Source organism: Ascaphus truei, chromosome 20, assembly GCF_040206685.1.
Source record: "Ascaphus truei isolate aAscTru1 chromosome 20, aAscTru1.hap1, whole genome shotgun sequence".
NCBI classification, from domain to species: Eukaryota; Metazoa; Chordata; class Amphibia; order Anura; family Ascaphidae; genus Ascaphus; species Ascaphus truei.
In genome coordinates, this window is record NC_134502.1 from 7,461,616 (window position 1) to 7,533,704 (window position 72,089).

General features: G+C 44.8%; 3 protein-coding genes across 3 annotated transcripts in view; all 3 read left to right on the forward strand.

Annotated features, from left to right (window-relative positions):
- The window catches only part of LOC142471467 (extracellular calcium-sensing receptor-like), a 64,080-nt gene extending 43,504 nt beyond the window's left edge, over positions 1–20,576 (forward strand). The window contains exons 6-9 of the mRNA XM_075578265.1: positions 15,626–16,442; positions 16,588–16,815; positions 19,462–19,585; positions 19,660–20,576. Coding sequence (XP_075434380.1) covers positions 15,626–16,442; positions 16,588–16,815; positions 19,462–19,585; positions 19,660–20,576 — 2,086 coding nt within the window. The remainder of the gene's footprint in view (positions 1–15,625; positions 16,443–16,587; positions 16,816–19,461; positions 19,586–19,659) is intronic.
- Positions 20,577–41,012: 20,436 nt separating this feature from the next.
- LOC142471468 (extracellular calcium-sensing receptor-like) lies at positions 41,013–52,632 on the forward strand. The gene is made up of 4 exons (XM_075578266.1): positions 41,013–41,092; positions 42,167–42,196; positions 47,280–47,571; positions 51,802–52,632. Exons 1-4 carry the CDS (start codon positions 41,013–41,015, stop codon positions 52,630–52,632), a joined length of 1,233 nt encoding a protein of 410 aa, XP_075434381.1.
- Positions 52,633–54,881: 2,249 nt separating this feature from the next.
- Positions 54,882–57,618, forward strand: LOC142471469 (vomeronasal type-2 receptor 26-like). Its single transcript, XM_075578267.1, has 4 exons — positions 54,882–54,971; positions 55,627–55,854; positions 56,495–56,618; positions 56,693–57,618. Exons 1-4 carry the CDS (start codon positions 54,882–54,884, stop codon positions 57,616–57,618), a joined length of 1,368 nt encoding a protein of 455 aa, XP_075434382.1.
- Positions 57,619–72,089: the final 14,471 nt, after the last annotated feature.

Here is a 72,089-nt window from a genome sequence, read left to right on the forward strand (position 1 = left end):
TTCAGGATATTTCCCCCCTCACTCTCGCTCGCAGACGAGCAGTGCTGCACATCACCAAAGAGTTAAGGGACTTAGATATACGGTACCGGTGGGCCTTTCCTTTTGCCCTGGTGGTGCTCAAAAATGGCCGCTCACACGTGTTGAAGCACCCCTCTGAAGGTACCGCCTTCCTAAAGAAGTTAGGAATAAAGGGGGCTACGGACACGGCCCACCCGGTGAGCCAGGAGACAAGCCCGTCTGGTGCGGCGCCAAGGGGGTCGGTGTCCTCCTCCCCGAAGGACAAAAGAAGGGAGAGGGTGGGGGGGGGGGAACAAAAGCTCCTAAGCCCCTAAGACGCTGAAGTTGCGGAAAGATGCCGTCAAAGTTGGTTTGAATATCTTTTACCGGTTTAGCCCCTGTTTCGCACAAGTTACAACTCCTGGCTTGGGTTGCCCTGGAACCTTTACAGCAAATACAAGCAGGTGGGAACTTTGGATACCCCTCGAGCAGCTATACCTAAATACTGGACCCTAAAATGGCCGTTCCAGGCTTACCTGGGAAAGAAGAAGCAGGAAGGGCGCGCAGAACTTCATGGCGGCATGGATTTTGGCGCGAGTAAATGCTCCAATGCCTCGGTCCGCCTTCAGATCCGCCTCCAGACCCACCCTCTCCCTTCGAGGGTCAGCCTTCGACTGAGTCCACCTCGCCCATCTGGATGACGTCACCTGGCCAGGTCTCGTGAGGACGAGAGGCGCACTTAGGACCGCGAGAGCCAGGACGGAAGCTCGCGAGACGTGGCAGACCGGAAGTAACGCGGTACTCCCTGGCGGGGGTGCGCGAACTCCGCCGCTGGGGAGACGCGTAAGGGGGGAGAGGAAGAGGCGAGGGGGGGAATATTGCTGCCCCAGAACACTGCAGGACATACACGGCGGGGTGATAAACCCGAAACTCTAGCAGGAGTTAAGTGGGCCAGGGATCCAGGCAACGGGGGGGCGGAAGTTTTAGGAGCCTCTGAAAGCTCCCGGCCAGCAGTGGCTTACTGCTCAGTGATAGGGAAGCAGACTGGAAAACGGCATAGGCCACGGGGTGCTCAGGGGACTCGAGACAGGGGCCAGAAGATAAGTTGGCTTGTTTGTTTAAGGGTAGTTTGTTTATTAGTTGGGAGCAAGGGGTTCCGTAGTTTTCAAGGGATTAGAGCTGAGTTCAATCGTAGCAGTTATAGGGGGGAGGGGAGAGGGGAGATAGCTATAGATATTTTAGTAGTAAGAGTTTGTGTTTCATTAGTTGCGGCTGCTGGCGGGGGGGGGGGCTTGTCGCCACTCTGCCCGTAGGCATGTGCTTCGGAAGCGGGGAGGTGGGCCTAGCCTGCATTCCCGGCAAAGTCCCGGGTGCTCATGGCCGGAGTCGTGGGCCATGGAGCTGGATCAGGAGGGAGGGGGGTCCAGATAGGGAGAGTCTCTCCCGGGTGATGAACCCGAGGTCCGGTGGGACCAACACGGCTCTATTTGTTCATGTTTGTTTTCTTTGTCTTTGTTTTTCCCTTGTGTTCTTTCCTTCCCCTATCCCAGTCCCCCAAGGCGATAGAAAGAAGATCTGCAGCGGCCACCAAAACAGTCAAAGAGACCTCCAACTTACTCTACACCTGGGTAAGCACGAGCTCTACTGTAAACATATCCACCCAATCCACACTAAGATATGGCGGTAACATTTCTATCCCAGAATGTCAAGCGGTTCAATAGCCCAAACAAGAGAAAAATTGCCTTTTCGGAATTTAAACGCAGGAGGGCAGGCGTGGTCTTCCTACAAGAGACCCACTTCAGCTCCCGTAACAGCCCAAAGTTCCTAGACAAGCATTTTAAGCAAGTGTACATGTCCTCGGCAGGGGGAAAAAAAAAAGGTGAAGCTATATTATTCCATAATAAATCCCTCTTTCAAGTCGAGAAGGTGAAGCGAGATCCAAAGGGGAGATATCTTATTTTGGTAGGCCTCCTAAAACAAAGTAGAATGACACTGGCCTGCTTGTACGCGCCCAGCGTGGGAGAACCCCAGTTCTTTGATGCATTTTCCAGACGCTCCAGCGCTGGGCGGACGGACTCGTAGTCCTAGCAGGGGATCTTGATAAGGTCATGGACCCTCGGGTGGATCGTTCCCCTCTCCAGCAGAATCTGAAGAGGGAAGGTAACGGCCCCTTGCTGAAAGGTCTGAGGCAAATGGGTCTCATAGACATATGGAGAGAACAACACCAGGGAGACCGTAGCTACACATTCTACTCCCATCCCCATGACAGTTACTGTAGGATTGACCACTTCTTTGTCTCTAGAAGAATGGTCCCACAGATTTCCGACACCAAAATACATGCAATTACATGGTCGGATCATGCGTCGGTAGAGCTGCGATGCATGCAAATTGGGTCTGCTAGGTCAGGAGCAAATTGGAAGCTAAATGAATCATTGATTAAAATACCAGATATCGAGAAGCTAGTTAAAGATGAAATCTCAAGATATTTTCAGACTAACCTCGGCAGTGTGGAATCCCACAATACGTTGTGGGAGGCTCACAAGGCCACGATGCGGGGGGTACTGATAGGTATAGCAGCCGGTAAGAAAAAGCAGCGGGAGGCCAAATTGACTCAGCTTTAACAGAGGTCGCAAGAACTCTCTACACTACATAGCCGTTCAGGTAGAGGGGACACATTACAGGAGTTGAAGGATGTAAGGATTGAACTTAACCTCCTCCTCACCTCCATGGCCGAGAAAGATCTAAACTGGGCACAGAGGAAGTTCTTTGAGAAGGCTAATAAACTGGACACTATGCTAGCCACCAGACTCCGCAATAGGAATCCAAATTTTAATATACACTCTATCAGGACAGCAGAGGGGCGGGTCTCCTCTAACCCCAAAGTTATAGTGGAGGAGTTTAAAAAGTTTTATTCACAGCTATACAATGGGGAGAAGGTGGTCCACAATGCTAAGACAAGCAGTAAACTGCGGAAATTCTTAGCAGACGCAGCTTTGCCACAACTGAACAGCTTGGAACGAGAGGCAATTCAATGCGACTTCTCAGGGGAAGAACTAGCAGCAGTGGTCAAAAGTTTAAAGTCATCTAAAGCCCCCGGCCCGGATGGGTTCTCTACAAAAAATTCATAGGAGTTCTAGCTCCACACATGCTCCGGATGTTTAACGGAGTACTAGCGGGAGAGACATTCGCTGAGCAGATGCTCCAGGCGTCGATTTCCTTGATTCATAAAGGGGACAAAGACCCCACAAATTGTCAAAGTTACAGGCCGATATCTTTGATTAATTCAGATGTTAAAATCTATTCCTAATTACTGGCCAACCGTTTAAGTGTCATCCTGCCGAGGCTAATCCATCCAGATCAAGTTGGCTTTGTTAGAAATAGACAAGCGGCCGACAATACCAGACGGATTGTAGACATAATAGATTTTGTAGAAGCAAGCGGGATCCAGAGCGTAGTTTTAAGCTTAGATGCGGAAAAGGCCTTCGGCCCAATTAGACTGGCGAAATTTATCCCGGGCTCTTCCCTTTCTGCCCCAGGCGGTGCGGGGAACGGGGGGACTTGGTACACATGCTGTGGTCTTGCCCGAAAATAGTACCTATCTGGGTCCAGATTAGAGATTGGCTACAGAGGATTTTTTTGGGCCTCCAAATTCAGCTTGACCCATGGCTGTTCTTGTTAAGCAAACCCACAAATGAGGTTTCAAGCTCGGGGAACAAATTAATTGCACACTTTGCAACAGCTATGAGGTGCGAGACCGCAGCATTGTGGAATCAGAACGCAATTCCTTCATTAGCAAAGATCAGGAACAGAATTTGGTTCATATGCCGAATGGAAAAGTTAACAAGCCTAGTTAACGACTCGGGCGATAAATTCCAAAAGGTCTGGTTGCCTTGGTTGGCCCAGACAGATATCCAGGGGGTGAATGATGCCACAATCTGGCTGTGATTGAAGTAAGTGAGTTCTCCTCTGATGGGTGACCTGGAGCCAGACAGGACGGGCTGACTTAGGGAGGGCCCACCCGGGAGGGCCCACCCCCCTGGGTAGAACCCCCTGGGTAGAACTAGTAGGGCAGAAGCAGTATCGCTCGTGCGGGTATGGGTGAGCCGCACCGCAGAAGTGGCTAGCGTCTGATGGACGAGGCTCAAGAATGCACAGATGGTCACTCATCGCCTGACCTTCCCCTCCCAACTTCCCCCCCCCCCCACTCTCCATTGTAGTCTTGGTTTTGTGGTCGTGTTGTCGTGTTGTCTCCCCATCACGTGTCTGTTCTGTGTTGTACAACCCAGACAGTTCTTTGTCTACTCAGGACAGTTGTCAACAGTTGTCAACATTAGGATCCGCCAGGCACTTTTTTATCCTGATGTGTAAATAAACGTTTTTTCTACACCACCACGACCTGCTGCGGGTTTTCATTCGGCTGCGCGCCGTTCCTGCCTCCTACGGGGGGGAGTGTCTTTTTGTACGCAAAAAAAAACTAATAAAGAGAAAGTTATAAAAAATAAAAATAAAAAAACCCTATGCAATCAATTACATAAATCATACCACTAGCCAAAAAATATATTTAATACCTAAAAGCAGTAACCAACACAACAATTAATTCATACAACCACTAGGCAACACATTATTAAAACCAGTAGCCACCAAAAAACATCATTAAATAAAATCGCTACCCAATCTGTAAAAAGAAAAAAAAACAAGCCATCACAATTCAAATCAATTTAATCTAAACAATAAAAAGACATTTGAAAAGAAAACAGTCAACAGAAAAAATGCATTTGCAAAAAATGCACTGGCTCCCACTGTATTCATCTGTACCCTAAACAGGCACAGATTAATACATTAGCAGTCAACGGGCAATGAAAAACATAAAAAAAAGAGTACAAACATGTAAAAAAAAGTACATACATTCAATATTTATCTTACCTTTAGAAGCGTTGGCCCTCCGAATCCTGGGGAATCAGCAAGCTCTCATACCGTGACGTCAAAAAACACAATCCAACACCATCCACCGTGACGATCAAGGACAGGCAACACAATTCTTCTTTCTTTAATCTTCCATCATCTTCTTCTTTCTTCATCTGTGATTATTTCTTGTTTTTCTTTATCTTCTGTCTTTATTTAATTTAATTCTGTCTATGATTCAAAATAGGGAAAAAGGAGACCAAAAGCGCACCAGCACAAACGGAGCAGGAAGGACCCAAAACGAAAAATAATTAAAAGGGCACTTTAATGTGACAAAAGACCCATCCAATGCGTTTCGAACATCACAGCGTTCTTTTTCAAGGAAACTTTGTTGGATTGCATTAGTATAAATATTCAGTCAACTCTACCAGTGTTTATCCCCTGATGAAATCCGCTGAGACGGAGGAAACGCGTAGGGTCACATGGTACAGGAAACTACGGTGGCCAAGCAGCTCAAACTCAAGCTCCAGAGCACAGACGTCAGTTCCTGCATCCTGCTACTTGATCGGTGGGTGATTGAATACAGCCAGAAACATCTACCTTCCCTGCAGAGGAGAAAGGTTGCACCGGCAGCATATCCCACAGCAGGGCTGATTCACAGCAGCTACATTTGTATGCAGATGGAAGACTTCTGAAACCTGGACGTCAGCGTGGTGCATGGGCTTGTCCCATAAATTGCTTATTTTAAACTGACAAAGTGTGAGTTGGCAATCGTCTGTTCATGATAATTGAAACCTTTTAAATAATCTGAATTTACACTAGGATCGGGCGCTTTTTCTTTCTTCTCTTTTTCATATATATATACATATATAAATCAGACAATTGGTTCCTGACAGCGAGGATACCCTGTGTAACTCGTAATAGCAACAGAAGAAAAGGATGTTATTTTTACACCCAATCTGTTTGTTTAATGCGAGATGGTACAATCTGTTGTCATGACTGCAGGAGTGTTATAAGCATTTGTGTGTGATCTGTGTAACTATAATAACTTCAAAAGACACTTTATAATTTTAAAACCCAACCATTCAATCATCATGATATCATGTTACAATTACTCTTGTGTATCTATTCCCTTCCAAGAATACATCCACGTTAAAAAAAAAAAACATTTTGATCAAGTTGTTGAAGAAAATATGATTTTTTGTGTATATTATGGAGGAAAATTGTTTCATGTCCTTCCCATCTCTAGTCATCATCTATATATCCCCTCCCTATAAGTCCTCCTTTTGCCCCATATAACCGCTCCCTATAATGTCTCCTATTACCCCATAAAACCGGTTCTATTACTCCTCGTATTGCTCCATATAACCCCTCCCTATAAATCCTCCTATTGCTCCATATAACTGATCCCTATAACTCCTCCTATTACCCCATATAACCACTCCCTATAACTCCTCCTATTGCTCCATATAACCCCTCCCTATAACTCCTCCTATTACACTATATAACCCCTCCCTATATAGGGTGACCAGATTTTCAAAATAAAAAACCGGGACACAATAAAAAATTATTTATAAAACAAATTAAATCACGTGACACACCCCGTTGCCATGACAACGAGACACTGACGTCAGGCGGTGACATGTTGCCATGAGAATGTGGCATCTTATGATGCCTCGGCACCATAATGCATCCCGTTGGTGGGGGCTGCAGTGTGTGTCTATGTGTATAGGAGGTGGGCCCTGCAGTGTGTTTTGTGTGTATACAGTGGCGACCAACTTTATTCGAACTTGGCTAGTTCCGCGATTTTCTGAATATCCCGGTGATGTTCGGTTTAGTGTCGTTTTCGCCCGGGATGTATTGCGTTATTTCGCGCCCGTGATTTAAACATTTTATTCCCGGTGGTTGCAATACTGCAATGCCGTGTAAAAACACATGGGGCGTTTGCGAGCTGTTATCTTTGAAGCCGAGAAATTCATGAATTGTAATGCAGTATATACTGTATATATACTGTATATATATAACAACAACCCCTATAACCCCTAACATACACATACAGTACTGTATATGCACATCAATGATACTATAGGCCGTCCCCTGGCGAGATGTGTTTGCAGCAGAGAGAGATCCGCTGCTCTCTCTGCGCAAACATCGGCACATTAAAAATTATTTAAAATACATTTTTATTCATAGTGTAGATGTGCAGGGGGTCTCCGGAGCTGAACCGCGTTGGTTTCAGGTCCGGGGACCCCCTGCTCCCCGAGATACAGCCCCCTTTATGAGGTGCCGGTATCCCTCTGCATTTTAAGGTCCCGATCACGTGACCGCGGCATGTAAACCAAGCAGAGGGATACCGGCACCCCCTAAAGGGGCCTGTATCTTAGGGAGCAGGGGGTCCCCAGACTTAAACCAAAGCGGTTCATCTCCGGAGACCCCCTGCACATCTACAGTATGCTGCTTTGTTACCATAGCACATAGCCGCAAAGGTAAGGAACGAATGTTTATTTATATACAGTATGTGTTTTATTCATATATAAATAATTGACAAATTAAAATTAAATAAAAAAAATGTAGGCATTAATTAAAATTAAGACTTTTAAAAATGTGACCTTCCTTACCTTACACTTTGCAAAATAGGGTCTCTTGCTCTCCTCGTGGTAGTCAGTGACATCACTGCCATGCAGGGCCGCAGACAGCTTTCCTGGGCCCAGAAAGAACGTTTTCACCAGGGCCCTCTACCCACGTTTCAACGGCCTTGCGAGAACCCCCCCTCCTCACTCTCACCCCACCTCACACTCCCTAGTCACCCATTCCTTCCCTCCCCTCTCTCTTACACCCCCACCTCCATGTATTTTTCTCCCCTCCCCACACTCAACCTCCCTCCCGAATATATGTGCACACACAGTGACACACACACACACAAAAAGTGACAAACACACACAGCCCCCCTCCTCATACTTCCCCCTCCTCATACCTGCCCCCTCATACTTCCCCCTCTTCATCTCCCCTCATAATTCCTCTCCTCATTCCTCTCCTCATACCTCTCCCTCCCCATCCTTTCCTCATACCTACCCTCTCCCCCCTCCTTATATCTCCCCTCCTCATACATTCCCCATCCCTTCCCCATCCCTCCTCATACCTACCCCATCCCTCCTCATACCTGCCCCATCCCTCCTCATACCTGCCCAATCCCTCCTCATACCTGCCCCAATCCTCCCCATACCTCCTCCAATCCTCCCCATACCTTCCCCTCAGCTCCTCATACCTTCCCCTAGCTCCTCATATCTCCCCCTCCTCATACCTTCCCCTCCCCTCCTCATACCTTCCCCATCCCTCCTCATAAGTGCCCCATTCCTCCCCATACCTGCCCCATCCCTCCTCCTCCCCTGCTCATACTTTCCCCTACCCTCCTCATACCTTCCCCTCCCCTCCTCATACCTTCCCCTTCCCCTCCTCATACCTTCCCCATCCCTCCTCATACCTTCCCCATACCTCCCCATACCTTCCCCATCCCTCCCCCTCCCCTCCTCATTCCTTCCCCTCAGCTCCTCATACCTTCCACTCAGCTCCTCATACCTTCCCCTCAGCTCCTCATATCCTCCCCTCCTCATATCTCCCCCTCCTCATACCTTCCCCTCAGCTCCTCAGATCTCCCTCTCCTCATATCTCCCCCTCCTCATACCTTTCCCCCAGCTCCTCATATCTCCCCCTCCTCATACCTTTCCCTCAGCTCCTCATATCTCCTCCTCCTCATACCTTCCCCTCAGCTCCTCATATCTCCCCCTCCTCATACCTTCCCCTCAGCTCCTCATATCTTCCCCTCCTCATACCTTCCCCTCAGCACCTCATATCTCCCCCTCCTCATACCTTTCCCTCAGCTCCTCATATCTTCCCCTCCTCATACCTTCCCCTCAGCACCTCATATCTCCCCCTCCTCATACCTTTCCCTCAGCTCCTCATATCTCCCCCTCCTCATAACTTTCCCTCAGCTCCTCATATCTCCCCCTCCACATACCTTCCCCCAGCTCCTCATATCTCCCCCTCCTCATACCTTCCCCCCAGCTCCTCATATCTCCCCCTCCTCATACCTTCCCCCCAGCTCCTCATATCTCCCCCACCTCATACCTTCCCCCCAGCTCCTCATATCTCCCCCTCCTCATACCTTCCCCCCAGCTCCTCATATCTCCCCCTCCTCATACCTTCCCCCAGCTCGTCATTTCTCCCCCTCCTCATACCTTTCCTTCAGCTCCTCCTATGACACACACAGACAGACAGGAGACACACACATAGACAGACAGAGCACACACACACACACACACACACACACACACACACACACACACACACACACACACACAGGATACAGACAGGACACACACACACACTACCTCTCTCTCACTGAGAAGCAGCTCACTCCATCTTATTTAGTTTCAATTAAAAATGTGTATAAAGGAAATTTGAAGTAGCTGTTTGAGAGGAGAAAGGTTGGAACACATGCTGAGTTAATATTGATATAATATAAGTTTGTACATAATGCGCAGTTTTGTTTGAAATGTTTTCTATGAAATGTAATGTTGGAAAAAAAATCACTAAAAAGAGGTCCTCCAATTCCTCCATATAACTACTCCCTATAACTCCTCCTATTACCCCATATAACCGTTCCCAATAACTTCTCTTATTGCCCATATAACCCCTCTCTATAATTCCTTCTAGAGCCCAATTTAACTCTCCCTATTACTACTCCTCTTGCCCCATATAACCGCTAGAACGTATACTTATCTGTACATAGAGATGTTGTGCTATTTATTGGTCATCAAAAATAATGATTGATTCCTCTCATTGCTAGTGCCATCACACCGGGACTTCTGTCATTTGTCCCTTGTGGGATTGGTTGAGCATGAAAAAAAAAGGGATGTATATTTGGAAGTAGCACTGATTCCCAGGGTGCTGTCATTTCCTTGATACGATAATTAAGGAGAGAGGGTGTAATTAATGGCTGCATTCTCAGGACACCTACACAACTTATAAAAACTGACAGAGGGAGTCCATCCTTTCTGTGTGTGACACTTACAGACTGAGGGAGCACCTCTAGGAGCACCTCTACCTGCGTGTGTGACACTGACAGACTGAAATAGCCCCTCTCCCTGTGTGTGTATGACAGTGACAGACTGAGCGAGCTTATGTCCTTTGTGTGTGACACTGACAGACTTAGACAGGCCCTCGCACTGTGTTAGACACTGACAGACTGAGGGTACCTCTCTCATGTGCGTGTGACACTGACAGACTGAGGGTACCTCTCTCATGTGTTTGACACTGACAGACTGAGGGAGCCCCTCTCCCTGTGTGTGTGACACTGACAGACTGAGGGAGCCCCTCTCCCTGTGTGTGTGATACTGACAGACTGAGGGAGCGCCTCTCCCTGTGTGTGTGTGACACTGACAGACTGAGGGAGCCCCTCTGTGTGTGTGACACTGACAGACTGGGAGCCCCTCTCCCTGTGTGTGTGTGTGACACTGACAGACTGAGGGAGCCCCTCTCCCTGTGAGTTAGAGATGAATCACACACATGGACAGGTCTGCTGTTTATACAGAATTGGAAGATTGCTCCTGGTTATAATGTGGGTTTTATACAAATTAGCTGTGGAAGTGTGTATGTGCTGGGAGCCAGTGCGAGGCTGTTATCTGCCTGGTAGCATCATTAATGAATATCTGAGCAGTTCTGGAGACGTTATTATAGGGGGATCTTTTCCAATTCATGTGGGCAGAAGCTACAGTGAAAACCTATTCACGAGCAAACCTGCAGATCTTAAATGTCAGACGTAAGCTTTCATTGAATGTTACTATCTTTTTTTGCTATCAGTGATTACTGTGTACAAGTGTGACACAGACAGAAAAATCCCCTTCTGTGTGTGTGTGACACTGACAGACTGAGGCAGTGCCTTTCTTTGTGTTTGGGAGACACTTGCAGATGGTGGGTGCCCCTTTCCCATATACAGTATTTGTGTGTGACACTTTGAATGAGGGTGCCACCCTCTCCGTGTGTGTTTGACACTGATAGAAATGAGCCCCTCTCCTTGTGCGTGTGTGACACTGACAGTCTGATGAATCCCTGTGTAACACTGACAGAGGTAGTATGCTCCATGTGTGACACTGACAGGCTGAGGATACACTATGTGTGACACTGACAGGCTGAGGGATCTTCTCTTGGTGTATGTGTATACTGTATGAGACCCTGGCAGACTGAGTGTTGTGACATTTATTCCTCTCCCTTCAGTTTTGAATTCCAGAGATATCAGAACATGCGAGCAATGACATTTGCAGTAGAGCAGATTAACGCAAATCCTGAGGGGACATTCGGGATGCTGTCAGGAGGACAAGGACAAGGAAGCATCCCCAATTACCGGTGCCACAAAGGGCCACCTCTAGCAGGTGTCATTGGAGACTCGGCATCCACACGATCCATCCTAATGGCCCACATGTTGGGACTGTACAGATACCCACAGGTAAGAGAGCTACGAGTGTGTTATAAATAGATGGACTTGAAATAAGACGGGCACATGAGCATTGGTTACATAAGCCCAGGAGATCACTTCTTCATGGGTAGAGGAGCAATGTAGTTGCATCTTATGATCCAAAAATTATTCAAGCCTGAGGACCCCGTCAAGGTTAACTCCAGTTTAGCAGGCACCTGTACTATATAAATAACATTTCTTATTGTTCTATGGACTAAACTTAGCCAAATATGTGACAGTGCCCAAAGGATGAAATGAATGATCATTATGCTACGAGTGATTTAGCGCAATTAATAACAGACATAAGCCACTAACATGGTTCCGTTAGCATTATGATGGGAAACTGTAAGTGTGCAAGTTCCTAAGTGAAAAATAATAATTTATTATTAAAATAATAACTACACACCCGCGTGAGGTCCTTTTTTAAAGGGAAGAAATCACATGGTACATCAACCAATAAGGTTACTTTATGTACCATGTGATTGTCTCATTTTTGCCTAAAGTGTCATTTTTAGGCAATTATGAGTGGGCATCACATCTTATGCTAGGGACCCCGGGACCGTTCTGGGGATATCTTGATCCCCATGCCCTCTTTACTTTTCCAGTTTGTGCTGAAGCAGGGAACCCTAGCGGTGAGTCGCAAGAATGTTTCCAGGGTAGGATTTTGCCAGAGCACTGTGCTTCAATGTGCCCAAAAATCTTACCTAGTTCCCGGGTATATCTTTGGGGTATGCCATAACTCGGGATCCCCACTACATAGCAACAATCTGATTGAAGTTTCTCAGCAAAACCCACCTTCAAACTCATAGCCTCGTGAGCTCCGCTGCCCAGCACCCCTGGAAAGGCAAAATACAGAAAATACTGACTTTTCGCATAATTTATCCACAGTCACCGTGATGCATACACAACATTTGGGTCCAAGAGCTGACACTCTAAGACCTTTACACATAGATCGGGGGTAACCAAGTAGGCTTAACCTTTATTATTGAGCCTGGTTACGCCATCACTGTCACAACAAGTCATTGAATCTTGTCTATGACTAGCGGACCCGTGGACTACTAAGGTGTTATTATATTATTACTATTTTATCATCTATTTCAGGTTGTTTTAGTTTATCTTGCCTAATGTATGTATCTACTGTAAGGGCCAATATATTGTATTTTTACTGTATATACATAGGAAAGACAGGGCTAACGCCATCTTGGACTAGGTTATAAAATATATATATATAGTGTATATATATATATATATATTTTATAACCTAGTCCATATATATATATATATATATATATATATATATATATATATATATATATATATATATATATATATATATATATATATATATATATATATATATATATATATATATATATATATATATATGCAAATATTTGCATATTTGCTTTCCTGTGGAGGGTTTTTGTCACTTTTTTTACTCACCATAACTTAACTCAGTATTATGTTTTATATATATATATATATAGACATATGGAGACCAGGGGATCCTGATAGCCAAAAAGAGACAGCACACTGCAGGTATGGTATCAAAACAGTGTATTCAGTAACACAAGGCTGCCAACGTTTCGGTCCTCCCAACGGGACCTTCCTCAGGGCAATGCACTATATATAAAGAAAATATATATATATATAAAGAAAAGAAGAAAGAGTGCATGCCCCATCGCGTAAAAAAGTAAATTTTCCCATTCTTTTCTCTATGGAGGATTTCACTGTTGGCTTAGGATATTGTCCTGATATTTTTAAACCATCAATAATCATGTGGCCTCTTCATAGTGTCCCTAACCTATCAGAGCTTTGTTTGTTGATTATGCATTTCATGTATATATTTGTTATATCTTTTATATAATTTACAAATGTTATTTTATTATTTTATTGTTATACCATAATATATCTAGCAGATGTGTCTAATTGGATATTTCCTTTAAGATATCTTTATCTACGTCATTAACTGTGATACCATTTCATGATACTATTTCATTGTAGAAGGTACAACCTTATGCTAAGTGTTAGCCCATTGGTTGATTGAATAAGTATGCATCCAAATACACCATTGGTTAGTAACGGGTTGCTAGGCAACCCAGTGGGTATAAACACACAGCCTGTTAGCTCCATTGCACTTCCCCCTTTGAGAAAGTCACCCTAGAGTGACGGAAAGCGTAAGGGAGCGCTGCTACACTGCACGCAGTGATATTACGTCAGGGCGCCACCGCGCATGCGCACTAATAGACCAAATCGAGTGCGGGACATTCTGCAGCTGCCAGAAACAGCATATCTGCTTTTATTGGACTTTTGTGATGATACCAGATGCCCCGGTGTTCCTCAATGTTCCGCTGTTTGCCTATACCACGGAGTGTGATTCCGGCCGTGGATTCCGGACGCAGGGCCACCTGCTGGGCGTTGATTAAATTCACAATCGCTTGTTTTAAACTTACCCTTGTGAGGGTATTTCTTTCCACCCCCCCCCCCCCTTCCCCTTCCGGCCATCATTAAATGTACTTTTTTACGCGATGGGGCGTGCGCGCTCTCTTCTTTTCTTCCTCTAGGTGCTAACTGTATGTGGTTCATCCTTTTGAGAGCTGCCAAAGATCCCCACACTTCTACCAATCATCCACTAATTATTCACCATCTGATGGACTTTCTGAAGGAATGGGTTCTATATACGTCTATTTATTTTCCTTTTTTTGCACTTACACCTATATTATTTTGTACCCATTCATTGTCTGTATATATTCCTATTTAGGATCCTTATTTTTATTTTTTCACATCACTTTGGCGCTAATATATATATATACAGCATAGTTACCAGTCCAAGAACCGGTTAGGTTGATTGAATTGGTTGATTGAATAATTATGCATCCAAATGCACCATTGGTTAGTAACGGGTTGCTAGGCAACCCAGTGGGTATAAACACACAGCCTGTTAGCTCCATTGCACGGCCCTGAGGAAGGTCTCCCTGTGGGACCGAAACGTTGGCTTGCTTATCGAATTTCCAGGACTGTCTGTATAGAGATCAATACACATTTTAAAAGTGCATTTCTAACTCTAAATGGGGTTCAGGATTGTAAAGAATAAAACTTGTCTGGTACAGGCGGGGAAAACAATATTTCATTGGGGAAACATAAGGGTATGAATGTGCACACATACACCCGCAAATCAGATACGATTTGTGGGTAAAATTATGGGACAACCGGTAATGTTGCCCCAAAACATTTTACACGCATTTAATACTTTTTGACCCCAGTATCCACTATTAGATCTCGCTCCCGAAGTCCCAGTTCTGTAATTACACCTTGTTTTTAGGGGTAACCAGCCGGGCTTCATCTTTATTATGAAGGTTGGCTACACTCACCTTTTTAAGGAAGCTTATGTGGCATATGGCTAGCATCCACCCAACAACCCTGTTGGTCCCAGCTGTGTGTCTGGACAAAACTCCATGCTAACACCCCCTAACATCCACACCGCCAAACCTTAATAGATCCAGAAATTCGGATAGACCATACAATATCCTGAGGCATACTTCACCCCCACAATGACAGCCACTTTACCTTTTGTTTAAAAATGTCCCCTTATTCCCTTTAAAATGTAAGCTCTCCATCAGGGACCTCCTTACCTTCTGTATGTGTTTACGCTTTTTTTGTCCTTTTTTATGTCATTCTGCTTATGTCTTTGATGTCACTCTGTACCCCCACTGTACAGCCCTGCAGAATATGTTGACGCTATAAAAATAAAATATAATAAAAATCGATTAAATGTCAATCATTTTCCTAGATGCATACTCCATAAAGGGAGTTGCACAAGTTCTATATATTTGTTTTTCATTCTTACAGGGCTTTGCAAACCTCATGGGTCTCTTGTTTACATGTACAGAGCTTTCCAAGCAACACATGTCTCTTCTTCCAATATATAGAGCATCCCAAACCTCACAGGTCTCTTCTACTAACGTAATAAGCATTCCAAATCTTACAGGTCTCTTTCTCATTGGTACAACCATTTCCCGACCTCACAGGTATCTCCTCCAGGTGAACAAACATTTTCAGATCTCACATGGTTTCTTCTTCACATGTAAAGAGCTTTCCAAACCCCAACGGTCTCTTTTTCAATTGTAAACCAGAGTGAATAATAAAATTGACAGCGTGAAATGTTCCTTTCTCAAAGTTATATTCATTCTCATTTGTAATGTTTCAACAGATCAGTTATTTTTCAACCAGCCTTGTCCTCAGTGACCGAAATTTGTTCCCGTCCTTCTTCCGGACCATCCCCAGTGATGAGTTTCAGTCCCAAGGTCTGGCCCAGCTGGTGTCTCACTTTGGATGGACTTGGATAGGACTCTTGGCCACTAACAATGACTACGGTCAATTTGGGATCCAGGTTGTTCAGCAGGAGATAGTCAAGGTTGGGGCTTGTGTGGCCTTTGTTGAGTACATCTTGACCAGCCAACCCAACAGGAACACTCCCCACATTGTCCGTGTCATCAGGGAGTCAACGGCCAAGGCAGTTGTGGTGTTGTCTATTGATTCTGATCTTCTACCAGTGGTGGAAGAGCTGGTGAGGCAAAACGTGACAGGGAAAATTTGGGTGGCCAGTGAATCGTGGTCAACCTCTGCTCTCCTTTCCAATATGAAGTTCCGGAGCATCCTGGTGGGCACCATCGGTTTTGCCATACATTCTGGGTCGATGCCAGGGTTCTTTGAGTACTTCCACGCCATCCACTCCTTAAAATCAACTAATGATACATTCATAAGGGAGTTCTGGGAGCAGACTTTCTCTTGTAAGTGGTGGGACCAGAAGAATCTAGATGACTGGACAGGTAACACAACAATTCCACAATGTAGCGGAATAGAGAAACTGGAGAGCTCAATGGCTGAATCAGATCTGAGAATCAGTCTCAATGTCTACACATCAGTTTATGCTTTTGCATGGGCCTTACAAAGCCTGCTCCACTGTAAGCCTGGAAGTAGACCATTCAATGATGGTGTCTGTGCCAACATCTCATCATTTCGACCTTGGCAAGTAAGGCTAAATATTTAACTTTGTTCCTACATGGGACTTACCCTTTAACCCATTAAACATGCCACTGTCATTAGGTCAATTTGATCCTATGTGAGACTGACTTTTTTTAGTCACTGGTTAAATGTCTCACATCTTCTTCTTCCAGCTTCTCCATTACATTAAGAGTGTAAACTTTGAGACCAAAGACAGGACCCAGGTGTTTTTCGATGCTAAAGGAAATCCCCCAGCCCTCTATGATATAGTGAACTGGCATCTGGGCACCAAAGGCACCTTGGAGCAGGTGAAAGTGGGAAGTTATGACTCAAGTGCCCCTGATGGAAAGATCTTGAGAGTAGACAGTGCGGCTATTATTTGGGCCAGTGGAGATACACAGGTATGTCTGGGAAAACCTTATACTATTAGCAAAAACATTGAGTAGATTGGATTAATGGCTTTTCAATGCAAGTCACTTTTTTATATCCACTTACTCAGCTTGTTGGTAAAGCACTAGGAGACAGAGAGAAAACGGAAAGAGAGATAAAGAGTTAGAGAGGGTGTGAGAAACTTTGTGTGGGAGAGTAGAGAGTGAGAGAAACATAAAGAAAGATAGGATGTACGTGAGAGAGGGGGAGAGAGAATGTTCTGAGAGGAAAAGAAAGAGGGACAACTTGTGTGAGAGTGAGTGTGTGAGTGTCACGGGAGACCAGGCAATTACACCGTTATACCGGGATCATATCACTGAGTAAAGCAAGATGATTAAATCAATTATAATTTATTTACTTAAATAGGCAAACACACAATGTTACATAAAATACAGGATAATAGCACAATTACTTGGGACTGGGGTAACAAAACTATACTCTATTAGGTGCAGGGACTTCAACATCCATAAGTTTACCCTCAGTAGTCTTGGAACTGCAAAGATTCCAGGCAGATTTTGCTGAAGCAGAGCCTTGCCTCTTTTCTTGCTGGAAAAATGTTAGAATATTGGGAAACTTAAAAACTTGGGAGAAATCTAAAATATCTGAGCTGCGTTAGGGTTTTTAAAACCTCTCAGTTTCATTCACAGAAATCTTACAGCCCAATCAAAAAGCCTGAAAATTTTCTCAGCAACCAATCAGAGCAGGTCTCACCTTGATGATGATGTCAGAGACAGGACATGTGTTGAGCCAGCTTGAAAAAAACGTGTGGGCTGGAAATATGAATCAGCCACTGGAAAATATTCCCACAAGCAGCAACTTCCCCCCAGCTAACCCCTTGCTGGCTCCACTAAGTCTGAAAAAAACCCAAATGGCTATTGAGGCCTTTTCCTCCACCCCTCCTTGCTACCAAATGGCCCCACACCTCCATATCCTGGATTCCCTTTGAAACTAGAAGGCAGGGTAGCCATCATGTCTCCTATGCAAATGCTTAACTGCATGGATTTTTATACATAGAGTATAACACCCTCTGAACCTTACTTTACTAAAGTATAAATCTTGGGGACCCTACCCACCCCTAAACAGGTCAGGGTTTCCTATACTTCAGAAGGGACACCTTGGCATTAACTGGGGTACCCTTATGTTACCTTGGGATCCCCGCAGCTACAGGAACACTTTTCATCCCTGTGCCTCATTTTACTGTGCACAAAGCATACATGTACTTAACACACTTGGTTAATAAAATATACACTTTAACAATCCTAAACCTTTCTGGTTATGGGGAAAAGAGTAAGAAACTGCACGTAATTTCTCCCTAGACATATCCCCCCTCCCCCCCCCCCCCCCACACAGACACTTTATAATCAACTTAGTACGGATTCTAAGATTCCCCTTACAACCTAAAATGATTGGAGTACCTCAGACCCCTTATACCGGTTTTGGGTGACCGGGGCATTTACTTAGTGTCCTCATTAACCTAGGGACCCTTTGACTGTTTCAGGGACACCTCACACCCTATGCCCCTTTTACCTTTCTGGTCTGTGCTGAAGCAGGGAAACCCTGTGGTGAGTCGCACAAGCGTTTTCAAGGGGAGATATTACAGGGATCATGTGTCTACATGCATCCAGGCATCCGACCTGATTCCTGGGTACATTTTTAGGGGAACAGCAACTCTGGACCCTGTCTTGATAGACACAATCTGCGAACACTTTCACAGCAAAAACTCCATTTGAAACTCATACCACAGCCACATCTGCTTACTGGCACTCCTGGAAAGGTAAAAACATATCAAATACTTTATCACCACACAATTAAAGGTTATGCATATACAACACTGGGTTCAAGAGCTGACACTCTATAAACCCAACACATGGATCAGGGGTAACCAAACGGGCTTACATCTTTATTTGAAAGCCTGGCTACCCCCTACCACCACAGTGAGAGAACAAGTTAGTCCTAGATCCGGAAAGGTCTGTTAACTCAGTGCTAATAACGAGACGTCAGCAACGGATCTCAGGTGTGGTGTCTGTGCATACTGTAGGTATCTCACCACATGTGTGTATAAACTGTGTTTAGGAAAGTACAGACGAGCCAACGAGTATTCTAAAACTGGCCTTAAACTAGCCAGGTACATGCTGGGTACATGCTGGGTACATGCTGGGTACATTTGAGTGACATTTCTGCAGAGGCTAATGGCCCATCGAATTAACACAGCAGGGGTTCCTGGCAGTCCAACTTAGTTTGAATGGGACTGCCAGGGACCCCCGCTGTTAATCCGATGGGCCATTAGTCTGTCTGCAGAAATGTGTGAAATGTTGCAGCATGTACCCAGCATGTACCCAGCATGTACCTGGGTCTTTTTGGAGATTGCCCCAGGTTTGTTTTAGAATAATCGTCGGCACCACAGTATATAAGTACATTTGGAATAAAGCATATTTTTCGATTTTAATTGTTACAATTCTTTACTAGTTTTAAAGTCAAAGATAACTCATGAAATCACTGCTCATATTATTTATTAGAGAATATTTGTCATTGTGTCCCACCCCATACCTTGTATATAGAAATGTGAAACTATTTTAAAGACAGAGCGATTCCCAACAATTCCATATAATTTCCCGTAGGTTCCTCTCTCTATGTGTAGCCCAAGTTGTCTCTCGGGGTCTAGGAAGATGGCTTTAACAGGAAAAGCTGCCTGTTGTTTTGCTTGTGTCCCATGTCCCCAAGGAGAGATGTCCAACCAAACAGGTAAGAAGGTCACAGATAGTTTGGGAAAATTCATATAATTTCTGACAAACGTTGACATCAGTGTTCCCTTCCAGATGCTGTGGAGTGTCAAAGATGTTCCTGGGACACATGGCCTAGTGTCCAACAGGACAGGTGTCTCCCAAAACCCATACAGTTCTTCTCCTACACAGAAACGTTGGGTATCAACTTAGCAGCTATTGCCCTCTCCTCTTCCATAATCCCTATTAGCATTCTGGGAGTTTTTATCTATCACAGGAAAACGCCTATTGTCCGTGCAAACAACTGGTTCCTCAGTTGTCTACTCCTGGTGTCCCTGTCCCTCTGCTTCCTTTGCTCATTGGCTTTCATCGGATACCCGCAACCTGAGAAATGTCTTCTGCGTCAGGTGGCATTTGGCATTGTCTTTGCCCTGTGTGTCTCATGTGTCTTGGTCAAAACTATTACAGTTGTCATTGCCTTCAACGCCACCAAGCCGGACAGCAGATTAAGAAAATGGACAGGGACAAAGGTGTCCTACTTTGTCATTGGCCTGAGTGTTCTCATTCAGTTGTGCGTGTGCATGATGTGGTTGTTCCTTTCCCCTCCCTTCCCAGAACATGACATCCAAACCCAACCTGGGATAATCATCATTGGGTGTAATGAGGGCTCCTCCACTGCCTTTTGGTGTATGCTAGGATATCTTGGCTTCCTGGCCAGTGTCAGCTTCATCGTTGCTTTTTTAGCCAGACGGCTTCCCGACAGCTTTAATGAGGCCAAGTTCATCACTTTCAGCATGCTGGCCTTCCTCAGTGTCTGGGTGTCCTTTATACCGGCGTCCCTCAGTGCACACGGCAAGTACACTGTGGCCATGGAGGTCTTTGCCATTCTGTCCTCCAGTTGGGCCCTGGTGGTCTGTATCTTTGTTCCCAAGTGCTTCATCATCCTCTTCAGGCCCCAGATGAACACAAAGAAGCATCTGCTAAGTATCCATGCCAGGGATGGAAAGGCGTAGACTGTTAAGTTATAGTTATTCAGTGGGTCCAATGTTAAAAGGAGGTAGCAGATGGAGAGAGAATAAGACTTGGAGGTTGTATCTCTTCACTCAGTTATGACCTACAGCCTCATCTGCTGTACACACAGCTATGTCACCTCTTCTGCTATTCCTGTACCGACTGTGATTGTACGTGTAGCCATTCTCTCAAATATTTATTTATTTATAAAATATTTTACCAGGAAGTAATACATTGAGAGTTACCTCTCGATTTCAAGTATGTCCTGGGCATAGAGTTAAGACAAATAATACATGGTTACAAATACAGTTACAAAAATGAACAGGGTATACATTATATACAAGACATTGCATGTACAGTTAAAGAAAATATATATTATGGGCGTATGAAACAGTTACAGACCAGATTAAAACGTGAGACAGCCTTAGATTTGAAAGAACTTAAACTGTTGGTGGATGTGAGAGTCTCTGGTAGGTTGTTCCAGTTTTGGGGTGTACGGTAAGAGAAGGAGGAACGGCTGGATACTTTGTTGAGCCTTGGGACCATGAACAGTCTTTTGGAGTCTGATCTCAGGTGATAGGTGCTGCATGTGGTATGTGTGAGGAGCTTGTTCAGGTAGCTGGGTAGCTTGTCCAGAAAGTATTTGAGGGTGAGACAGGAAAGGTGAACGTTGCGCCTAGACTCTAGTGATGACCAATCTAGTTCTTTGAGCATTTCGCAGTGATGTGTGTTGTAGTTGCATTGGAGAACAAAATGACAAATTGAATTGTAGAGGGTGTCAATAAAGGTTAAGCCCATTTTTGGTTACCCCTGATCCAGGTATAATGGTTTAAGAGAGTTAGCTCTTGAGCCCAGTAACATTGTATGTTTCAATTGTACTTTGCATAATAAAAGTATTGTTGTATTTTTCCCTTTACGGGCATGCAATCAAGAAGGGATTGCTAGGTTATGAATTTCAAGGGGGGATTGGCGGAGGAATTGTTGTCAGAATGTAAGTTGGGGTCCAGAGTTGTCGGTTCCCCCATAAATATACCACGGAATCATGCCTGATTCTCAGATACATGTAGACACATTGTCCCGGCAATATCTCCCCTTGAAAACACAAATGCGACTCACCACTAGGGTACCCTGCTTCAGCATACCCCAGATAGGTGAATGGGGAACAGGGATAACACATCTATAACTAAAGCTGAGGGAATCCTTAGGTTAAGGGGGGTACCACAGCTAGTGGCCAGATAACCCTGAACCAGTATAGGGTTTGTGGGTGGCCCAACCGTATATAAGGTTGAGGGGGTACTCTGAGAGCCCAGATTGACTCTAAGAGTCCACACTGAATCTAAGATAAAGTGTATAGAGAATAAGGGAGATAGAAAATAATGTACAACATTTTTCCTATTCAATCCCCTATACCCAGAGACTCAGGGAAATGTATAAAAGTATATTTTATTAATCTACTGTAATGTAATGTGTCTTCACATTCAGAACCCATGTCCAGTCAGGCTGCCCAGGCTAACCCATAGGTGCCAGTAAGTCTGCTGGACATCGGAGTTCAAAGAAACCAGAGGATGCCAAAACTGAGAAAAACATTTGGTTAGCAGGTCCGGAGAACAATGGCAGTCATCTAGGGTGCCACTTGCTCTGCCAGACTAGGAGGAGGCTGTCCCAGCGGGTGGCATTGAGATCGCCAGGGAGTGAGGTACATGTCTTCTGGCTATTTCATATTTCCCGATGACCCGACTTTTCTTACTGGCTTTGCTCTGATTGGTTGCTGGGAATTTTCCCACGCGATGATTTGCTGCTGAGTTGAAACTCAGAATACTATAAAGAACCTGTGAGCCAATCAGATTGGAGTTCTCCAGTAGTAAGAGCGCGTGCTGGCTTTTCAAAGTTGCTCTTGCGCGAATAGCAGAGCAACCGTCTTCAATTTCAAGCCAGAAAAGCGCCCGCCAGAGACTAAATCCTGACTTTCTCGGCCAAGTTCTCAAAATCGAACGTAGCGGATGCGGCTCGGATATGATGCCGATTTCAATTCCAGAGGATCGGTGGTACAGTAGCTCGCGGTCAAGAAAGTCCAAGTTCTCAGTAGAGAAGGGAGCGGTGACGTGTAGAACTTCACGCCGATTTGGGAACAAGGAGATTCTGGGAAGTCCCGGTCAGGGTAAAACACTTTTTCAGAATTCTCTGTACCTAGGAAAGTCTAGTTTTCGACCCCAGACCCCCAGTAAGTGTGTCTTTTTGTCTGTATTTTGTGTTCTATTGTGTGTAAGCGAATTTGTGCGAATAAACTTCAATTTATTTCATTACATTGTTTTGCTCAGTGAATGATCCTAGTAAAAAGGTGTAAAATTGACTGGACACCGAACATTAGTGACAAATTCAAGAATTGTACAGTATATATGACATTATAAAATATTTTGTGTGTATACTGTGTATATATATATATATATATATATATACATATATATACATATATACACACACACACAGTTGTGTGTGAAAAATAAATAAATATATATATATAATCAAAAAATAAATAGACGATACCGTTCGGCTAACACGGTACTGATACCTCTACATGTGTATATGTGTGTATATATATATATATATATATATATATATATATATATATATACACACACAGTTGTGTGAAAAAGAAAGTAAACCCTCTTTGAATTCTATGGTTTTACATATCAGGACATAATAACAATCGTCTGTTCCTTAGCAGGTCTTAAATTTAGGTAAATACAACCTCAGATGAACAACAACACATGACATATTACACCGTGTCATGATTTATATATATATACAGTTTTGTGTGTTGCCTTCGTTACTATAATAACTTGAACACACCTTATTGTTTTAAAACCAAACCACTGAAAGGCACTTCTTTCCTCTTTGGGTTACAGGGGTCTGAAACATCCCATGTTAACCTAACACACCTAATCTTGTCGCCCCTGTTACTCAAAAATGAAGGAATAGATTGTGTTAAAACTTTGCACAAATATTCACCCTGCGGATCTGAAAAACACACAATCCCAGCAAGCTCAAGAACCCCAAAACAGGAGCGCAGGATATGGGGAGCATATGGAGCCTTTTATATGGCTAAGTCTGTTTCAGCCCAGCACTGAAAGGGCTAGTGCTTTGATCCCTATGCATGGCTTGTCCCCGCCCAGCCCTGCGAGGTAGGGGTTAACTCTCTCCCCAGACATGCTTCCATGGGCTTCTTGATGTTATTCACAGGGAGCCTCAGATGGCTTCAAATAGCTTGACCCCTGTAGGACAGCCTCTTCCTGAGCCCCCTCCCCGCCATAGCTCCAGGCAGCTCCCCTCCTCATTGGCTGACTGCCGCACCACGTGACGCGTCAGAGCTGCAAATCACCAGGAGCTTGCAGCTCCGGCGGGCTGACGCGTCACAGCACGCCGTCAACCCTGTCGGAACGAGGCAGCGGGGACCAGCACACTTGAGGTAAGGGGCTGGTGGCCCGTGCGCACGCGGCCGCGCGTGCCGCCGACCTCAGCGGGGCCTCAGCCTAAGCCAGGCTGTAATGTGTAGCAGTGTGACAGCAGTATATCAGGCACCACGGGAACCAGCTATAAACACATTGTGACCCGGTGCAACAGCTCGAGATGGAAAGGTCACTGAGCACTCAGATTAAGCAAACATGCAACCAGGAGTCAATAGCTAATGAGGCTTATTATTGGGAGCAAGAGTTATACGACCGACCCCGTGTTAAGGTGTTGCTGCACTGGTAACAGGATACTGCCGAGCTGTAGCACAGCTGATTCAGACCGCCTCCTGCATTAGCGTCACCGTCGTGACACTCTGATCCCTATGCACGTTTCGTTTGTCTCTGAAAACTTCATCCCCCTGATTTACAAGCACCCCAGTGTCAGTGTAACGCGTAGCTCCCCACAAATGAGGCGTGAGCGCGGGGCTGAGTTAGGGATTGGTACAAAACGCTGACCACAACCGCGAGGGCGCGTTTAGAGTGTAGGGTAGTCTTGCAAGACGGATCAGGGTAATAGAAGACAGCGTAGTGAGGTACTTGCCGGGTCTTGGAGTATGGAGTAGCGGATCGTTGGGGTACATAGCCGGAGTCAGGATTGGAGAGCGTAGAGTAGTTGTAAAGCCAAAGCCTGGGTCAGTGCAGGAGAGAGTAGAGTAGTCATATCCAAAGGCAAAGGTCAGTGCAGGAGAGTATCACAAGGTAAGTTCCAGGCAGGGTCGGGCAGCAAGGTTCAGGCAGACAGGCTCAGAGTAGTGAGGTCAGCGTCACACAAACTGGAGTTATGCTCGGCAAAGACTGAGAGTTCTCAGAGCATATTTATAGGACCTCCCACCAAGGGAGGCGACCAGGAAGTAGCGCTGCAGTTCAGGATAGGCTGCTGGATCATGCAGGGGCATCCTAATGCACAGCCAATAGCAACCGCATTAGTGTACGCGCGCACCGCGCGCAACCCGCGCAACATGTAGGCGACCCGGTCGCGCCCCAGTACAGGGGCGGAGACCAGAGGCGGGACCCACAGGAACAGAGGCGGAACGAGGAGCATGGGTTCTCCGCGTAGTACCGACGTCAGGACGTGGGCGGGGTGGAGACTGTAGGCCGATGGAGAGACCACGCACCGCGCACGCACTGCGCGTCAAGACCTGATGAACGAGAGCGCGTTGCCTGTGTCCGGAGACAGAAGAGGCCGGCGGGGTCCACGCAGAACCCGCGCGCCGCGCGTAAGTACCACCGCCAGCTTGCCACTCCTGAGTGCCATGGGGATCAGATGACCGAGTAAGGGCCAAAGGGGCAGCAGCACCAAAACGGCGAATCCTCACACAACCGATTTGTGACCCTGTGAAATGTGAAATAATGAAAAAGTAGCAGTAATCTTACGGCCAGGGGTGTCGAAGACCTGCTTAAATTCTTTCTTGAAGCATGGGAAATCTTGGATAAGCTCTGGTCTCTGCTCCCAGATGGGGGATGCCGACGCCAAAGCGTCTCTGGCTAGTAGGGCAATAATATACGCCACTGTAGGAGGACATGTGCAGAGGTACATAATGGAGACTGTTTTAAAGTCAAATTAAAACAAGGCTTTATTGTGCCTGTCGCTTTAAACACAGCAAAAATCAACATCAGAGAAATAGTGAGCCCAATAAAACTTGCTTCACTTTGGCATATATATATCCTTCTATTTCAGCCCCTTTTAACTGGGTGGCTACCCAGGCTATTCATCAGCCCAAGTCATATAGATATATATATATATATATAGACAACAGTCATTGGAAAATAAAGTCTTATCTGTTTTCAGGGTTGCTGCCTTTTCTCCGGATTATCAGCATCCAGGTTTAGAAGTCTTATTTGTCAGCTCCAGAGATCTATGTTCTCTTGGTCAGTCTCTCCTGGGAGACTCAAGAACCTCTGCTCTGTTTCCTTGTTCAGCTCACACGTGAGCTAAGGAGTCTCTCTTCCTGTCTCAAAGGCAGGCTTTTTCTACCACCTGTAATCAGCCATGTGGTGTTAGTTAATTGCCTACCAGCAGTTAACCACCACACTGCTGGATTAGAGGCAGATTTGTGAACAGGGATAAATCCCCTGTTACAGCCACCTTAGATCTATCAGAAGAGAAGCGGGAAGGGGTTACTGCTGCGGCCACTTTTATTCTAAAACATCACCGCTTTTTTCCTGGCTTTTTTCTCGAATGCGACGCACTTCACCGGATGCATGCCGCATTCATGTTGCGTTCTCAGCCGGCGGTCATGCGCGGGTCCTGCGCGGTTGACGCGCGGTTGATGCGTTTATTGAGAATGGTTCGGATTTAATAGATTGCAATTCTTCGCGTGTCCGCCAGATGGCAGATATTCATGAATTGTAATGTGCATGCACTTCAGTAATGTGTCGACTTGCAGGTGTTTCGTTTAAAAAAGATACCACAGTGTTCTATTGTAACTTGGCCTTGAGACTGAAGGAAGAGGTTGCAATAATGTATCAATTTAGGCATTTCATATTAAAGAAAGACAAAGACCAGTTTCTGTTACAGTATTCTCCAGAGACCCGCCGCCATTAGTGTTCAATTGCAGCCCATTTTCCAAAAACCCGACAGAAGTTACGCGTATTTGATATGGGCCACGATTAATGCAACAGATGATAAGATGGCAACAGTTGTTCAAATTTATCAGTATTTTATCAAAAACTATGACTTTTACAAATTTTCGCCAGCTCCTCATGTGTGGAAGCGTGCAATAAGGAAAAGGTTATGTAGCGATCCATGTTTTTATCGTATTGAGCCACAATTTATTGGAGAGTATTGGTGTGTATCACCGGCTTTCCCCTATATCTATGATCATGCAGACGGCAAAAGGCGAAAGGTCGTGTTAAAACCAACTAAGAAACGACAGTCACTGCCAAGCAATGCACCAGCACCAGTACCGGCTTCCAATAACGGTCCCACCGTCAATGACAACCCTTGCTGTCTGTCCAGCAAGCCTGAGCCGGATTTCGCGCGCAGTTTCGATCAAGCTTGCATGTACCAAAGCGATTTCCAGCCTCATCAGCTGACTGATGTAGTAGTCCCGCTGCCAACTATCAACGTGTATGATCAAGAACACTGGACTGGCAGTGGCCCGGCACCGGCGCCAGCTGAATGTGAAATTCTATGGTGAGTATTGTTGCCGTATTATTTTCTGTTTTTTTTTTATTTTGACAATACAGTATCAATATCGGTGCGATTAAAAAGTCAAGCGATTCTCCTGTAAGCTATATCATTGGCTGAGCGGCTTCTACAGTACTGCAGATACTGAACAACTGGTGGAATGCTAGGCGCATGCGCATTGGAACCTTCTTGAAACGCATATGCGTGTCATTACATCGACGGTAGGCGCATGCGCAAGTGAACAGAAGAAGCCCCCCGAGAAAATTATTGGTGGGACTGGCTGGGAACTTCTTTAGGGTATTGACCATTACAGTAAAACTTTTCTTTTTGTTTTTTCTCAGAAAAGAAAACGGCTAAGGCCGAGTCCATAGAAGGACAGGCCGCGCTGAGCCGTGCGGACGCTCCGCGCTGAGCCCCTCCATCCTCAATGAGGAGCCTTGAGAGGGGGCTCACACCAGCGTCCGCAGGCGTGCTGAGGCACTGGATTTTTCAGCTGACAGCCAAGCTGTTTTTCAGAGCGCTGTCGGCTGAAAACATCCAATCAGCGTGGAGCAGCGTCAAGGTCATGGTGCCGCCTCCCTCAGTTTCCCCCCACCTCCGATCCCGCCCGCTGTCTTGCCTGCATGGGCATGAAATCGCGCAGATTTCAGCAGGAAAGCCTCAGCATCAGCGCGCCTCAGCCCTGCTACCCCCTCTATGGCCCCAGCCTAATGGAGGGATTTCGATGGATAATATCGCTTTGTGTAACAATGCCTGCACATTGCTGAATTGGATTTTAAAAACCATGTACCGGAGTCTACAGTTTAGTGGCCGTTGGTATTGATTAGGATAGAATACCTGAAACAGTATGCTGATGTTTTCCGACCGTACAGTATACAATACTTTTTTATATACAGTATACTGTGTAATAAACCCGAAAAAATAAAAAGTATGCATTTATTCTACATGTACAGTATTACAGTACATACAGTATGTGTCTTCTATACAGTGCCAGTACATACAGTACAGTACAGTATGTGTCTTCTATTTTTTTTAATACTCTTGTACTGAGCATGCCTACAGTATACAGTACAGTATGCCTGGACAGTAGTGTACATTCTAGAAACACTGTATTTTGTTACAGTATTAAAGGAGCCAATGGAACAATTTAAAACAAATCAACAAGTTCTTTTATTGGTGGAGTAAGTACAAAAACATTTATTTACAAATACTGTACAATGTAGAAACATTTTAAGTGCACGGCAATTCAAAACATAAACAGGTGAATGGTTTACTGCCACAGTAGTGAAAACATTTATGTATAGATAGTAAAAACATTTACAGTCGGTCAGTATGGTTTACAGTCACATGTTATAAAAACAAATTATTTATTCATAAAATATACAAAACGCAACATCTCCTTAATTAAAGAACGGCAAGTCAAAACATATACAGTGGGATGGTGTGCAAAACAGTCTGCACCACTACAGTCCTCGAGGGCGGCAAACAGGCCCGGTTTTCAGGGTAACCTTTGAAAACCGTGCCTGTTTGCGGGCCTCAGGGACTGGAATTGTGCAAGTCTTGTGTACAGTAAATACAAACATTTTTTTATTAATACAAGTTAAAACACACAACATCTCCTTTATTTAAATACAGCAGGTCAAAACATGTACAGTATCGTACAGTACAGTTCAGCACAACAGTATGGTCTTACCTATGATTAAAAAAAAACCTTTATTCATAAAATACAGTATACAAAACGCAACATCTCCTTTATTAAAGAAACATATACAGTGGGATGATGTGCAAAACAGTCAGTCAGGCCTGCACCACTACAGTCCTTGAGGGCAGTAAACAGGCTCGGTTTTCAGGACAACCTTGAAAACCGGGTCTGTTTGCGGCCCTCGGGGACTGGAATTGTGCAGGTCCTGTGTGTGTGTACAGCAAGTTAAAACATTCTGTATAAATACAAGTTAAAACACACAACAACATCTCCTTTATTTAAGTATAGCAGGCTAAAACATGTACAGTACAGTTCAGCACAACAGTATGGTCTTGCCTGTGATTAAAAAAAAATCTTTATTCATAAAATACACAAGAACAGCAAGTCAAAACATTTGCAGTGGGATGGTGTGCAGAACAGTCAGGCCTGCACCACTACAGTCCTCGAGGGCAGCAAACAGGCCCGGATTTCAGGACAACCTTGAAAACCGGGCCTGTTTGCGGCCCTCCGGGACAAGAACAAAACATTTACCAAACATTTTCAACAGTTTAACACTCACTCAAATGCGTACCCGACCAGATTGTCCTTCCATGGCCGATGCCTTGCATGGCGCAAAACGCCATTAATGCAGTCTCGAACGCCTTTCATTACAGGATATGTAATTGTATAAAAGCGCCGCAATTCCTCCAGAATGGTCTTTCTTAAATTGTCAGGAAACGCCTTTTTTACGCGATTTCCTTCGTAGTTCACTCTGAAGGCCCAGTCGCAGTACAACGAGTAGGGCACATGGTGCTTAAAAATGTACAAGGCATACTTGTGGGGTGCACCAGCACTTATCACCCTATACTTCTCCCTGAGCGCCGGTGGCAGATCGCACAGGGTGATGTTGGGCACCGTATCGATGCGAGTGAATGTAGGTCTTCTGTGAGCGGGTGTGCTTGAGGCGACGGGTGAGGGTAGGTTGTCTGGGAGGAAGCTCTCCTCCTGTCTTGGTCACCGTGTTGTCTCCTGGCGTGGTCTTGATGGGGTTGTCATGTCCTCCTCAACGGCATACATGTACACTAAATCTTCTGGTTGAGGGTGTGCGCTTGGTGATGGAAGGGGGTCGATGCTCCCATTCATCACATCCATGCCACCCTCCTGCTCCGGCATCGGGGAAACAGGGGCATGAACACCGAGCAAATGATGTATACCCGCTATGTCAGCCTCTATCTTCTCCATCCGTCGATCCATCCGTTGATCCATATGTAGCATCCATTGATCCATATTTAGCATGGTCTCCAGAAGCAGATCTATCTTTGTCAGCATAATGGAGGATATCCACACTTATCCCATTCAGCATCCGGTCTAACGAGCTGCTTCTTGTGCATGGCGTGTGGACATCTGGGTGGATGGGTGCTACGGAGGATGAGATGGGGGTTCCATGGAGAGATGCTGCAGCGTCGTCGAAGAAGGGTGGAGGAGGTGACCTGTGGATATCCGGTAGAGGAGAAGCGGCAGCGTCGTCGAAGAGGGATGGAGAAAGTGACCTCTGGATTTCCGGGCGAGAAGCAGAGTCGTCTAAGAGCAAAGGAGAAAGTGACCCGTGGATTTCAGAAGCACCAGCAGCAGCGTCGTCGGATAGAACTGGAGAAGATGGCCTGTGGGTTTTCGGGAGGGCGGCGGTAGCGTCGAGGACGAGGAGTGGAGAAGACAGGCTGAAGATTTCCGGGACAGCGGTGGCAGAGTCGTCGAAGCGTATGGGAGGAAGTGGTCTGCGGGTTCGATGGGTTGGCTGCCATTTGTTTTGCGAGGAGTGTACAGTACATCACCGTATTTCTTCTTGACATAATAAGGCTGACGTGTATTAAAACCCTTAGCCTTTGGGGTCAGCAGAAGGTTTTCTTTATTGGCCTTAGCCTGTCACTTTGGCCTTGGCGCAGAAACGGCAACAGCCTTTCGCTTTTTCTGCATGACAGGCACGGCAGAGGCGAGTGGGTTGCTGCGTCCGTAGAATCGGGGTTGATCCATGGAAGCAGATGGCACAATGCAGTATTGGACAAGGGCAAGTTCAGATAAAGATCATCGAGTGGTGGGCTACACTACCGACACGTTTTATCCGAGCACGGCTAGCACCGCAAGCCGGGGGATGCCCGGGCGTGCTAGCCGCACTCCCTCAGCGTGCCGCGCATCACCGATGCGCGGTCACGCGTCATCGGGTGCCTGCGCCCCCTGCACACGCGTCCAGGGCTCCCCGAGGGAGCCCTGGTGTCCCGCGATGTGGGGGACGGCGGCAAGGGGTTCCGGGGGACCCGGCGGACCCGGTAGCGGGAGGGAGAGCGCACCGATCGGAGGGCGCTCATCCGCTGCTTCGGCGCGTGCCCGGCACCCTCCGGCGCGCGCCAGGTTACTGCTGCGGCCGAGAACGTGCAAATGCTCGAATAAACTCGGCCGCAGCAGTATGCAAAGTGTGTAACCTTTTATGTATGGACGCGAGGTACAGGTGTTAAAAGTGGGCGTACTCTAATGTGAGTCATTACTGTATAAATACACTATCCATTTTGTGGATTCACTGCACATTGAATACACACCGACTAAACATCGAATATACATTCTTGTGTTTGTATTTCTTTCTACTCGCAGCAATGCCTGTTAAAAAGATTTCAAAGGATCTCAGCATGCGAATTAAGGAGATGTACACGAGCGGACACCGAATTGCCGCTATCCAACGCTGGTTAGCTTCTTCTGGCCTCGTTGTGACAGCAACCACCGTGAGCTATCATGCACATGGAAAAAACAGAGAACGCAAAATGGCACCAAGGGTAACTAACGCGTAAGTATATTTATATTTATATTTATGTATATATATACAACTTAAATTTAAATTCTTTTTTTTAAATAAAATATTGTACTGTAGATCTACAGTACTGTATCTAATATTTTTGTTATTTCTGTAGATTTATATCACAACAGTATATATATTTTGTATATTTATATTACAAAAGTAGATATATTTTGTATATTTATATTTATATTACAACAGTATATATATTTTGTATATTTATATTACAAGAGTATATATATTTTGTATATTTATATTACAAAAGTAGATATATTTTGTATATTTATATTTATATTACAACAGTATATATATTTTGTATATTTATATTACAAGAGTACTGTATATATATTTTGTATATTTATATTTATATTACAACAGTAATTATATTTTGTATATTTATATTTATATTACAACAGTATATATATTTTGTATATTTATATTACAACAGTATATATATTTTGTGTTTTTATATTTATATTACAACAGTATATATATTTTTTATATTGCTGCATATTGATACTGTAGAACTGTGATGTAATGCTGTGCTTGCGGCCTACAGCGCTGTACAGTAACTTACCGGATTGTTTTTCTTTACATTGTAGGGAGACAACACTTCTCGTGGACAAAATAATTGAGGAGAATGATGAGAGGAGTGCATTAAGGGTCAAATACGCTCTGCAGGAAAATCACAATCTCACTGTATCCGAGACCAGCATAAAGAAGATGAGACGCAGAATTGGATGGAAATATGGACGTGTGAGGTTAGTACTGGACAGTACAGGAGGTAAAAGAGTTGTTTAGGAAACTGTACTGTACCGCTAAAATGATTTATTCCTTGTCATTACAGAGCGTACCCCATGATAAGGGATGTAAACAAAATAAAAAGAGTGGTCCAGGCCCAGGCATGGATCGACAGTGGGGAAACTTTCCAGGATTGCATCTTCACTGACGAGTCTACTGTGTCGCTGGAGAGATTTGCAACCTTTGCATTCCACAAAAAAGGTCGCATATCTATGAAGCCGCGGCCAAAACACCCCGTGAAGCTGCATGTGTGGGGTGCCATCTCTAGGCGTGGACCAGGATGCATTGTCATCTTTGAAGGTAAAATATATTAAATATAATGTAGCCTTATGCACTGTACTGTACTAGTGTAGCCTTACTGTATGCACTGTACTGTACTATTGTGCAGTTTTTTGAGCACTTTTCTTTTCTTGCTATAGGAATCATGAATAAAGCTTTCTTCCAAGACAAAATTGTGCCTGAGATAGTGGAATACATCACACGCGAGTTCCCGGATGGTCACCGTTTCTACCAGGACAACGATCCGAAGCACACCGCGTCAACTGCGCATATCCTTGAGCGCGGTATCAACTGGGTGAAGACGCCAGCGGAGTAAGTGCGGTAACCGTGTCTCATTTTTTTCCACAGTTTTTACTATGTACTGTATCTCTTAAACTAATTGTCCTATTTTTCCAATGAAGGACCATATCCGGAAAGTGGCAAAACCCTCCAAAAAGGACGAATTGGCGAAAGACATAATGAGTTTTTGGAACGATGTACTCACAGTGGAACGCTGCAATAAATATTTAGACCATATTGCGACTATGTTGCCCATTGTGATCGCGCGTAATGGGCAAACATCAGGAAAGTAGTACTGTACTGTAGTATTGTAAGTACAGTATGATACAGGTAAGTATGGCACAGTACATACAGTACATATATACAGTAGTTCCAGTATAGACTACTGTAGTTTGACAGTACTAACTGCATGCACAATGCCATAATGCCATAATACAGTATGCACCTACAGTAGAGTACAGTAACTGCTCAATTTTTTTCTTTCCAGAGAGAGAAGCACCAGCCATCTGGTTACATACTGTACAATTTAACAGTAGTCAGAGTATACAGTAGTTCCAGTATACAGTAGACTAGTTTGTCAGTACTAACTGCCTACTAACTGCTCAATTATTTTCTTTCCAGAGAAAGCAGCACCAGCCATTTACAGTAGTACTACACATCACACAATGCCATAATACAGTACGCACATAACTGCACTAATTTTTTGTTTTCTTGTTGTTTCAGGAAAAAAGGATGGCCTGGGGGAAGGTGGGTTGTTGTGTGCAGTCTAATCTGTTGTACAGTCAAATGTACTATATATAAATAGCAGTAATGATGTACACAAAATCTCCTCTCTCAATGAACTACTGTACTGTGCACAGAATGAGGAACACGATAAAAACGGAAAAAATTATATTACTATATATATATATATATATATATATATATATATATATATATATAAAAAAACAGAAAACTACAATGAGCGCAATCACAATAAGACTAATAATGATATTTACCACATATATAGGAGGGTATACTACCTCACAATCTAACTTTCCCTGATTAAATCTGCAGCCAAAAGGTCTACCGCTCCACGGGCTGGTATAAAGGGATATCCAAACAAGAGTGACCTAGGCGCAAGTAAAAACAAGAAAAACAAACATAGGGTAATGCGTTCAAACAATTTGTCTGCTAGAGGGTACGATATGCACTTACAGCAGGTAGAATAAAATCAGGCCTTGTATCCACTCTGGGATCAGGAACAATGAATGAAGATCTGGAACAGCCAGCAGCAACTCATCTACAGGAACCGTATCGTCGTGTGAAGTATCACATATAGGAAGAGAAGTGGGACACATACATAGTGTAACACAGTTTATTATAAAATTAATAAAAAGACAATAAGTAAAATACTCACACTTTGTGAGTTTGGGTAAAAGCGTTTGAGAATTTAGAGCTTCTCACACTCATCAGGGGTAAGTATCCGTGGACTTATACACAGCTCCAGTAAACTCCTTACACAATGTACTTATAACCATATATAATGTTCTTGCCAAACTTCCAGGGGTATGGAGTCATTTATTTAGGCACTCCCAATGTTGTCCAGAGCCTCTGAGAGCGGGGTACTATTAAAGTTGTTGAAAAACCCGTAGTTAAGGGCCTTGTGTCTATGACCGTACCTAATGTGCTGGTAGTACTCACGCTACTCCAGGGGTATGGTGTGGCGTTTTTCCCCTTGATCGCTATCCGACTTGTTGGTCTGCGGATCTCCCCGCTTCACTCACTGCTCCTCTCTTCCCTGGCTGTCCGCCTGCACGCAGCGGCGTGGTGACGTCACGTCTTCTCGCGAGATTACGTCTCCAAATCTCCCGGTCACTGTGTTTGTCTGCGTCCTACACCAACTGATTAAAGACATGTACCGAGCAGGTACACCGATAAAAATCACTGCCAGACAGCTGGAAATTGCTGGCTAGTCTCCCCAATGTCCTGTGTTCACTCTCACTGCTTCAAAACCCACGCCCTACGCGTTTCTCCTTTCGGCTTCGTCAGGGGATGATCTCACTGTGTGTCCCTATTCCTGTGTAGATATACCCTCCTCCATTACGTGATTGGCTATCTGGTTGATTTAGAAATTACAAAAAGCACCTCTCAATTGAAATTGTTAATTACATTGTACAGAAAAAAGTTTTCTATTGAGGTTTTAATTTGGTTAATATTGTCATCAATTTAAATGCATTGAGGTATGTTACCAACTGAAGAATAAAGCAATTACTGCGTTAATCTATATAATTTTACTTTCATTACAATTATACATAAACATCTGAATTCGAACTTGATAAGGAGCAATAGATATTAAGTATATTTAATTAACCATTTGTGTCCTTCAATTTAGATGGACTCACTATAGTTAAGTATTTTTTAATTATACCTCCATTAGAGAGGCTATATATTTGTATACCATATTACGTTCTCATACTATATGTTGGACAATTTTGTATACGTATTTATAAATGGGATATATTATTCCTCTTATTTCCAAAATGTTACTCATAGGGGGGTAGTGTAAATTTAAACCTTGTTACGTTAATTGTAACTACTGTACATTGTAATGGCATTTCCAATAGGGTAATATAAACGTACATTCATTCATTAATTTAATACCTTTGGGTTACTTCATTTAGGCCCAATGTATTTGATTGAAACCAAACCTTAATACAACGACGTTTTTTACATATAGATTGACATAATGATGACATATGTATTGTAACAGAATCTATACATGGTTGCATATTTGCCAACTGGTGATAGGCAATTGTATTTATTACATGGCATATAAAATGGAGAAATTCTATTCAGGGCAATGCGTATATGAATATATCTTGCTATATATATATATATATATATATATATATATATATATATATATATATATATATATATTACATTATATATTATTAAATAATATTCTTATAAATGTGCATTATTCATGTTTATTCATGTTTTACAAATGTTTTCTAAATGTTTATCCAATTTCAATCTGCCAGAAGAACTTAATAAAGACTGCATTATGTATTTTTCATGATTATTTTTTTATTTGTATTTTTTGGTTCCTGATAAAATAAAATAAATATTTATTTACATTCCTGCTAATCATAATCATTGACAACCCCCCCCCTACAGTATACCAATGAATAAGAATGAATGACAAAACAACATGAATCAGTTAATGTTTTTTTTAACTCTCAATTCTCACAATGCTGTGGAAATCAGATTTACATTTCAAATTCGAGAAGGGATTTTCCAAAGCGTTATCGTAAACAAAGCCTCAAAGGGTTGGGGGTTGGGTCAAGATTCAGAAAATTAATGACTCTGTGGAAGGGGGGGGTTGGGTGAGTCATGCGCAGTAAGCAGCTAGCTCCCATCTCAAAGAGGATTACACGCAGGCGCAGTGAGGCTTTGTAGCTCGGCTATGGGCGGATTAAGAACACAATGTCAAGATTCAGAAAATTAATGACTGTGGAGGGGGGTTTGGGTGAGTCATGCACAGTAAGCAGCTAGCTCCCATCTCAAAGAGGATTAAACGCAGGCGCAGTGAGGCTTTGTAGCTCGGCTATGGACGGACTAAGAACACAATGTCAAGATTCAGAAAATTAATGACTCCGTGGAATTTCAAATCCTTGAGCTAGCCTTGTGTGTGTTCATGGGGGAGGGGGCTACAGGGTACAGCTGCATGAAGTTCAAAGATAATGACATACTGTACTATAATTTCAGTACGTACAGTAAAAAGCACACAAATCAACCATGTGCAGTCAAACACACAGGGTCGCAGTCAAAAGCTACAGTACAGATTGGATATTGTAATACAGTATCAAGATGGCTTTTGCAGGCTTGTGGAGAAAAAGGAGTTAGAATAAGAAAAAAAAAAAAATTTGGTCCCTCACTCAAGCAAGCAAGCAGTGGTGGGCGAAGTTACAGGCGCATGCGTAGTAATCACCTGCTGTCAAGCAGGAATGTGATTGAAACCAGACACACGTTCAAAGGAATGGTATGGGAGAGATGTACTGCATTGTAGAGAAGATAAGAAGTTGAAATACCCTGCAGTGCAGTTAATAATCCTAAGAGAGGGGAGAGCGCTGTATATGCCGAAATGTGACACTGTTACAGTACTGTACATGCCTATGCGTTTCAACAATTTTCAAATGAGACATACTGCACAGTACAGCACGCACTGCAAATGCATGTATACTTTAAATATGCAAATTTACAATTACTGCACGCGCACACACAGACTGTGTACTGACGTAGGTTGAACCGCGAAGGTATTAGACTTCCAAGACAACAGCTCACAAACGCCCCCCTGAGTTTTTACACGGCATTACAGTATTGCAGACATCGAGAATAAAATGCTAATATCACGAGCGCTAAAATAACGCAGTTCAGTCCGGGCAAAAAAACAAAAAACGCACCTAACAGGGATTATCTGAGAGCCGCGGATATAGCCGTTTTAGACTCAGGTCGGACGCCACTGTAACTTGAACTGTATGTCACATTGGTTGAGGAACCTCGGCATCCTTGGGATGGGGAGACGTGGGGAGACGTGGCTCTCTCTCTCGAGAGAAGCTTCAGGGGAAGGAACAGACAGAGTAGCAGACCTAACAATTCTGGATTGGGATTGATCCTCATCCCCATGTAGAGAAACTGTTGCCAGACTTTGAGTCAGGGAAGCAATCTGATTGTCCAAGTATTGGAAATGCTCAGAGATAGAAGACAGGGTAACTCGGTAAGCAGGGGGTCCCGAGGCTGAAATCAGTTCAGCTCAGGAGACCCCCTGCTCCCACAAACTGTTAATAAAAATTACAATTAAGCAGCTTCATTACAATAGCAGATAGCCGCTATTGTAATGAATTTTTAAATTATTTAAATTATTTAAATTTGTGTTTTAATACTAGTGTAGATGAGCAGGGGGTCTCCAGAGCAGAACCACGTTGGTTTCAGGTCTGGGGATCCCCAGCTTTCAGAGATCCAGGCCCCGTCATGGGGTGCGGGTTCCTCCTATGCATTTAAATGTCCCACGTCACGTGGCCGTGGGAATCAAATTCATAGGAGATACCAACACCCCATAACGGGGCCTATATCTCGGGAAGCAGGGGTCCCCGAACCTGAAACCAACGTGGTTCTGCTCCGGAGACCCCCTGCTCATCTACTCTTGTATTCAAATTGAAATGAAAAAAAATTCCTGGGTAAGGCCTTTTTGGAGGGCAGATCCTATCGCCGCCGGCTACCCGCCATTTCTGCAAATGTTACTATCACTGGAATTCGGGTCTTTCTGTATACCGTGATAGCAACCAAAAATGACAATTTAAAAATTCTGACAATTTTTTTTTGCAAATTCCTTTACTGCATGAGGCCCCAAGTTGGTTACAAAGGTTGTCGGGGGAGAATGGCAACCTACTTCGCTGCAGTCTTGCCTTGCAAGAATTTGACTTTACTATTCAACACAAGAAAGGCAGCGAGCATAGAAATGCTGATGGACTTTCCCGACAGGATATTTCCTGTGAGCCAGTACCAGGCTGGTGGAGTCAACGGATGGGGTGATTGCCACCGAGCCTTCATCTTGAGGGGGAAGGTGTGATGGTGAGATTGCGTAACCAGGCCATCAATAAAGATTTCCCGATCAGGGTAAACCTTCCAAAGAATTTTAGCCCAGATTTCACTCCAAAGCGCCACAGTAAGTGTATATATTTCCTGTATCTTGTATTTCACTGTGTGTACGTGGGTTTGGAGTCAGTGGGGAAGAGGGGAGGGAAAGATGGGGGTATGGAGAGGGAAAATCCTGCTCAGCTCGAAATAGACTTACTAGGGAGGTGCTATCAGGGTGAAACATATGCGTGTGGGAGAAAGGGGGACAAGAACCCTATGTGATGCACTCAACCCTACTAAATGAAAATAATAAATTTTTATTAAAATAATGGAATAATGCAAACATAAAAAATGTATATAAAACCTAAATTGATGTACTATATAGTTCTGATGTGAAATCACTCTAAATGACCAGGTGGTGTAATAACTGGTGTGATACACAATAGAATAGGTATACTGTTATATCTCACAACACTTGGATGACAATGAGTCAAGAGATAGACACTAAATATAATCCTGTCATGAATGAATATGGGCAGTAGTCTATCTAAGCAAGTGTTGTGATGCACAGAACGCTGGGAGCATTGGTGATATGACACTGTGTTGCAATGCTACAGTTGTACATATAGCATTGCTACATTCACAGACAGACCAGATGCAATCCCATGCAAAAGGAGACCCCTGTGATGGTGAGACCGGGGGGAGCGTTGCTGGGAGGTAAGTGCAGGTAAGTCTATCCTAGTAGCCAATCTGTTACAACAGGGCATAAGAAGACCCCAAGCTAATAGCATACACTCACGATTAGATTGTTAGCAACCGCTTCCTGTGGGGTAATCACAGCCCTTAGTGCATATGTGGTGTGCCCTAACCAGTGTGGATGCAAGACCTAATAGTCCCTGTCACTGGCTAGTGAGATCCACATCTGTGGCCCACATCAATATTGTTCTATTCTAGAGATCGAAGACAAGCTCCTGTGAGTTTGTCAGTACATCAGACGTCGCTATGACGTCATCCCGACGCGCGTTTCGTTCCTAGCAAGGGAACTTCTTCCGGGGAGGGCTTTCTCCCACACGTGTACGTGGGTTTACCTGAATAAATCTAATTTTATTCAACTACTGTGTTTTGTCTAATGAATAATCCTGGTATAAATTTGTTAAAATTTCTGGTCATCCGTGACAAGTACCTCTCCTATGAAGGGCCAGTGGGTGCCTCATTGGCTGCTTCCAGTGTCTTTTCTTCCATGATTCCCATTTCAATCAAGGGTCTTTCCATGAGTTACAAGACTGCTCCCATTGTGAGAGCCAACAACTACTCTCTAAGTTGTCTTCTCCTAGTGTCCCTCTTCTGACTCCTCGGCTCTTTTTCTTTGATTGATTATCTGAGAAAAGTCTTCAGTGCCAGGCTGCATTCGGTGTGGTCTTTGCCCTCTATGTCTCCTGCATTTTGGTTAAACCCATCATGGTGGCCTGTGCCTTCAAGGCTACCAAATCGGGCAGCCGTCTGCAAAGCCCTAAAGTGCCCTAAATGATCATTGTGCTCTGCTCCCTTTTCTATCTCTTCTATTCATTTCCCATAATGCAACATACTTTAAAAAAATCATGTTAATCAAGTGGTTGCAGAAAATATGTTTTTTTGTGTATATTATGGTGCAAATTTGGATATAACTTGTTACATGCCCTTCCCATCTATCCTCATCCCCCATGTAACTCTGCTCTATAACTCCTCTAATTTCTCCATACATTTTTCTTATAACACCTCTGATTTCTCCATATAACCGATCCCTATAACTCTTCCAATTATTTAATATAAACAGTCACTATAGCTCCCCTTATTGCTCCATATAACCTATCCCTATCAGTCCTCCTATTACCCCATATACCTGCCCCCTATAACTCCTCCTATTACCCCATGTAACTGCACTGCTCCTTATAACTCCTCCTATTTATTCCATATTACCTCTCTCTATAATGCGACAGTGAGGGCGTAACCAGGGTCACCATAAAGGTTAAGCCCACTTGGTTACCCCTGATCCATGTATTGGGGTTCAGGAGTGTCAGCTCTTGAGCCCAGTGTTGTCAAAGCATTGTGTAAAAATAATGTGACAATAGAGAATGTTCTGTGTTTTACCTTTCCCGGAGTGCCAGCAGAGATTGTTTGGCTATGAGTTTCAGGGTGGGTTTTGCGGAGAAAGCCTTGCCAGATTGAGACTAGGTAGTCCTGGTCCAGATTTGCTGGATACCCCAAAAATGTACCCGGGAATCAAGTCGGAATCCAGGATACATACTGTATAGCACAATGGTCTGGTCAAAATCTTGCTCTGAAAACTCTTGCGCGACTCACCGTTTGAACTTCCTGCTTCTGCACAGCCCAGAAAGGTAAATGGGGCATGGGGGTGCAAGCTATCCCTGAAACAGTAAAGGGGTCCCAAGTATAAGGGGGGATGCCCAGTTAATGCCCTGATCACCCAGAACCTGGTATAGAGGTTCTGGGGGTGCTCCAGCTATACATAAGGCTGTGAGGACTTTAAAAGTCTAAGTCAGGTTTGCAGTGTGTGGGGGATATGGCTAGTGGGAATAAAAGTACAGATTCTCATTCTATCCCTCATAATCAAAAGACTTAGACAGTATAAAAGTGTAAAGCATATTTGATTAAAAAGGTATTTTTAAAGTGTATAACACTTGTGCACAGTACAGTATATGAGCTGGGGACTTCCAGGTCCACGGTTCCGAGAGACCATGTGGCTACCAAGCTTGGTGCCAAAAAGTCTACTCTGGTCCCGGACATGAAAGCCTCAGAGGTTGCCAAGGTGTGAAAGCCATTTGGGTACCGGAGTTAGGCTCAAGTACTCACATCCTGGGATGAATGGAAGTCATTGGACCACCATTTGCCCCAGACCAGACTGGGAGGAGCCTAATACAGCGGGTGGCTTCTGACTGACAAGTGGAAGAGGTGCCAGGTTGGCGCATGCCCTTGTCAGAATGTGAATCCATGCATGTCCGTCTTAGATAGACTAGCTGCGCTCTGATAGGTTGATTCTTCCCACTCTCGGGTTGGCTGCCATATTTCATGAATGAACTCTGAAATACTATAAGGATGCCTCAGCCAATCCGTACGAGAGATTCTAAGCACAAGAACAGACGTGTTAAATTTGAAACGACCAAAAGATGCTCTAGGAGAAATAGCAGCGAGCCGGATTTCGAAATTCCAAGGCAAAATATTTTCTAAGTCCCATTTTTCGGGGCCTAGTTCTGAGAATAGAACATGGCGGTCATTGCAAGCCGAAAACAGTTCCAGGACATTTTGTACTATCTCCTGGTCAAGGGATTTCGGCATCTCCAAAGGAAAGAGAGCGGTAGCGTCTGGAACTTCATGCCGATTTGAGTTCCAGGACATTTCGGGTCAAGTCTCGGTCAACCTAAAGACCTTGTTTTCTGTTCTCTTTTACCTAGGAAAGTCTACTTTTTTAGCCCAGACTCTCAGTAAGTGTGTTTTCTTCTGTATTTTGTAATTCGCTGTGTGTATGTCTGTTTCTATGAAATAAATGACAATTTGTTTTACTATCTTGTTTTGCTCAGTGAATGATCCTGGCAAAAAAGGTGTACACTGGCGACACACTTTATTCGAGCTCGGCTAGTCCCACGAATTCGGGTATACCCGGGTGTATTGAGGTTTGTGACTGTTTTCTGCCCGAGTGCATTGGGTTATTTTCCAGGCAGGGATTGAAGCATTTTATTCCCGCTGGCTGCAATACTGCACAGTAAATATATATATACTGCATTACAATTCATGAATTTATGCCATCTGGTAGACACGCGAAGCATTGCAGCCTATTAAATCCTAATCATTATCATTTAACAGATCAGCCGCCCGTCAGCCAGACATGAACCCAGGCTGGGAAGGCAAACGCAACGGGGCTTGTCAGAGGTGAGGAGCGGCGCATTCCAGGTATCTGCCAGGTACATACTGGGTATTTGCTCGAATAAAGTGTGTCGGTGCAGTAAGTACCTGGTCTCTCGTGACAGGCTATAACTTCTCCTGTTGCCCCTAAATTTCTCCTATTGCACCCAAAACTGCTCCCTATACTTCCATATAATTGCTAGAACTTTTTCTAATCTGTACATATAATGCTTCTTCAACAACATATAATGATTCCTCTCATTACTAGGGACATCAGCTGCTGTCATTTGTCCCTTGTGGAAATGTTTGAGAATGAAAAAGAAATGTATATTTGGAATTAGCCCTGATTCCCAGGGTGCTGTCAATTTCTTGATTAGATAATTAATGAGAGAGGGTGTAATTAATATCTGTATTCCCAGGACACCTACACAACTTATAAAAACGGAGTGAGAGTCCATTTCCTGCCTGTGTGACATTAATAGACTGAGGGGACACTGTGTGTGTGACAGACCAAGGGAGCCCTTCTCCCTGTGTGTGTGTGACACTGACAGACTGAGGGTACCCCTCGCCCTGTGTGTGTGACACTGACAGACTGAGGGAGCCCCTCTCCCTTAGTGTGTGTGTGTGTGTGTGTGTGTGTGTGTGTGTGACACAGACAGACTAAGGGAACCCCTCTCCTGTGTGTGTGACACTGACAGACTGAGGGAGCCCCTCTCCTGTGTGTGTGACACTGATAGACTGAGGGAAACTCTCTCCTGTGTGTGTGACACTGACAGACTGAGGGAGCCCCTCTCCGTGTGTGTGTGTGTGTGTGTGTGTGTGTGTGTGTGTGTGTGTGTGTGTGTGTGTGTGTGTGTGTGTGCGTGCGTGCGTGCGTGTGTGTGTGTGTGTATGACACTGACAGACTGAGGGAACCCCTCTCCTGTGTGTGTGACACTGGCAGACTGAGGGAGACCCTCTCCTGTGTGTGACACTGACAGACTGAGGGAACTCCTCTCCTGTGTGTGTGACACTGACAGACTGAGGGAGCCCCTCTCCCTTTGTGTGTGACACTGACAGACTGAGGGAGCCCCTCTCCCTGTGTGTGAAACTGACAGACTGATGGAGCCCCTCTCCCTGTGTGTGTGACACTGACAGACTGAGGGAGCCCCTCTCCCTGTGTATGACACTGACAGACTGAGGGAGCCCCTCTCCCTGTGTGTGACACTAACAGACTGAGGGAACTTCTCTCCCTGTGTGTGTGACACTGACACACTGAGGGAGCCCCTCTCCTGTGTGTGTGAGACTGACAGACTGAGGGAGCCAATCTCCTGTGTGTGTGATACTGACAGACTGAGGGAGCCCCTCTCCTGTGTCTGTGAGACTGACAGACTGAGGGAACCTCTCTCCCTGTGTGTGTGTGACACTGACAGACTGAGGGAGACCCTCTCCCTGTGTGTGTAACACTGACAGACTGAGGGAGCCCCTCTCCCTGTGTGTGTGACACTGACAGACTGAGGGAGCCCCTCTCCCTGTGTGTGTAACACTGACAGACTGAGGGAGCCTCTCTCCCTGTGTGTGTGACACTGACAGACTGAGGGAGCCCCTCTCCTGTGTGTGTGACACTGACAGACTGAGGGAGCCCCTCTCCCTGTGTGTGTGACACTGACAGACTGAGGGAGCCCCTCTCCCTGTGTGTGTGACACTGACAGACTGAGGGAGCCACTCTCCTGTGTGTGACACTGACAGACTGAGGGAACCTCTCTCCCTGTGTGTGTGTGACACTGACAGACTGAGGGAGCCCCTCTCCCTGTGTGTGTGACACTGACAGACTGAGGGAGCCACTCTCCTGTGTGTGTGACACTGACAGACTGAGGGAGCCCCTCTCCCTGTGTGTGTAACACTGACAGACTGAGGGAGCCCCTCTCCTGTGTGTGTGACACTGACAGACTGAGGGAGCCCCTCTCCCTGTGTGTGTGACACTGACAGACTGAGGGAGCCCCTCTCCCTGTGTGTGTGACACTGACAGACTGAGGGAGCCCCTCTCCCTGTGTGTGTGACACTGACAGACTGAGGGAGCCCCTCTCCCTGTGTGTGTGACACTGACAGACTGAGGGAGCCACTCTCCTGTGTGTGTGACACTGACAGACTGAGGGAGCCCCTCTCCCTGTGTGTGTGACACTGACAGACTGAGGGAGCCCCTCTCCTGTGTGTGTGACACTGACAGACTGAGGGAGCCCCTCTCCCTGTGTGTGTGACACTGACAGACTGAGGGAGCCCCTCTCCCTGTGTGTGTGACACTGACAGACTGAGGGAGCCCCTCTCCCTGTGTGTGTGACACTGACAGACTGAGGGAGCCCCTCTTCTGTGTGTGTGAGACTGACAGTCTGAGGGAACTTCTCTCCCTGTGTGTGTGACACTGACAGACTGAGGGAGCCCCTCTCCTGTGTGTGTGACACTGACAGACTGAGGGAGCCCCTCTCCCTGTGTGTGTGACACTGACAGACTGAGGGAGCCCCTCTCCCTGTGTGTGTGACACTGACAGACTGAGGGAGCCCCTCTCCCTGTGTGTGTGACACTGACAGACTGAGGGAGCCACTCTCCTGTGTGTGTGACACTGACAGACTGAGGGAGCCCCTCTCCCTGTGTGTGTGACACTGACAGACTGAGGGAGCCCCTCTCCTGTGTGTGTGACACTGACAGACTGACGGAGCCCCTCTCCCTGTGTGTGTGACACTGACAGACTGAGGGAGCCCCTCTCCCTGTGTGTGTGACACTGACAGACTGAGGGAGCCCCTCTCCCTGTGTGTGTGACACTGACAGACTGAGGGAGCCCCTCTCCTGTGTGTGTGAGACTGACAGTCTGAGGGAGCCCCTCTCCCTGTGTGTGTGACACTGACAGACTGAGGGAGCCCCTCTCCTGTGTGTGTGAGACTGACAGTCTGAGGGAACTTCTCTCCCTGTAATGATTCCCAGACAAAGACGGATTTGTTGTATATACAGATTGGAAAGATTGCTCCTCGTTATATTGTGGGGTTTATGCACATTAGCTGTGGAAGTGTGTATGTGCTGGGAGTCAGGGCGAGGCTGCCTTCTGTCAGGTGGAAACATTAATGAATATCTGAGCTTGTCTGGAAACGTTATTATAGGGGGAACTTTTCCGATTCACGTGGGCACAAGCTACAGCAAAAACCTTTTCACAAGCAAACCTGCAGATCTTAAATGTCAGACGTAAGTTTGAAATTAATGTTACTATCATTGTTGCTACCGGGGTAAACTGTGTTCATGTGTGTGACACTGACAGAAAAGCTACTCTCTCCTGTGTGTGTGGGTGACACTGACTGACTGAGGGAGCCCCTCTCCCTCTCGTGTGTGTGTGACAATGACAGGCTAAGGGTGCCGGTCTCCCTGTGTGTCTGACAGTGACAGACTGAGGGAGCCCCTCTCGTGTGTGTGTGTTATTGACAGACTGAGGGAGTCCTTCTCCTGTGTGTGTTACACTGACAGATTGAAGGCGTCCCTCTCGTGTGTGTGTGTGTGTGTGTGTGTGTGTAACACTGACAGACTGTGGGAGTCCCTCTCCTGTGTGTGTGACACTGACAGACTGAGGGAGCCGTGTGTGTGTGTGTGTGTGTGTGTGTGTGTGTGTGTGTGTGTGTGTGTGTGTGTGTGTGTGTGTGTGTGTGTGTGTGTGTGTGTGTGTGTGTGTGTGTGTGTGTGTGTGTGTGTGTCCCTGACAGACTGTGGGAGTCCCTCTCCTGTGTGTATGACACTGACAGTCTGAGGGAGCCCCTCTCCTGTGTGTGTGACACTGACACACTGAGGGAGTCCCTCTTCTGTGTGTGTGACACTGACAGACTGAGGGAGCCCCTCTTCTGTGTGTGTGACACTGACACACTGAGGGAGCCCCTCTCCCTGTGTGTGATATTAAAAGACTGCGGGAGCCCCTCTCCCTGTGTGTGATATTAAATGACTGCGGGAGCCCCTCTCCGTGTGTGTGTGTGTGTGTGTGTGTGTGTGTGTGTGTGTGTGTTTATGTGACACTGACAGACTGAGGAAGCCCCTCTCCCTGTGTGTGTGACACTGACATACTGAGCGAGCCCCTCTCCTGTGTGTGTGACACTGACAGACTGGGAGATCTCCTCTCCTGTGTGTGTGACACTGACATACTGGCAGAGTCCATCTCCCTGTGTGTGTGTGTGACACTGACAGACTCTGTGGGTGCCCCACTCCCTGTCTGTGTTTGGTACTGACAGCTGAGGGAACACCTCTCCTGTGTGTGTGGCACTGACAGACTGAGGGAGAGCATCGCCAGTGTGTTTGACATTGACAGATTGAGGGAGCCCCTCTCCTGTGTGTATCACTGACATACTGAGGGAGTCCCTCTCCTGTGTGTAACACTGACAAACTTAGGGAGCCCCTCTCCTGTGTGTAACACTGACAAACTGAGGGAGCGCCTCTCCTGTGTGTGACACTGACAAACTGAGGAAGCGCCTCTCCTGTGTGTGACAATGACAGTCTAATGAAACCGCTCCCCTGTGTGATACTGACATTCTAAGGAGACATTATGTGCGTGTGAAGCTGACCGGCTGGTGGATGTCCTCTCTGTATATGTGTATATGAGACACTGACAGTCTGAGTGTCTGTGCGACACTAACACACTGCCTGGGACATTTCTTCCTCTAGGTTTGAATTCCAGAGATATCAGACCATGCGAGCGATGACATTTGCAGTGGAGCAGATTAACTCAAACCCTGATCTTCTCCCCAACATCACTCTGGGCTTCCAGATACTTGACACCTGCACTGACATGAGACGGGCAGTTGAGGGGACATTTGGGATGCTGTCGGGAGGAAAAGGAAGCGTCCCCAATTACCGGTGTCACAATGGGCCGCCTCTAGCAGGTGTCATTGGCGAATCTGCGTCCACACGCTCCATCCTAATGGCCCACATGTTGGGACTGTACAGATACCCACAGGTAAGAAAGCTACTGTATGAGTGTGTTACAAATGGACTTTCTTGGAGTAAGAGCCCACATGAGCATCAGTTTCAGACCCCCAGGAGGTCACTTCTTCATGTGTACAGAGGAGCCATTTAGTTACATCTTATGATCAACAAATTATTCAAGCCTGAGAATCCCGTCAAGGTAAACTCCAGTTTAAGAGGTAATGAAGGACATATGATAGATAAGGATGGGAGATACTGTAATACTCCATGTATGTTATCCCAATGGGGTCAACATTTTGAAGCACATTGTTGCCTTTATAGCTGCGGCAGTTGGGGGATTAAGTACGTGGAACCTTGCCAAGCGAGGCTCCATGATCGGAAAAGCCCATTGGTGGCTGACAGTGGCGAGTGTGCTGAGCTCATTTAAACGTAAGCTCATGGGGCCCGCTCTCGCCAACTGTCCGTGCCGAGTGGCGTCCAGTTTGGGGCGAGTCAAGGGCCATTGATTTGAGTATACCTTTGGCCTCTATCCAAGGACTCTGGCAGGCGGCTTGGCATTAATCAGGTTAACTCATGTTTTAATAAAAGTCTGCGGCCTTGTTCCTCCAGACCTTGTTTGTGGTTATTTATTTAATTATGTTATTTCCGGGTAGAGGGTCACTGAGATTTGAGGGGGAAGAGAGTATTTGCCATCATCAAGGTTCAGCCATTAACAAGGTTCCCTTAGCATTACGGAGGAGAACTGTGAGTGCGCACAAGGTCCTTAGTGAAACATAATAATACGTACATGTATTTCTTTCAGTAGATCCTTTTGGTTTCAAAGATGCAACTAAACGGCTCCTTTGTTATTAGGCTGCGGATCAAAATGTAGAAATGTCACTAATAAATTGCAGCCACTTTGTGAGGAGCGCCGGGATTGTGTATGTGTTTTGCATAAATGTGAGGCCAATATTGTTCCTACTGTAGCTTCATACTCTATTTAGGGACAGACTGATAGTGTTACTGATACATTCCATTACAGGGGTAAGTCTCACCTGGTTCTGTTTAGTTACATTGCTATTTAGAGATGTGTGTCCCCTCCTTTAAGGCTATGAGTTCCTTACCAATTCTCTAATTAGCAAACAGGTATACACCTCAGTGTTAGTCTATACTCCAATCTCTACTGAAGAGGAGGTGAGTGTCTATGGCTGGCAGAAATGAGAGACATATGTGTAAGTATTATGACATTCCACTTAGGAATTTGTGCACTCACGGTTGTCCTTCATACAACTACTGTAATGCTGCGGTTGCCGAAAATATACAAAACTTAGTTGCCCAACAGATTTTTAGAAGCCAAATTTATTTTTAGGCGCAATAGAGGTGGGCGTTGCGGATACTACCCCTTCTTTATCTGTTGTCGGCTCTGTGTCTCTATGTGTGTATGTCAGTATCACACATAGTGACACATGTACAAACACACACTGGCACTCTGACACACACACACTGGCACTCTGACACACACACACACTGGCACTCTGACACACACACACACTGGCACTCTGACACACACACACACTGACCCCAATGTCGGATTACCCACTAGGCATCTGCCTAGAGGCCCCCAAGATTAGGCCCCCTCTAGGTTGCAGTGGGACAGAGCTATGTCTTGCCAGCTCACCATGCAGCAGCCTGGAGGTCACTGTCTGAGATCCAACTTCCACTCGACCGGAAGAGTGGCACTACAGAGTCCCGGGACCTCACCCAAGGTAATGCGGGATAATAATCTATGCCCCCTGATACAGCCCCATGAATCCCATAATAACCTGTGCGCCCCCTGATAAAAGGCCCCATGAATCCCACAATAATAACCTCTACAAGGGTAACAAGGGCTCTTCAGGCTCTTCCCCCCCTGAAGCTGCCGCTCTGCAGGTCCGCGACAGGCTCTGCTCCAGCTCCCTGCAGCTCCCTACCTGGCACTTGCCCAGGGAGGTGAAAGTTTCCCCACCTTTATCAGTCACAGTGACCTGGAGGGTCACCTAGTCCCACCCTCCGGTACCCGCTGTGAGCTATACACATACACACACTAACAACCTCACATAATCTCCATCTCGTCTCTTTCTAGCCCCAAGCCCTCCATTCCCCATACAGGGCTGCAAAGCTACACACCCAATAACCAGAGCCACAGGCATCTTCCCTGTGGCCCGGGACTAGTGTTTCCACAGCCCGCCCTCTACACCCCATTCACACCTAGTGTCAGCAGTCTTTTCTAGCTCCCCTTCTATGTCCCACACCCCATCTCTTCCATCCTTGTCATCCTCTACCTACTCCCTCTCTCACTCCATCATCCACACACAACCCTCTCTCCTTCCCTCACTCCCACTTTCTCTCCCTCTTTCCCCAGCCCCTCTCTCCCACTCTCATATCCCTCTCTCTCACAGCACCACCTATCTCTCCCACTCATTTCTCTCATCCCCCCACCCCTTTCTCCCACACCCAAATCTCTCTTTCCCTCTCTCCCACACCCCCACCCATCTCTCCCTGTCACCCCCACCCCACCTAAATCCCTCTGCCTCCCAAACCCCTACCTCTATCTCTCTCCCTCTCTCTCACATCCCCACCTCTCAATCTCACCCCCACCACTTTCACACCTCTCTCTATCATCCCACCCCCACCCGCTCCCCTCTCCCCCACCCCACCTTTCTCTTCCACTCCCTCCCCTTTCTCCCACCCCTCTCTCCCACAACCCCACCTCTCTCGTCCACTCCTCACTACCACACCCACCAATTCCCTCGCCCATCTCTCTGTCCCAACCCTAATTCTCTCCCCCACCTCTCTCACCCAAACCCCCACCTTCCTCTCCCACCCCTCTTTCCCACACCCACCTCTCTCTCCCACTTCCCTATCTATCTCTCCCATCCCTCTCTCCCTCTATCCCACAACCCCTACCTCTATTTCCCTCTTTCTCTCTCACCTCTCAATCCCACCCCCACCACTCTCTCCCACCTCTCTCTCTCACAACCCCACCCCCAATCTTTCTCTCCCACTCCCTCCCTTCTCTCCCATTCCTTTCTTTCACAACCCCACCTCTCTCCCTCACCCCTCACTCCCACTCCCCCCAACTCTTTATCCCATCTCTTTCTCCCACCCCCACTTCTCTCTCCCACTCCCCACCTCTCTCTCCCACTCCCACAAATCTCTCTCCTATGCCTCTCAAACAGACCCCCACCTCTCTCTCCCCCAATACACATAATAACCCCAGTATCTACATAAACACACACACACACACCTTCACCTTAGGGGGAGGCTTCCGGTGCGACACTGAGAAGTTTAGGTGCCAGGAGAAGGCCTTCATTGGAGGTCGGCCGAAGCAGAGAAGAAAACACTGGCCTGCCAGGCCACCCACAGCTGCCAGGTCTGGTACAGATGTCCTGGCTCTCCCCCCCCCCCCCCCCCCCAGTCAGTGGCGGTGCGCACACACACACAAACTTATACATTATCTACTTCTCCTCTGACTATACCCACCCCTTTCCAACTAGCCCCGCCCCCAGCCCTTGCGGTCCCCCTGCTTCCTGCTCTTCGATCCTTCTGGCTCTCCTCACCGAGGTACGCACCGAGGAATTGTCAATCAGGTCAGGCATCACTGCACACAGCAGAGGTGCCAGGGAGGATATTTTAGGTGCCTGGCTGATCAGTTGCCCCAGATCTTTCCATCCCAGTGCTAAGGGAACCTTGTTACTGGCTTATGCCAGTTATTAATTGCACTAAATCAGATATCATTATGCTTCATTCATATAACCCTTTGGACAATCTCACATATTGTACTAAGTTTAGTCCATAGGATAATAAGAAAGAATATACTTTAGTACAGTATACAGTAGGTATCTGCTAGACTGATCAAAATGTAGAAATGTCACTAGACAAAAAGACAATTTGAGAGGAGCGCAGGGATTGTGTATGTGTTTTCCATAAATGTGAGGCCAATCTTATTCCTAGCTGTATACTGAATAAAAGGAGGATCACAGGTTTGATGTATGTGTATTTTATATACACAGAGCTTTCCTAACCACACGTGTCTCTTCCTAACATGTACAGACCATTCCGGACCTTGCCGGTATCTCCTTCCCATGTACAAACCTTTTCAGACATTCCATATTTTATTCACATGTACAGAACTTTCCAAACTCCACAGGTCTTTTTCAATTGTAAACCCTGGTCTATAATGGAACTGACAGAGTCAAATTTTGCAGAAGTTATTTTGTCCTCATTTGTAATTTTTCGACAGATCAGTTATTTTTCAACCAGCCCTCTGCTCAGTTATCGGAATCTGTTCCCATCCTTCTTCCGAACCATCCCCAGTGATGAGTTTCAGTCCCAAGGTCTGGCCCAGCTGGTGTCTCACTTTGGATGGACTTGGATTGGTCTCCTGGCCACTGACAATGACTACGTTCAATTTGGTATTCAGGTGGTACAGAAGGAGATAGTTAAGGCCGGGGCTTGCATAGCTTTTGTTGAGTACATCTTGACCAGCCAACCCAACAGGAATGCTCCCCACATTGCCCGTGTCATCAGGGAGTCAACAGCCAAGGCAGTTGTGGTGTTGTCTTCTGATTCTGCACTTCTGCCGGTGGTGGAAGAGCTAGTGAGGCAGAACGTGACAGGGAAAATTTGGGTGGCAAGTGAATCTTGGTCAACCTCCTCTCTTCTTTCCAAGGAGAAGTTTCAGAGCATCCTGGTGGGCACCATAGGTTTTGCCATCAATTCTGGGCCGATGCCAGGGTTCTTTGAGTACTTCCATACCCTCCATTCCTCCAATTCCCAAAATGATACATTCATAAAGGAGTTCTGGGAGCAGACTTTCTCTTGTAAGTGGTGGGACCAGAAGAATTTAGATGACTGGAAAGGTAACACCACAATTCCACAATGTACAGGAAGAGAGAAGCTGGAGCACTCCATGGCAGAAGCAGATCTGAGAATCAGTCTCAATGTGTACTCATCAGTTTATGCCATTGCATGGTCCTTACAAAGCCTGCTCCACTGTAAGCCTGGAACTGGACCATTCCTTAATGGTGCCTGTGCCAACATCTCATCGTTTCGTCCTTGGCAAGTAAGTTGAACTTTTTCACTTGTTTCCTACATGGGACTGACCCTTTAACCCATTACAAATATCACTATCAGTAGGTCTCTTGTCATTAGTTCACCTCTCTGGGATGCACCATTTGACACATTAAACAGGTCACTGTCATTAGAAAAAATAATATGGTCCCCAGAACTCAAAAGGAACACACGACAAACACAAAATTGTTGTTGCATGTGTTAGATCTTATTAGACATAGATTAGTATATCAGACAAGTTATAATCTCTCTGTAGAATAACGACACACAATCAATCTGAGAACACTGGGGAGAACAGAATTCAGGAAGGAAATATCTGAGGAAAAGGATCAGGGAAAGCAAAGTCCAATACAGATCCGAGGTCATACACAATTGGGCAGCAAGTTACGTGAGGGTTGGAGAACAAACAAAAGAAGCTCTCCTAGTGATATGTGCTCGGTGAATAGGCATCCAGGTGGAAATACCATAGACACTGCAGCTCACACCTTCACAATGGCTGTGTTGATCCCACAAAGTTATATTGTTTCTATAGTTGGTGAAGCGCAAATCCGTGACCAAATGGAAAACAGGGACAGAATGAACTCTGCTTCAGAGGATTCCTTCTTCTTGTCTTCTGTGATAATCTCAGAAAAAGAAGAGGCAGGACATAGTGTAGTACAGCAGCGCAACCAGGAGGGGGGGAGGTGCCAGGGTTTTTTTCCACCCCCCCAAGAATTTGTATCATGGTAACAGAGACTCTGTACTATTTCCTACAGCAATTAAATGATTGCAGAGGGAGAAGGTGAGGCCTCGTTAGGAGAGAAGACCTCGTCATTGACGTTGATGCGTCATGTTGACGTGACATCACATGTCAACGCATTGCCATGACAACACATCATCCCACGATGCAGCAACGTCACTTGGTGATGCGTTGCCATAACAACATGCCATCACGTGGCACAGTGACATCCCGTGACTTCACAACGTCGATGGGAAGGGCTTTTGAGAACTGCACCCTCCAATCAGATCTTCTGATTGCTTCCCTGGTGTAATATGTAATGCAGAATATATTCAAAGATAGTAACATGTGGCAATTCCACTCACATATTTTAAGAACAATATGGGCATGTACTGCACCGACACACTTTATTCGAGCAAATACCCAGTATGTACCTGGCAGATACCTGGAATGCGCCGCTCCTCACCTCTGACAAGCCCCGTTGCGTTTGCCTTCCCAGCCTGGGTTCATGCCTGGCTGATGGGCGGCTGATCTGTTAAATGATAATGATTAGGATTTAATAGGCTGCAATGCTTCGCGTGTCTACCAGATGGCATAAATTCATCAATTGTAATGCAGTATATAGATATATACTGTGCAGTATTGCAGCCAGCGGGAATAAAATGCTTCAATCCCTGCCTGGAAAATAACCCAATGCACTCGGGCAGAAAACAGTCACAAACCTCAATACACCCGGGTATACCCGAATTCGTGGGACTAGCCGAGCTCGAATAAAGTGTGTCGCCAGTGTAGTGAAAATGCACAGCAGGATCGCAGTGGCAGCTGGTTTTGGTTATGTTTCCGGGTCTGGCAGTTCAGATTACTCTTCCCTTCTGGCGTCTGACGTCACCTACGGTGGATGTTGTGTCCCGGTAAGCACACCCTTTTGCTCAGCTCTGATACCCCCGTCTCTCTCCAAACACACTGCACTCTGCCAAGTCACAAGTCCAGACTCGACGCGTTTCGCCGTGATGGCTTTATCAGGTGTCGATATTGTCTGTCCTTCACCTAATGTCTTATGTAGGGCTGCCCATTATTCACTGATTGACAATTAGGGTACACATTCTATCTAAAGCACGTAATATCTAACCTGAACATAATGATGGTAATTACATACAAATCACATAATAAAAATGCAACATTACAACAAAAACACACATCTTTATATAAATAACATAAAGTAAACCTTCTTAATACAATAAAATGATATTAAATTTATTCAGGGGGGGGGGGTTCCACTAGGCCCGATAGGCCCAGGTCTGGGGCGGCAGAATATGGGGGTGGTTAAAATATCCGCCCCCATACACAGATGCCGCACTCTTGGGTGTATAGTGCCTTACATGTGGCAGCTGTCTCCTTGCTGCCACCCTCCTCCTCCTTCTGAATCGCTGCATCAAATGACTCCACGGACGTCACCAACGTGATGCCACACATCATCTCAACGTGACCTTGTTCCGTCAAATGACGTAATGATGTTGTGTTACCACGGCAACATGACACTGTGTTACGTCACGTTGGTGATGTCCGCAGCTTTATTTCATGCTGCCATTCGGAAGGAGAACGGCAGCAAGGAGGCACCACAGGTAAGTGGTCAATCTTCAAATCCACTGTTGCATGTATTGCAAGAGTTCTCTACAGTAAGGGCAGTAACAATGGGGGGTTTATTACCCATGGATACTGTGATGGCAGATACAATAGATATCTTCCAAAAAAGACAGGACATCTTTTTAGAAAGGGAAGGTATACAGGGATATACCAAATAAGTAAAAATGGGAAGGTTGTTGATCCAGGGAGTAATCTGATTGCCAATTCTTGGAGTCAGAAAGGAATTATTTTTTCTCCATGTCATTGGATAATGTATCACTGAAGTTTTTGTTTTCCTTCAACTCGATCAATATACTGTAAGTACAAATATAGAATATGTATCTGCAATCTAAATGTAATTGAAATTGATGGACATATGTGTTTTAACCTCATGTACTACAGTATGTAACAGTTACAACACTGGTATGTCACAAATGTAGGTGTGTTGATGAAGGTTTGATGTGACGATTTGCCTCACAGATCTGCTCTGACCAATGGGTCCCTGATGTTATTCACTTTTTCAGGGACACAGTGCTCCTATGTGGGACTGACCTTTAACCCATTAAGCACGTAATTGTAAGTAGGTCACTTTGCTCCCACGTGAGACTAACTATTTTAGTCACTGGTTTAATGTCTCATATCTTCTTCCTCCAGCTTCTCCATTACATTAAGAGTGTAAACTTTGAAATCAAAGACAGGACCCAGGTGTTTTTCGATGCTAAAGGGAACCCTCCAGCCCTCTACGATATCGTGAACTGGCATCTGAGCAACATAGGCACCTTGGAGCAGGTGAAAGTGGGAAGTTATGACTCAAGCACCCTCGATGGAAAGGTCTTGAGAGTAGACAGTGCGGCTATTATTTGGGCTAGTGGGGATACACAGGTATGACTGAGCAATTCTTATACTAAGAACAAATACATTGAGTAGATTGGATGAATGGCTTCTTAATCCAGGGCCATCTTTTCATATCCACTTACTCAACTTGTTGGTGAAGCAGTAACAGACAGAGAGAGTAAACACAGAGAGAGGGGAGAGTGAAGTAAAAAATATATAAAGAAACAGAGAGAAAGAAAGAGACAGAGTTTACATTAGGTGAGAGAAAAGGCGATGAGATAATATGAAAGAGGGAGAGCATGTGTGAGAGTGGATGTGTGAGAGAACGATTTAGGCCTAGGTCCACAAAGTTCCATTAATTCAGTGCTAATAATGAGATGGTATTCAAATCAGTAACTGATCTAAGGTGTATTTTCTGTACATTGGTACTGTATCTCACCACATTTTTGTCTTAACTGTGTTTAGGAAGGTATACAGTATAAGAAAATTTGGAGTTAAGCATATGTTTAGATTTTAATTGTTAAATTATTTCCTAGGTTTAAAGTCAAAGATAACTCATGAAATAACTGATCAGATTATTTATTACAGAATATCTGTCATTGTGCCCCATCCCATACCATTTATATAGAACCTTATAACTATTTTAAAGACAGAGCAATTCCCCACAATTCCATATAATTGCCCATAGGTTCCTTTCTCCATCTGTAGCCCAAGCTGTTCCTCTGGGTTTAGGAAGATGGCCTTACCAGGAAAACCCGTCTGTTGTTTTGAGTGTGTCCCATGTCCCCAAGGAGAGATTTCCAACCAAACAGGTAAGAAGGTCACAGATAGTTTGGGAAAACTCATATAACTCATGACAAAAGTTGACATCAGTGTCCCATTCCAGATGCTGTGGAGTGTCAACGATGTTTCTGGGACAAATGGCCCAGTGTCCAGCAGGACAGATGCCACCCAAAGACCATACAGTACTTCTCTTACACAGAAATACTGGGCATCAACTTAGCAGCCATTGCCCTCTCCTCTTCCATGATCCCAATTGGCATTCTGGGAGTATTTATCTGTCACAGGAAAACGCCTATTGTCCGTGCAAACAACTGGTTCCTCAGTTGTCTACTCCTGGTGTCCCTGTCGCTCTGCTTCCTTTGCTCTTTGGCTTTCATCGGCTACCCGCAACCTGAGAAATGTCTTCTGCGACAGGTGGCATTTGGCATTGTCTTTGCCCTCTGTGTCTCCTGTGTCTTGGCCAAAACTATTACAGTTGTCATTGCCTTCAAGGCCACCAAACCAGACAGCAGATTAAGAAAATGGGCAGGGACAAAGGTGTCCTACTTTGTCATAGGGCTGAGCGTTTTCATTCAGCTGTGCGTGTGCGTGATGTGGTTGTCCCTTTCCCCTCCCTTCCCAGAAACTGACATCACAACCCAACCTGGGGTAATCATCTTTGGGTGTAACGAGGGCTCTGCCACTGCTTTCTGGTGCATGCTGGGATATCTCGGCTTCCTGGCCAGTGTTAGCTTCATCGCTGCTTTCCTGGCCAGGCAGCTGCCCGACAGCTTTAACGAGGCCAAGTTTATCACATTCAGCATGCTGGCCTTCCTCAGTGTCTGGGTGTCCTTTATCCCGGCCTCCCTCAGTGCACACGGCAAGTACACCGGGGCAATGGAAGTCTTTGCCATCTTGTCCTCCAGTTGGGCCATAGTGGTATGTATCTTTGTTCCTAAGTGCTTCATCATCCTCTTCAGACCCCACCTGAACACAAAGAATCATTTCCTAAGTAGCCATGCTAGAGGTGGCAAGGAGAAGCCCGTTTAGTTATGATTATTCAGTGGTCAAACATTAAATGGAGGTAGCAGATGAAGTGAGAATAAGACTGGGAGGTTATCTCTTTAGATAACATAAAGAAGAAAATATCCCCTTAGAATGCCCCTAGGGTGTCTTTGTTTAGTGAGTGAAGATTCAAATCCTATAAATTCTTAATAATATAAAAAGTATATCAGACTGGTAAAGTAATGTCTATGGCCAATCAGTGATCTATATACAAAAAGCAACAAGAAAATAACTGCTGTTAATTATATTCCCTATTGGGTCCACTTGGTATAGTATTGTGGTAGTGTCTATTTTTCTTACCACTTCGTAAACTTAATGAGTGAAAATTATTAGACCTAGTAATAATCAATGAACTCCAGATCTATAAATGAGAGCTGGAGCACTAGAGACCCCCTATTCGTATTATGGGGTCAAAAGTGGACTGGGTTACAGTTATACTTGTATAATAAAACAGTGCGCATGCATAATTAATTGAAATCATGCACGGTCAGGACCCTCAATGATTACCATGCTGATAGATTATACTGGGAGCCTTATAATGAAGACGTAAAGAGTCAGGGGAGCTAACACGATATAATAGTGCTCTTTAGTATATTAGCAGTCTCACAATAGTAAGGGCTGATAGTTATATTCAAACGCAGTGAAAACAACTACAGCCCCCTTAGACACAGGCGAATATGCACAGATTGCCAGCACAATAACTGACAGACATGTTCCCCTTATACCCAGAAGCTGTAATACACAGTGTGGCGTGGACTATCAATGTGGAGGGGGAAATAGATTGCGCCTAGCAGTTGCCCCTATTGGTATTTCGCTATAATAAATAGGATGTCAGTAAGTATACTTGCAGTTCACGCCAGATTTAGGCTTCTGGTTATTGCGGATAGGCTAGCCATTACACAGCCAGTAGGTAAAAGTGATGAGTCTGTCTGGCCAGGTTTCAGCAAGATACAGTTTGACCGAAGAGTATTGCTATGCTCTCCAAAGAGAGTAATGGGCAGGCACACAAAAGTTTGTTGTTAGCCCCCTAGAGGCACAGATCAGTGTCTTTATCAAGTTACAGCCTCTTGAAACTATTCTAGTGTTTGCTTAGCGATCAGTAACAGAGTTACAGAACCTTAGCTGACTTGTATCAGTCTACTCATGAAACCCCCTCTCTCAGACTGCATGCTATGAGCACACACCATGAGCAGTGGGACTGCCCTGTTGGACAGAAGACATATTTATGTGTATTCAATCCCCATGGAAACTGGGTACATGTTAACGCATTTCATTGCTGGATATTATCTATTGTTTGTTTCGAAGTTGATATACTGAAAAGCAGTAGGTAATTTACTGCGATTTGTAGATAATCTTGATTTCCAGGTCAGAACGAGCTTTGAGATCGGAGGAAATTATCTAATAAGTACTTTGCAGGTTAGCAGTACATATTTACTTGAAAAACAAACTGAAGGCAAATTTGTAACCAATATCAATAAATTCCAGTTTAAAGGTCCCTTATGTCAGTTGCAGTATACAGAGATTAAATCAGAACTGCTTTCAGTGCTAATAGAGAAACCATATCTAACCACTAAAATAGGTCAGAATAGCCTCTCTAGTTCTAATACATTGGGTACATAAAAACAGCAAATTAAAATATATCAATTACTGCGATCTAGTGTTATCAATATTGCCCTGTAAATCGATGTAGCCTTTTCCATGATTGACTAACAAGGGTACATAAAGGAGCTCACATGGAGATATATCCTCTAGGGAAAGTATATGGAGACAATATGATTGGATTATTTGAATGGAGAAAACACAAAGCCCTCGTTTAAGCCATGGGGGGACAGTGTCCCTAGATTATAGATCGACCAGATTCCTTTTGTAAGATCTCTTTATTCCAGTCACCATCTCGCGGGCCTTTTGGTATGTGATCTATACCTAGAAATAAAAGGCCCAAGGTATCGCCTTAGTGTGCTTGATGGATGTGATTAGTTAGTGGTGTGTCTAGGTGGTTCCAGACCCCTAGATGTTCTTGGACTCTCTGACAAAGTTGTCTGGTTGTTTTCCCTATGTATTTCTTCCGACATTAACACACTGCCTGATATACCACCCCAATTGTTTTGCAGTTAATGAACTGCTTGATTTTATACTTTTTGCTAATATCACAATAGAAGAAAGTTTTGGTTGGATGTGAGAACCTACAGACCCTGCAACCCTAGGAACTTGAAGTTTACAACTGATCTGTTGGATAGCCAGGTGTCATGAGTTGCCAGAGTCAGATGACTATGCACCAACTTTCTTTAATATTTTGTGCCCTCCTCCTTCAAGTGTTGGTTTTGACCTCAAAACCTCTTTTAGGTCATTATCCTCCAGGAGGATATGCCAATGACAAGTAAGTATCTTATTAATCTCAGACCACTGGTTATTGAAGGTTCCCACAAACAGTCCCAAATTATCATGTAATATAGCCTTTTGATTTTTTGATAAGAGTAGACTTCTGTTTCAGCACGTAGCTCTATTATAAGCTTTCTTAATCAATCTTTCGTTATACCCTCTTCCGATGAAACGTTCTTTTATTAAATCTGCTTCCTTTTCAAATGCAACATCTGTGCAACAGTTTCTCTGAACTCGTAAAAATTGTCCAATCGGGATTCCTACTTTTAAACTCTGGAAATGATGGCTTTCTGAACATGTCAGACTGTTTGTGGCCATAGTCTTGCGATGCATAGAGGTTTCTAGGAGACCAGTATTACCTCTCGTGATTTTCAAGTGTAGGAAGGTGATTGTTTGTTTACTCAGTTCATATGTCAGATGTTAGTTAGGCCCAGGCCATGGGGCCTTCACCCGTGCGGAGGCTCTGAAGTCACCCACGTGAAGTGGTGGTGGATGGGCTGTGGGGGGCATCCTAGTGACATGCCAAAGGGCATCACGGAGCTGGTTCACCCTCATTGGGCAAATCACTCACGTGACCTGTGTGTCGCACCAAGAAATCAGTTTCAACTGATTTCTTCCGCAACGCACACACCGTCCTGGCTCCACGTGTGCCCGCGTGGTCTATGACATGATCAATACCTTAAGGCAATCTGCCACACCATGGACTCAGCCTTACGGTTGTTGGTGTTGAGCACCTGGATACATTCCTCGAACAGCATCTGTGTCACATGCCATAGGTTCAGAATATCATCTATATACAGTACCTCTTCCATAATGTTATGTGCGAAGTATATCTGAGGTTGTCCTCATGGAAGACCACCTTGACTTCCCACCAACCCAGATAAATATTTGCATAGGTGGGAGCACAGGTGGTCCCCAGGGCTGTTCCTCGTTGTTGATGGTAAATTTTGCTGTCGAAAGTGAAGAAATTATGTGTCAGAATTAACCTGAGAAAATCCTCAATTAGTTTGTTGTAATTTAAAAAATCACAGCTCCTAGTCCTCAGAAAATAGGTAACTGCTTCGATCATGAGTTATCAGATAGTAACCTCTTACATTCTTTAATATAGTCTATGGTATTGAGAATCACTACAGTATATTTCCTCCTTGATAAGAGGGCTTAATAGTGATATCACTATCATTGTGTAGTTCTTTTAGGGTAGTACATTCCGTATTGCTGAGATTATTGAACAAAAACGCTGGATGGCGCTCAAACACTTATAAGTAAATAAAATAATCAAATGTGAATACAAATAAAATTGTGGTGAAGTGAATATATACAATAAATATTTAAACCGTGAAATATTTAACAGTGAGTGAAATAAAGGCAAACAGATCTTACTCCCTTTAGCAGCTTGTTTCCAAAGCTCAACAAACAATTTCCTCAAACAATAGGGGAGCCAGATAAGTGCCATGAAATAAAGAAAAATCACATGGTGCAATATAGCAATACAATGTGATGACAAGAAATGTAAGTGATCTATAGGTAATCTACTCACAAGTGGAGCAGAATATTAGGCAAAAATCAAACACAGTGGCAGATTCTTCCAGGTGTAATATACAGGATCCTTCCGGAGTTCAAAGACAGAAGAAGAGAACCATAGTGCAGACAATAAACAAATCTTATCAGCTCATAAAATACAAATGGAGGCTTACATTGTATCAGCAAACATCGGGCATAGGATAGACAAGGCAGCACAGCCTACAGTTCATCGCGACCTCACTGTGGCTGTTCCCTGCATCTGCAAGCCTTGATTGACGTCAATTCCTCTTCCCGAGTTGGACATCCACGCTGACATGCATGCTGCTTCCGGGTTCTCTCCCCTCTCTCCTCCTCTACGGATCGTAAGATAGTCCAAAACTCAACGCGTTTCGCTGCACTTGATTGGCAGCTTCATCAGGATTCCTACTTGATGTATGATGGAGGTGTAAAGTGACATGAAGACATGTAATATCCTATAACATGAGTTATCAGATAGTAACCTCTTACATTCTTTAATATAGTCTATGTTATTGAGAATCACTATATTTCCCCCTTGATAAGAGGGCTTAATAGTGATATCACTATCATTTTGTAGTTCTTTTAGGGTAGTACAGTACATTCCGTATTGGTGAGATTATCAGGACAATTAGTAGGTTTGAGATTTTCCAAATCCTTTGTTACTAACTTCATGAAAACCTCAACATTTGGGCTTTTTTCCGGAGAAGGTGTAAATTTGGACCTCGGCTTCAAATCAGAAAAGGGGCCCTCACCTAGTTCTCTTGTGGATTCCTCTAGAAGTGAGGTCATGTCCCAAATGTTTTTTAAATCATGTTGATCTAGATTATCTAGTCCTTGATATCTCAGTTGTGTCTGTTCCCGTCTCTTAAAAAACTTATGAAGTAGAAATTTCCTTCCAAATAAATGGATATCTTTAACCCAATCAAAAAGTCAGAAATCCTCAGATGGAGAAAAAGATAAACCTTCATTTAGAGCCTTTACTTGATCTACTGAAAGTGTTTGTGTCGAAAGATTATCTGCTGTAGTATTATTTATCTGCACCGTCTGAAGTGGCACTTCAGTTTCCCACTGTATGCCCAGACTTCTCTGTATCGCAGCCCATCCCTTCTGTCTTCTGCGGGTCTTCCTCTTTCATAAAAGAGAGGATAGTGAGAGCCTTGTTCTAAAAAATTAATCCAATCTACATCTGGTCTATTTGGTGATCTCTCATTGTTATCACACTCATCATTTGACGTGTCCCAGTCAGTTGACGACTCATGGTGATGGTGTCTGACCTTTTTTTCAATAAAATGATGTCTGTAAATGTTACCATCTTTATAATCTCTTGTGTCCCTTAGGAATTTTCTTTGTTTCCTATCTTTTAGTTCTTTCATAAATTTGTCTATATTCACCATTAGTTTATTCTCACATTCTATAAATTCAGTTTTATCCCTCCATTTGACTTTATTTTTCTTATAGCTGTATACTTAATGAGTGAAAATCATTAGATCTAGTAATAATCAATAAACTCCAGATCTATAAATGAGAGCTGGAATACTAGAGACCCCCTATTCATATTATGGAGTTTATTGATTTTTACTAGATCTAATGATTTTCACTCATTAAATATATGAAGTGATACGAAAAATAGACACCACCACAATACTATACTAAGTGGACCCAATAAGGAATATAATTAACAGCAGTTATTCTCTTGTTGTGACGGTGAGGGGGTAGCCAGGCTCACTAATAAAGGGTAGGCATGTTTGGTTACCTCTGATCCATGTTTTGGGGTTCAGGAGTGTCAGCTCTTGAACATATCTATTGTATATGCATTACCTGTAATTTTTCGACAATAAAGAATTGTTGTGTTTTTACCTTTCCAGGGATGCCAGCAAGCAGGGATTGATTGGGTATGAGTTGTAAAGGGGGTTTTGCGGAGAAAGTGTAGTCAGAATGTGTCTAGGTAGTCAGGGTCAAGAGTTGCTGTATACCCCAAAAATGTACCCGAGAATCATGCGTGATTCCCGGATACATATAGGCACATTGTCCCAGCGATATCTCCCCTTGAAAATGCTTGCATGACTCACCGCTAGGGTTACCTGCTTCAGCACAGCCCAGAATAGTAAATGTAGCAAAGGGATGCAAATGGTCCCTGTAACTATTAGGGGTCCCTAGGATAAAGGGGATACCAAGTTACTGCTCAGGTCACCACCCAGAACCTATGTAGTGATTCATGGGTTCTCCAACCATCGATAAGGTTGAGAGGGGATTTTTAAAGTCCAGTCCTAAGTCTTTTTTTATAGTGTGTGGGGAATATAAGCTAATAGAAAATAAAGTGCATCTTTGTATTCTATTCCCCATACCCAGAGAATTAGGACCTGCAATGGTATATTTTTATTAACATCGTGTTAGGTATAACATGTACTGTTGTGCACGTTAGTAGAAGCTGGGACTTTCAGAACCAATGTTCTGAGTGAGACACTGGGCTACCAACTTGGTGCCAGTGAGTCTACTCAGACATTGGACATAAAAACCACAGAGGATGCCAGAAGTTTAAAAAGCATTTGGTCAGGAGGGCTAGGCTCAAGTACCCACGTCCTGGGATGAATGGAAATCTTCCGTACTACAATTTTCCCCACAAGACTTTGAGGAGCCTAACGCAGCGGGTGGCCTCTCAATACCAAGTGTCTAAGGTGGCAATCTTGCTCATGCCCTTGGCTGATTCCGGATCCCCGTTTGCCCGGCTTCAGAAGACTGGCATCGCTCTGATTGCTGGCTGGAAAGTTCCCACGCAATGATTGGCTGTAGTATTTTGTGAATCAGTTCCAAAATACTATAAGAAACCATGCAGCCAATCAGTCGGCTGATTCTCAAGCGCCAAAACAGCAGCGGGGTTGTTTAATGTGTAAAAAGATGCCCTTGTGCGAATAGCAGAGGACTGGCTTCAGAAAAACCAACCCCAAATATTTTCTAAGTCCAGCTTTTTGTGACCAAGTTCTCAAAATGGAACGTGGCGGTCACGGCTGGGGTTTCAAGCCGATTTTAGTTCCAGGACGTTTGGAGCTAAGTCCCGGTCAATGAACAGCAAGTCCCCTGGAGAGCAGGGAGCGTTGGCGTGTGCCAATTTGGGTTCCAGGACGTTTCGGTCTAAGTCCTGGGCAACTAAAGACTCCTGTTTGACGTACCATTTAGCTAGGAAAGTCTAGTTTTTTTACCCAAGTTCCCAAGTAAGTGTATCTCTTCTTATGTAGTTTGTGTTCCATTGAGTGTATGCCTATTTATGCAAATAAATCTTCAATTTATTTCACTTTACCCCTTTTGCCCAATGAATGATCCTGGTAAAAAGGTGTAAATGCCTGGTCTCCCATGACACTTGTTGCTACTGTATTTGTATATAGATCACCGATTGGCCATAGACTTTAGTTTACCAATCTGATATACTTTTTCAATAACTAAGAATTAAAAGGATTTTAATCTCCACTCACTAAACAAAGACACCCTGAGTGCATTCTAAAGGGAATCTTTTCTTCTTTACGTTATCTATCCTCACATCCCTATTGCTGTCTACACTAACTTATGCTGAAGCGAGAGTTCTATCCCTTTTCCCCCTCCCCCATCTGTATTAACAATTATAGTGTGGACTCATTTCATTTCCACTCTCAGCTCGCTACCTGCCAATCTACCGATGGCTGGATTTTTATCTACAAAACCTGATTTCTCCATTTGGCTGAATGAAGCCATTAACATGTTTTCATCAGATGCAAAAACAAGGGGGAAAAAGGGAAACAAAGACACAGTGTTTTCATCAGATGCTGTTATAGCAACAACTAAGGGCTGTTATACAGTGGCCGCATGTGCTACGCCGTGCGCGTGCGTGGCACTTATAATTGGCTGAGGTTACTCAGCCCTTCTATACAAGGGCCGCGCGCGCGCACGGCAGTGAGCATGCATCCGGCCGACAGCGGGGAAGACGGGCAAAAGAATCTTTTCGCGCAGCTTTGGCAAACTCAAAATAGTTCATGTTGAACTAAAACACATGTTGGTAACACGGTCAAATGGAGGGATATATCTGAATTTAAAGACTGTGAGAATAAGCTGAAGGTGAATATAGACAAATTTATTTAAGAACAAAAAGATAGGAAACAAAGAAAAATCCTAAGGGACACAAGAGATTATAAAAAAACGATAACATTTACGGACATCATTTTATTGAAAAAAAAGATCAGACCCCATCACCACGAGTCGTCAACCGGCGGGGACAAGTCAAATGATGAGGGTGATTGTCACGGGAGACCAGGTAATTCACACCTTTATACCAGGATCATATCAATGAGCAAAACCAAGAAGTTAAACAAATTGCATTTATTCCTTGGAAACAGACATACAACCAATGAATTACAATTTACAGAAGAAAACACACTAACTGGGGATCTGGGATAAAAACGAACCTTTCCTATCTCAGATAGTCCTTTAAACAAAGTCTTTAGAATGTCCTTTAGTTGACCGGGATGTACCCGCAAAAGTCCTGGAACTCAGTTCGGCATGCAGTTCCTTACGCCACCACCCTTTCCACTCTGGAGGTGCTGAAAACCCTTGATCGGGAGCGAGTACCAAACGTCCTGGAAATCTTTTTGGCTTGTAGTTCCAGCCGCTACGTTCCTGTGACAGGGTGAATGAACGTCACCAGCCATAGACCTGACAAACCTATGTTTAGCCTTGCAGTGCAGCAGTGACGAGATTAAGTTTCAGGTGAAAAGGGCTGCTTAATTAGTCTGACCCTAGCTGCATAATCAAGGTGTTTTAAATCCCCCAGGCTGTACACACATGCAGGTTAGCTGGTCAGGAGACAGGACTGAACTACTGAAGAGATTACTGCTATAAGGTCTGTTTTCAAAGTACATGTGTGATGAAATGTCTGTGTCCTTGTCATGGGAGAGGGGTTTTTGCCCGGTATTAAAGGGTTTGCACCCCATATGGCCACCCCCTGACCTCACTTGGGAGGCAAGGGGTTAACTGGACTGCGGTCCAGTAATGTGTTTTTACCGTGCTTCAGCACCCAAATGTGTATTCCCTTGTAAAAATGTAGTTCCCCCATTCCAGTGTCTGAACCAACACTCACACTGGGATCCATTCGGAAGGAGAAGGGTTAATAGTTAGGAAGTGATTGTAGCCCTTTGTTCCATTTTCCCGCCTTGGCAGGCTCCATTTTGCAGTTTCCCATAGGCCGCCATGGCAGCTCCATACAATCCTATGGGTATTCCGGCGATTTGGGCCTGATATCAGAGAGGAGGAGCGGCGGTCCCCCATTGTAAGTCAATGGAGCCATTCATTTCAATGGGGATTCCTCGACGCCGACCTCTAGGAATGGGTTGGCAGCCATCCAAACTGCAGACCGCAGAAGCGGATACAATATCTAAAAAAGAGCTTTTGATCACACTAGTTCAAGTTCAAATACAATTGGCGTGGGAAACTTAGGTTCTAGGGCACCCAGGAATAAAATTATTTTTGCCCCTAGACCCTAGGAACCCCCACACTTGACCACCACTGGGTCCGAGAATTAAGGACCCCCGTAAAGGGTCGCGCTTGCCACGAGGGTCGCGCCATTGACTCTAATGGTAGCGGAGGTCCCATTGAATCCTATGGCGGCACCGGCCCATGCATTTCCTATGGAGGCGCCGGCCATATTTATTCTAATGGAGGAAAGCCACGTGGCTTTGAAATGGCTATGTCCGAAAGTGTATAAAGTGTAAACCTATATCTCCGGTTCTTTGAGTACCAGAGGGCTGGGATTTTGGTCGCATGTAGTCACTGCTCCGGCATGACTGCATGGCCATTTCTAGCCCTCTCCGATCAACCAGACGGAGTATGAACAAATGTGAAAATGGTAGTTTTCCCATTGACTTAAATGGCGGAGTTGCTCCATTGAAAGCCTATAGCGGTGGAGCCCATTGAGTTCAATGGGAGAGTGAAACGCAAAGATTTCTTTGAGCTTATAGCGGAGAATCCTGCATTAAAGTTAATAGGGGATTTTAACTGATTTTTGGTATCTCCGGTTCTGGGGGTCATGGAAGGCTGATATTTAGCCACTATGGCAAGAGTCCTCCGGTATGAGGACCTGGCAAATGTCAGCCTGCTCAGACCCACAGAGCGGATTATTTTAATATGTGTAGATATTAAAGAATATACTGTTTTGCCAGGCTGGTATAAAAGCCCGGGAAAGTAACTGGCTCTGCTTTATGTTAATGTTCAGGAGGGTGACTCTCTGTCTACAACAGCCCCCCTGATCAAAGACTTGACCACTCTGATTGTGTACAAAAGGGCGGAGAAACGCAGAGCCTGAGTGGTCTGTAAGGGCCATAATCAACACTTACAGACAAAGTTTCCTGACCAGATACAAGTCTGGTAGACTTTCAGGCGCCCACTGTTAGGGTATGGGGCTGAAACTCTATATAAACGAGTGTAAGCCCTATACCCAGTGTCTTTCGTGATGTCTTCATTTGAACCTGTATTGCTGAATGAATTGCCAATCCTGTACCTGATTGCTTCATTGTCCAACCCTTAAGTAAGTGCTATTTCTTGTCTGTTATTTGTATCATCTTGTGTGTTCTCCTTCTTTAAGGAATAAACTATATTTATTATATCTAAGTCGTGTTCAATTCAACCCAGATATTTGGTGTATATTATATCCTATTACAAGTTACCGTGACAGTCCTGCATGCTGAAGAGAAGCTGCCTTGTTTTCTATGCTGAAGAGAAGCTATTTTATTTTTGTATGCTGAAGAGAAGCTATTTAGTTTTTGTGTGCTGTATGTTTTTAAGGCTCAATAAATATGCCTTATCAAGAGAACCCGCGTGTGTGGTTGCATGTACCCTGCAACAGTTCCTTTTTCAGAACTTCGCCCCGAAAAGTGGGACTTGGAAAATGTTATTGCCTTGAAATTTCTGAAGCCGGCTTGCATCTATTTCTCATGGAGCATTTTTTGGTCAGTTCAAATCTGCTGCTGCTGTCTTGGCGCTTAGAATCTCCTGAGCTGATTGGCTGCTAGGTTTCTTATAGCATTTCAGTCCCATTCACAGAATACTTCAACCAGTCAGAGCGTGGGAATTTTTCCACCAGCCTATCAGTGTTTTGCCGGTACCCTGAAGCTGGGCAGGCCTGGATTTCAATTCTTCAAATGGCAAGACTGTGAGGAGCCAAACTCAGCGGTGGCTTCTGACTGACAAGTGGCAGGGGTGCCAGGTTGGTGCATGCCCTTGTTAGAATCCGAATCTGTGCTTGCCTGGCTTAGATAGACTGGCAACGCTCTGATTGGCTTGTAGGATTTTTCCCATGCTCGGATTGGCTGGAGTATTTCATGAATGAAACTGAAATACTGTAAGCTACCTGCTGAGTTAGGCTCCTCAAAGTCTGGTCTGGGGCAAATGGTGGTCCGAGGACTTCCATTCATCCCAGGACGTGAGAACTTGAGCATAGCTCCGGTACCCAAATGGCTTTCACACCTTGGCAAACTCTGAGGCTTTCATATCCGGGACCTGAGCAGACTTGATGGCACCTAGCTTGGTAGCCACATGGTCTATTGGAAACCGTGGACCTGGATGTCCCCAGCTCATATACTGTGGACACGCATTATACACTTTAAACATACCTGTGATGGTGAGGGGGTAACCAGGCCAGTAAATAAATGTATTATACCCGGCTGGGTGCCCCTGAGTCATATTTTAAATGTGAAGTGTCAGATCTGCAGTCAACTGCTGGCTGCAAGCCTGTAAATGCATTAGAATTGTCTGTGTTTCTCCTGCTAGGAATAAGGGGACCACACACGTAAGCTACATTGTATGGGTGCGGTCACAGTTATAGATTAGTTCCGAGTGTTGCAACCACAATTACCACATCGTTATATTAAGTTACATTGTATGAGTGCGGTCGCGGTTATGTATTAGTCCCGAGTATTACAACAATGTTTCACTGCCAAAACGCAAAGTGGAAAAAGGGTTTTAAACGCCAGCCGCTTGTTCACCCAGTGCAGACGCAGGGCGCTAACTTAGGTTAGGAGTATGCCAGCACTGTGAAATTTGGTGTAAATGCTGCCTGGGTACCAACAGTAAAGCAGTTATGTTTTCCTTGTTATTAACTTTTAAAAAAAAGGAGTGACTGAAAGTCCCCCTCTTTTGGTGTATTAAAATTATAGGAGCAAGGTCATTTACATTCAAGCGGGTGGAGCAGCGGAAACACTTGGTTCACAAGTACAGTGATCCCCAGAGGTATGGTCAGCCATTCCAGCTAGTGAGTCATGCATAAACTTAAGTCAGGACTTCTAAGACATCAAGCTGAGATGACTCCAGAATGTCTAGGAAAGTCTGGACTTAAAAAGGTACCAACACTTTAAAGTGTTAAGTGAGGGGAAGTAAATGTAAACAGGTTTTCCTGCCAGATGTCCGGGGACCGGCAGCCAACATGTCACCAGGGAAGTGGGTTTGGCTAGGTATGCTAAGCGGCTCAGGTGCGAAGTTGGCGCATGATCGTGGCATACCTTGAAGCCTCTGCGCAGCTCCATGAAGTATGGGAATAGGTGGGATGCGTTGTTCCCACACCGGGATTAGGCACATTATACCGATATGACTTTTGTGCTTTTAAAATTCTGTGCAGCCAATCGGGCGGTGTTCCATCATGTAAAGAGATTCATCTAAGAAACATTGTGCGGTACAAAGACTATTCCATCGTAACTAAGGATTGTACCCCGCTTCAGGAGTTTGTTAGAACTAAGGATTTGCGAACGAATCCTGCAAGGACAGAACGAAAAGTTTACTTTCGGCGGAGAAACAGGGGTAGCATGCAGCACCCCTAGCCAAAGACTGTCGCATGGCTCTATTTGCGCACCATCCTTGCTCCTGGGAATTGGTGCCTGGAGACTTTATTTTCGTGAAGTTTGTTCCGTGGACATTTTATTTTGTTTTCCCCTATCCCAGTAATAGTTAATTCATATTATTTTGTAATTCAAGTTGTGTGTGTTTCTCGTGTAAATAAATCACAATTTATTTTATCTCACGTTTTGCTCAATCAAAGGATCCGGGTATTTTTGTGTTAAAAGCATTGGTCTCCCGTGACAATACCCGTTTAATAAAATATGCTTTACACTGTTACAATGTCTAAGTCTTTTGGTTATGAGGGATAGAATGAGAATATGTACTTTTATTCCCACTAGCCATATTCCCCACACACTGTAAACCTGACTTAGACTTTAAATTCCTCACAGCCTGTGATGATCGCCGCTAGGCACCTGTGGCGAGGAGAGGGTTAATCAGGCCTAAATAAAGGTATTATATCCAGCTGATTAACCGCAACTCGCATTGGGAATGAAGGGGTTAAAAGTATTTGCATTTCCCTGCCGTTTTTGCCCTGTCCCAGCCTTCTTAACCCCAATTTGAAAGCTATCCCTGCCTGCAGGGAATAATGAATAAATGCAGAGTGTGCTATATTCTTTTGAGGCACAAAATGGCGTGGTGAGCGCCGGAGCCAGCGCTGATTGAAGAAGTGTGGCTGCGGTTCAGAGGTCTGTTTGAAGTATGGGTATCCATTTCTATCCATTCTACCTCGTAACCACAAGTCAATTGAATAAGTGGCTTGCGGTTAGATTTGAAGTGGTTTACAGATAAATTGTATCCGTACCTTGTTAGCCCCGTAACTTGAAAGGCAGAAAGTCTATTGCCGTGGGAAGTAGGTGAACTTGGTTTCCCACAAGCAAGTATTTCAATTAAGGGGACTAACTCGAGAACGGAGGCACCCAGCACCCTGATTTTTGGTGTGCAAGTATAAATAATAAAAAAACATGCACATACACATAAAAATTACAGTTGTGGTACACCCAGAACATGATGTTTTAATAAAGTGTGTAATACTGTGAATTTAAAATGTACAGACAGGAATGTTTTTTTTCTGTGAGCCCGGGAAAAAAGCCTTTTGCATGTAAATATGGTAGGGGTAAATGAGCTGAGGGTATTTTCCTTCCTGCACTTCAAAGAGGTCACGCTAAGCCGTTGACCCTCAGTCTAGCGAAGTGACAGGGATGAAAAACCTCAGAGCACCAAAGTGTAAACATAGCAGGAATCTTGATAAGTGCCAGATACCGGGCCATTGACACCTTGGGACCAAACCCCAGACTAAGGGGTGCCAGAAAAAGGGTGTAACCCAGGTATGCTACTGTATGTTGCATGGGTATCAAGCCGACACATGCGCTTTGCACACCGGAAAGCCTTTTTGCCCGGTTTTGCAAACTACAGGCAAAACGGAGATTGGTGGGTTAAATTTTCCCACGGAGCGGATTGGATGTACATGTTAAGGATAGACTGGAGAACCCTATAACTGTGCCTGACGGACTATCCCCAGTGTGATCCAGATACGATTCATGATGTGACTATGCTTTACGCAGGAGTTAATAACATCGCAACCAAGAATTTACCCCAAACTTCGGAATTCGTTAGCCCTGGTGACTCCCGAACTAATTCCAATTAAATTCTTTAATTTGGCAAAGTTATTAGATTGGCAACTTGTGATCTAG

Bases quoted from the DNA above. Each gene is read 5' to 3' on its own strand.
- LOC142471468 (XM_075578266.1), top strand. From the start codon at position 41,013: ATGGTCTGGTCAAAATCTTGCTCTGAAAACTCTTGCGCGACTCACCGT. The intron at 41,093-42,166 runs GTAAATGGGGCA...TCTTTTACCTAG, and splicing joins CTTCTGCACAGCCCAGAAAG to GAAAGTCTACTTTTTTAGCC. The intron at 42,197-47,279 runs GTAAGTGTGTTT...TTCTTCCTCTAG, and splicing joins TTTTTTAGCCCAGACTCTCA to GTTTGAATTCCAGAGATATC.
- LOC142471469 (XM_075578267.1), top strand. From the start codon at position 54,882: ATGACACTGTGTTACGTCACGTTGGTGATGTCCGCAGCTTTATTTCAT. The intron at 54,972-55,626 runs GTAAGTGGTCAA...TTCTTCCTCCAG, and splicing joins GCAGCAAGGAGGCACCACAG to CTTCTCCATTACATTAAGAG. The intron at 55,855-56,494 runs GTATGACTGAGC...AATTGCCCATAG, and splicing joins GGGCTAGTGGGGATACACAG to GTTCCTTTCTCCATCTGTAG.